The sequence below is a fragment of the Nyctereutes procyonoides genome, unplaced genomic scaffold (assembly GCF_905146905.1).
Source record: "Nyctereutes procyonoides isolate TBG_1078 unplaced genomic scaffold, NYPRO_anot_genome, whole genome shotgun sequence".
NCBI lineage: Eukaryota > Metazoa > Chordata > Mammalia > Carnivora > Canidae > Nyctereutes > Nyctereutes procyonoides.
In genome coordinates, this window is record NW_026575142.1 from 20,280,382 (window position 1) to 20,340,129 (window position 59,748).

At 38.7% G+C, this 59,748-nt stretch overlaps 1 protein-coding gene across 2 annotated transcripts; it reads left to right on the forward strand.

The window, feature by feature from the left end:
• The first annotated feature begins 6,305 nt into the window (after positions 1–6,305).
• GALNT3 (polypeptide N-acetylgalactosaminyltransferase 3) lies at positions 6,306–51,010 on the forward strand. Of its 2 annotated transcripts, none has more exons than XM_055308242.1 (11): positions 6,306–6,572; positions 27,885–28,505; positions 32,755–32,927; positions 37,377–37,526; positions 39,416–39,650; positions 40,138–40,255; positions 41,898–42,098; positions 44,444–44,575; positions 44,772–44,873; positions 48,955–49,107; positions 49,947–51,010. In XM_055308242.1, exons 2-11 carry the CDS (start codon positions 27,994–27,996, stop codon positions 50,067–50,069), a joined length of 1,899 nt encoding a protein of 632 aa, XP_055164217.1. In that variant the 5' UTR covers positions 6,306–6,572; positions 27,885–27,993; the 3' UTR covers positions 50,070–51,010. The 2 variants fall into 2 exon arrangements, with proteins under 2 accessions (XP_055164217.1, XP_055164218.1); XM_055308243.1 differs by lacking the exon at positions 6,306–6,572 and adding an exon at positions 7,882–8,116.
• The last annotated feature ends 8,738 nt before the right edge of the window (positions 51,011–59,748 follow it).

Genomic DNA, 59,748 nt, shown 5'->3' on the forward strand with positions numbered 1-59,748 from the left:
GCCAAGCCATGGACCCTCTCTGCTCATGGATGCCATTTTCTAATTCACACAGAATACTCTGTAGGCTAGAAGAGGTCCTGCTGGATATCATCTCACTGTGAATCAAACGTACACTGTATGTTGATGAAGGCTAACATCTTTACTACAGAGTTTAACTAATTATTCCAAAGATGTACAGTTTGCAGTGGGGGGAAAGGGGAGAGGGAAAGAAACTGGATGTTATTCCTGATTTACCTCCTCTCCCTCCCTATTCACTCTCAGGAGTGAAGCCACATCACCGGGCCCTAGGGGGATGTGTCCCCAAAGATTCTCCTTAAGCCTTGAGAGGATGTCCCACATGGGTGATTCCTCTCTCCTCTACTCTTCTCCTTCCCTGTCATTTCTAAGCCATTTAACCTCTTTCTATAATATCTCCATTCTCCCTTTTTTCTGTTATTCACCAACTGCTCCAATTGAAATAAACAAACTTCCTTCCCTGGTAGTTATTTTTATCTCCCAGTAGTGATTTTTTTGTGTGTGTGAAGCCCCAAATGTCAGTTGCACGTCAGAAACCCCCATTCCTGAAGCTTTGCAGAAGTGAGGAGTACACTGTGGTCTTAGAGTCTGCTGAAAATCCTGGAAGTGGAGAACAAGTACATTTTGATTTTGTGATTAGATGTAGAGGAGGAAGGCACCTGAGTTGTTCAACTGGTTAAACACTGGACTCTTGACTTCGGCTCAGGTCATGATCTCAGGGGGTAGGATCAAGCCCCAGGTCTGGCTCCACAGTCAGAGGGGAATCTGCTGGAGATTCTCTCCCTCTCTCTCTGCCCCTCCCCTCACTCACTCACTCACAGAGCATGTGCACACTCTCTCTTTCTCTCTCAAATTTTTAAAGATGTAGAGAAGCAGGTATGGTGATAAGATATTATCTTGGGCAGCAAATTACTTTTCTGTTAATAAATTAAAAATCAAAGACACAAAGGGGTGCCTGGATGGCTTAGTTGGTTGAGCATCCAGCTCTTGATTTCAGCTCAGGGCATGATCACAGGGTTGTGAGATCAAGCCTGGCATCAGGCTCCACACTCAGTGGGGGGTCTGCTTGAGATTCTCTCCCTCTCCCTCTGCCCCTTCCCCTGCTCTCTCTCTCTCTCACTAAAATAAATAAATACATCTTAAAAAAATCAAAGACACTGAAAAAATATAATTTCTTTCAAAATTCCCCTTATAATATGCATTAAAAATCAATACTTCTCTCTTTCAGTCACAGCAATGCTCTCTCTTTTGGTCTGATACCTTAGAGCTATTATGCTAAAAGAATAATGTGACTTAAATTATTTAACAAATTATCATAACTTGTTTGGCAACAAATGATATCATGCTCAGGTAGTGTCTCTTCACAATTCCCCCTTCCTGAAATTGGATTAAGGAGAAGACAAGGACCAAGGGAAGAGGAAAGTTTACTTTATGCCATGGCACTGGAATGAAGAAACACCAAGGTGATTTGGGCTGACCTAGGAGTTCCATAAGAGACTAGAGCCTTCAACTGGGCAGGAGGGAATTAGGAGAAGTTAAGAGAGACACACAGGTTTTTCAGAGATGGGAAGCTGAGTATGCTATCATCAGGAGAAGGTAAGGGAGCTGACTTTTCCATGTTAAGGGCACACTCTACTTCCCCATGTCTAAAATGATGAAGTTTTGTTTTTTTTTAATATTTATTTAAGTAATCTCAATGCCCTACGTGGAGCTCAAAGTCACCACCCAAGATCAAGAGTCTCATGCTCTTCTGACTAAACCAGTCAGGTGTCCTTCCAATAAGTTTTTAATTATAATAAGCATGCTTTACATAAAGTTTTGGTAACTAGGATTAATATTTTTACAAACAGGAAGTGCTAAATCATTAATATATTTTGATGATTTGCCTTTCTGCTGTCATTCCCCTAATATCATCATTGTTTAGGATCTTGGGTGGCTGATACAAAGTGGCTTAATAAAGTCAGAAGAAAAGTATTGTAAATCTTTCAAGAGATGAAGATAGTGAGCACTAAAGAATGTGAGCACCACCGCACTGTTTCCAACAGCAAAATTTGAAAACAATCTTCATTGTCCATTAAGTAACTGGTTAAATTCATTCATACAAAAAAGAAACTACGCAATAATTAAAAACAATGCTGTAAACAATGAATTCATTGACATGGGAAGATATGTTAGGTAGAAAACTCTGGCTACAAACAAGATCCCAATATGACCTAGTTTTTATTTTAAAAACATGTTTCTGTCTCCCTCGGTATCTTCCATTCCACTCTCCCTAGTTTTTCGAAAATATCTGGAGAGATAAACAGTAGAAACGGGTCTGGTAGTTAGCGCTGATTCATCTACATGGGAGGAATTTGGGGTGTTTCCAACTGATTCCTTTTATTTGTCTTGATTTTTCTCAAATAAATATGAATTGACTTACGATTTAAAAAGTCATTTTACAGAAAAATATCCATTTAGGAAAGAGTGAGTCAGGGACACCTGGAGTATATATCTGGGGTCAACGTCATGCAGGACGATCACTATCTTTTCCCAGAAAAAAAATCCTTTGATGCCACAGTAAGAATTTAGAGCTAGCTGGATTGAATATTAGCCTGACTCAGCATGGTATTTCTTTTTGCTCTTATGCTAATGCTTAAAAGCTTGAAACTCTGCGCTCAATCCATTCCATCAAATATTTATTGAGCACCTACTATGCGCCAAGCATTAAAGATACAAGATTAACAAGACATTGTTCTGTTGCATTTTGTCAGTAAGCGCCCTCATAGAAATCTGTACCTCTTTGAAAGTACCAGATGGTTGTTCCGTTGTTATTCTTAGGAGGGGGAAACCCTCATAAGCAATCTTCACACAAGACACTGTCTAAAAAAGTTCATACTAAAAATAATCTATTCATGTTTTTACTGGTTTAACTCATAATATTTTAAACACAATGTAGAATTATGCTGAATCGTTATAAAAAAATACCCACATATTTGTGGCTCTTCACTATGATACCAGCACTACTCTCCTTTTAAATCAATAGCCTTTCAATTCTTTTAGTAGAAATCATTTCAATCTGTCTAGTCTTGGAGCCAAGACTCTCAAAATGACTTTGAGATCTGACTGGAGACTCCAGTTTCCAACTGTTTTTAAAGGCTAAACCAGGCAGGCAGTAGGTTTCAAGCTAAAGTTGCTAAGCCCTGGGTCATCAACAATTTAAACAATTAACAAACTAAAGACATTTAAAATTAAACTTAGTGAATCTGAATAATTTTACTAGTTATATATTATAATTTTATGAATTAAAATTTCTGCCTCTGTTAAGTAATTCCCATTCCTTCGTCTTTGTTTTCCATTAGTTGCTATTCCTATATCCAGAGGATTTTTTTTTTTTGTGCATGACCATTATCTTATCGTGGAATTCATATGAGTCAGTGTGTAAAGGAACTTGGTGATCACCTTGTACCAGTATTTTATTTTGAGGAAGAGGAAATTTAAGCCCAAAAGTAAAGTAACTTGGTGCTTTGCATAGTACATTTTGAAATATCAGTACCTGAAAACTGATAGTGATTGTTATTAGACGCTTGTCCTTCAAATTCTTAGTCTATTACTCTTACTTGCTTTAGATCCTTTCTCCGTACTGCTTGGTTAAACCATTCTTTGGATTTGTATTTGGCATAAGACATTATGCATAATGGTTTTTTCATGATATTTAATTAATCAATTTATTACCTTAACAAATATTTACTGAGTACCTAGATGCTGGTCTTGGCATTAGTTTAAATGCTAACAAAACTTATTAAGCAGTGAATATTATTTTAAATCCACATAAATAAGCATTTTATGGCTACTTCCCTCTCCCCCTCTCTCTCTTTATGTGTAGATAGATATGTTTCTTCTTTCCTGTGTGAAATCTTAATTTTCTATTTTAACTGCCATTACATGTCAAACATGCAGTATTAAAAATAAGCTTGTTTCTGAGAAGCATGTCTACACTAAGTCTCCTGGGTTTTATTTTGTAAACAAATACTAACTTCTCCTTTATAACACAAATGCTTTATTTTATAATCTTGAATAAGATGATACTTTATCTCATTGGATTTAGAGCATTAAACATTGCAACATAACACTTTTCTTCTGGGCCTGCGGCATTTTAATTTTATTATTAAGTAAAAAACTTTCATTAATTTTAAGACTTTGCTTTCAGAATGAAATGAAATAGTACATGTAATGCTGGTAGGTATGCCAAACCCAAAAATACTGCTTTCCTTGTTTAAATTATCTGTCTCTATTGTAAAACTGGCAGTCAATTTTTAGTAACTTCTGATTTTTATATTTGCTCTGTTCTTTTTTTCACCTCTCATGCAGCATTTTGGTCCCATTTTCTTGCTCTCTCTTTTTGTAGGTCTGCCCTAGCTTCCTTTTCTAGTTATTATTTGACTTTACTTGTCTTGATGTCAATGAATCTCAGTCCTTGGATTTCCAATTGCTATTCTATATCCATTTGTTCGGTTCTTCTGCTCTTGTCAGTGAAAATTGTTGTTCTTTGTCTGGTGGTACCTCAAAACTCTGACAGTCTTTGGTTCCTGCCTCATTCAGTGATGGGTGATGCAAGACAAGGGATAGAGTCTCTGAGGTTATACATTTAGGATTTCTCTCCAGTTTCCCAAAGACTAAGACTCTAAACTCCATCTAGAGGCAAACAGCAAAGGAAGTTGCAGAACCTCAAAAAGAACGGGTGGGGGTGGATTTTGGTAGGTGATATTTTCAGCTCTGGACCTAAGGACAAAGATTATCAAGTCAGTATGGTCATACATATAAGTAGCTCCTGAGCTTTTTTTGTGGAGGGAGAGAGAGGGAAAGGTTAAAAATTGCTTGTAGGTAATGATATTAAAATGTCTCAAACACAAAAAGTTTCCTTGATGCTTGCAAAACAATTATGATGCAAACAACTAACCAAAGTTTTAAATAGGTGTGGTATGAAATAGCCGTGTGAATGGGGCGCACCTGGGTGGCTCAGTAAGTTAAGTGGTTGACTTTGGCTCAGGTCATGATCTCAGGGTCCCAGATAGAGCACTGCATCAGGATCCCTGCTCAGCACAAGTCTGTCTGTCTGTCTGTCTCTCTCTCTCTCTGCCCCTCCCCTCCACTTGTGCTCTCTCTCGCTCTTTCAAATAAATGAATAAAATCTTAAAAAAAAAAAAAAAAACTACTGTAGAGGCTAAAACCAATTCCAGACCAGCCAAGTCCTAAAGTTACACCTATTGACATCATACTAACGAGTATTTCTAGATTTTAATTTTAGGTCACACATAACACTAACACACCAGTAAGAGGAAAACCCTAAGTGTATGTGTCAAAATGCAGGAGGAAGACCACAGCTACACTTTACAGAAAAACCTGCCACCGTGTCATCGGCTACTTTTCTATTTATATTCCTGTGTACACTGAAGATCCGGCCAAAATAGTGAACGAGTTTATAGGAAGGGCATTTTTCTTAAGTCCTGCTTTTGGGGGTGTCCGTGTGTCTCCCAACAGCCCCAGGAAGGCTGAAAGAAAGTTGCAACTATCATGGGGGGGAAGAAATGCTGTTTTTAAAAACAAGTTCTGGGTTGAGGAACAGTGGCGAGACCCCCTGTGTCGCCCCCCCCCCCCCCCCGGGCTCTGCAGTCACCTCCCCGCAGACGCTGGGCTTTGCGGCCCACCCGCAGCAGGGGCAACCTCTTCTGGGAGCGAGCGCGTGTGCGAACGAGGGCAGCAGGCTCCGCGGCCGGGCCGGGGCTCCCGGGCTCGGCGCAGCGCCGCAGGCTCCCCGGAGGGGGCGGCGCCTCCTTCGGACGTGAGGCGCCCCCGGCAGAGCGGGCGCTCGCACCGGCGGAAACCACCGAGCCCAGTGATGAAATCAGGGCCGGGCCCGGGGAGGAAGCGCGGCCAACGGCGCGGGGCCTGACCCGCGGGCGCCCCCCCCCCCCACCGAGGGAGCGCGCTGCCCCGACATGAGCGGCTCCTCGGGGGCCCCGGGCGCCCCCGGCTCCGGGCGGCGCAGCCCCGCCCTCGCGCGGACCGCACGGGCGGGCCGGGGAGCGTGAGCCGGAGCTCGCCCGGGCCGCCGGCGGCCAGGTGCCCCCGCCCCGGGGAGGCCGGCGAGGCGTGCGCCCGGCAGGCGGCGGTGGCGGCCGCGCTCCGCCCGGACGGCTTCCGCGCCGCGCGCCGGGCGGCCTCACCTGGGGCGCTCAGGTAGGGCAGCGGCGGGGCGGGGCGGGGCGGGGCGGGCGGCTGGCGCGCAGGCGCGGGACGGGGCCCTCGGCCCTGCCGACGTCGCCGCGGGGAGCTCACCTGGGAGACCCGCCGAGGAAGCGCAGCCTCGCCTCGGCCTCTCCCGGCAGCGCGGGCGGCCCAGCGGGAAGGCGGCGGCGGCGGCGGCGGCGGAGCGGGACGAGCGGCGGCCGTAGGACAGCAACCCCCCGGGGGCGCGGCCGCCCACCTGCACCTGGCGCCCTGCCCGCCCCGCGCCCCGAGCCCCGCGCCCGCGCCCCGCCGGCCGCTGCCTCCCGCCGGCCGAGCGCTGCCGCCAGGTGAGCGGGCGGGGGCCCGGCGGGCCCGGGGCGGCGTCGGGGCGGCGGCGGGGCGGCCGCCGAGGCCGGTTGGAGGGGGTCTCGAGAGCGGGGTTTCGGTTGCTCCTCCGCCGAGCCCGGGAGGGGCCGGGGTCCAAGCCCTGGTGGCCCGCAGCTGGCCCCTGGGAGAGTGGGGGCTGAGGGGGGTTGGGGGGCTGGAGGGGCTGGAGGGCTGGGGGGCGTGGGGGGCTGGGGACTGGGGAGGCTGGAGGGCTGGGGACTGGGGGGCTGGGGAGCTGGAGGTTGGGAGGGTGGGCGACTGGGGGTGTGGGGGGCTGGAGGGCTGGGGAGCTGGAGGGCTGGGGAGCTGGAGGTTGGGGGGGCTGGGCGACTGGGGGTGTGGGGGACTGGAGGGCTGGGGAGCTGGAGGGCTGGGGAGCTGGGGGACTGCAGGTTGGGGCTAGGGGACTGGGGGGCGTGGGGGGCTGGAGGGCTGGGGAGCTGGGGGACTGCAGGTTGGGGGGGCTAGGGGACTGGGGGGCGTGGGGGGCTGGAGGGCTGGGGAGCTGGGGGACTGCAGGTTGGGGGGGCTAGGGGACTGGGGGCCGTGGGGGCTGGAGGGCTGGGGAGCTGGGGGACTGCAGGTTGGGGGGGCTAGGGGACTGGGGGCCGTGGGGGGCTGGAGGGCTGGGGAGCTGGAGGACTGGAGGTTGGGGGGCTAGGGGACTGGGGGCGTGGGGGGCTGGAGGGCTGGGGAGCTGGAGGACTGGAGGTTGGGGGGGCTGGGGGACTGGGGGCGTGGGGGGCTGGAGGGCTGGGGAGCTGGAGGACTGGAGGTTGGGGTTCTAGGGGACTGGGGGCGTGGGGGGCTGGAGGGCTGGGGAGCTGGAGGACTGGAGGTTGGGGGGGCTGGGGGACTGGGAGCGTGGGGGGCTGGAGGGCTGGGGAGCTGGGGGACTGGAGGTTGGGGGGCTGGGCGACTGGGGGCGTGGGGGGCTGGAGGGCTGGGGAGCTGGGGGGCTGGAGGTTGGGGGGGCTGGGGGACTGGGGGCGTGGGGGGCTGGAGGGCTGGGGAGCTGGGGGGCTGGAGGTTGGGGGGCTAGGGGACTGGGGGTCGTGGGGGACTGAGGGGCCTGGAGGGGCTGGGGGGTGTGGGGGACTGGGGGGGGGGCTGGGCCAGGCGCCGGACGGCCGCGTTTCCTCGGGGGCCAGCAGGTGGCCGGGCTGCTCCGGCCCCGGTGCCGGGTGGTGGTGGAGCGGGGTGCGGGCGGGGGGGACAGGCCCGCGACGGGAAAGGGCAGGGCTTTGCCAGGCAACTTTCCCATCCGGACCCCAGACAGTCCTGGGCTGGAAGCCGCCCGCCGCCGAGCCCTTTAAATGGTTTCCGAGTGGTTTGGAAAGCGCCCTGCGGTCGGGACGCCGACCTCCCTCCCTCGTCTCTCCCTCCGTCCCCCCCCCCCCCCGCCTCACTTTTCCGGGTGCGCTCCCTAAGCCAGGCCCGCGCCCGCTCCGGGTCCCGGGTCGGACGGAGGCTGCAGCTGCCGCTCCCCCGCCGCGCCGCCTCGGTGAGGACCTGTTGACTTAGGGACCGGGTGTCGCGGCTGCGTTGCCTGCGCATAGGACTCAAAGGTCCAGAGAAAGTTTGTTTCAGGGTCCTGCCACGACTGAACCTGGGTGTGCCAGGCCCAGATTCCTTTCCCTGCCTAATTAGGCTTTTCTGAAGCTTAAGACTTGAGGGTGAAAACGGGGCTTACCTTCCTCTTTTGTTTCCTTCTCCCGTGACTCCTCAGAGACACTTGGCTTCAGACTCATCAGAGAGCTGTTGCTGTTTTTAGAACCCCACAGAGTTAACGATTCTTCTGATTTTTAGAAAGTGTTATTAAGCCAGCATAATGTGAAAGTTATACAATGAAGACAATTAAATTCAAAAATCCATTGTTAAAAAATAAGAAGGTCGCTGCATTTTCTGGTTGTGAGAAACGCTGTTGCTTCTTTTGCTTGTGTACATTTTCTTTGAGTCTGTGGCTAAAAGACATGAGGTTTAAGTCATACCCTACAATTAGAATTCTTTAAATTTAACTTTTACTTTTAATATCTGAAGTCTATCATACATGTTAAGCATTCTGAACAGTTTAGTTGTACCAAGCATCTTTCTTTTTATATTGCTTTAACTATAGCATTTTTACAGAGGTTTCTAATAATAAATGGCAATTCCAGTGTCTGCATTTGCTTACTTCTATCTTTGCTGGTTTTTAAAAATATATTTTGAATTGCACTCTTAACAAAATGCCTCGGCAGTTCCTATAGTTCATTGTTGTTGTTTTTATTAGATTTTAAATTTAAATTCAATTTATTTAACATATGTTGTATTATTTAGTTTCAGAGGTAGAGTTCAGTGATTCATCAGTTGTGTATACCATCCAGTGCTTATTCCATCAAGTGTTCTCCTTAATGCCCATCACACGTTACCCCATCCCCCCACCCACTAGCAATCCTCAATTTATTTCCCATAGTTAGGAGTCTCTTATGGTTTGCCTCTCTCTCTCTCCTATTTTATTTTATTTTTTAAAAAAGATTTTATTTATTCATGAGAGACACAGAGAGAAAGAGAGAGGCAGAGACACAGGCAGAGGGAGAAGCAGGCTCCATACAAGGAGCCGATGTGGGACCTGATCCCAGATCCCGGGATCACACCCTGAGCCACAAAGGCAGACGCTCAACCGCTAAGCACCCAGGCGTCCCTCTCTCTCTTTTAGTTTTTTTAACGTGCAGTTAAAGGTAAAAAGTCGACCACACAAACAGGATATAATTATGATATTTTCAAGCAGTGGTTTCTGCTTTTGTCCAGAGGCCCTGGCTGGCCCCCCTAATCTTATCTCCATACAGAGAAAGAACATATGTTAAATACTATTTTAAAAATTAGATGTAGATGTTGCGCCTCAAATCTAGAGAATTAAACTTTATTGATTATTGAGCCAGATATTAGACTACCTTTACTCTTAAAGGAGGAATGTAACATGTTTGCATTAGCTAGAGTAACAGTGTGCCTCAGTTAAACTATTTGTAAAATGAAAAAAAAAAACTTTCCTAGATTAAGGTAATGAGGCCTTAAATCAAGAATCTTCTCTTACCCTAGAATTATCAGGATTTCCTGATAATATCCACTTTGGATATTCAGTCAGTCCATACAGTTTGTGATTAAACCAAAGCTGAGAGAGGTATTCTAACTTCAGTTCACCCAGCAAGTTAGTGGTAGACATGGCATTATTATTTCCAGAGACTTGACCCAGGGCTCATGTTATCTCACCACCCTTAATCCCACTTATCATAAGATGTTTATCTTTTTGTCTTTCATAGAGTGTGTAAGGCCTTTATGAGTACAAAATAGTCTGTTGTTCTTTGTCCAGCTCTGATTTGCCCTAATTTCTATTTGTCCAGATGATGCCTGACTCCAGGGAGAATGAGTGAGAATGTCATTCTTCTCTTATTGTAGATCACATGTGTATTGAAGATGCCATGTGGATTGAGATGTTTAATCCATTCTTGGTATTTCAGAGCCACAGTTAGTTTTTTGAGTCAACACGGACAATATAATTTAGTCTTCTGATCTTTTATTGTATTGGCCTAAAATATATTTTATGAGGCAGCAGCCCAGGGTCATTCCTCCATTGGCAACACTCTAGATTTTTGGCTGGAGAGCATAGTTCTTCAACATTAGTATTTTTAAAACTTCTCTTTGGACTGCAGTCTTCAATAAGAAATATATTCTAACCTTCAGTGCAGTACACTCTGTGTGTGTGTGTGTGTGTGTGTGTGTGTGATACATGAAACAAGGCTCACAAAATAATATTTAACCTCACAATGTGGATTTTCTCTATTATTTAAAAAATACTGGTCTCGTCACACTGGATTGATTTTTCTATGACCACAAATGGGCTGGAACCTACAATGCAAATAACGGCATCCTATTGAATTTTTCTATTGGTGTGCTGTGTCATAAACACACACACACACACATACTTGAAAGAAAAAAGCAAGCTGTACATTTTTAAAAATATAATTATATTGTAATCCTCATTAAAAGTTTCTTGGGCTTGAGACTCTAAGAGTTGGTGTTAGACTAAATTTATCAAACATAGGAATGTACAGTGAAACCTCACTGTACATTATTATATTTTAAATGGATCTTTCAGTATAGTGTAGTATGTTTTGGGGACAGGAAAAACTGGAAGGGTTTCTCTGAAGGGATATTGATGGTAACAATTGTCAAGTTTGTAAGAGAAAAATAATTCTGTTCAGCTCTATTCTAAATTCTAAATTTTATGGCATATTAATAGTGCTAGATGGAGTGTTAAAAAAAACTATTAGAGTTAACATCCAGTTTATTCTTGGTTTGTAGTCTGTTAATTTTTATTTGTTTGTTTACTATGAGACAGTTTTAAGAGACAAACTCTAGGAATCAGACCCCTAACCCCTAAAATGACTAGATTGGGAGATTGAGAGATTGGATTAGGTTCCTAAGTGACCTGTAGGGATACAGGCTTGGAAATTCTGATAGGATGACTAAACTTTCCATAGAAGCTTTTAATTTTAACTCCTGATAGAAGGAATTTTCCTCCAAAAGAAAAGTAGTATATTTAATATTTTGGAAATGATCTATGCCAAAATCATCTTCAGAACATATTCAGTTCTCTGGTTCATAAAGTGTCGAAAAATGTATTTGTTATGACAGATCTTTTATGGTTAGAAAATCTGATTGAGAAGGACATATTTTCAGTCAATTATGCATCTAGTTAATATCAGAATAATTCATTTTATATAATTTGGGTGATTTTAACACAATTAATGTACTGTTAATAGCAACATTGAATTCAAATCAATGCCAGTAATGGCAAAAGACCGAAATGCATTAATTTATGTGGTAAAGCAGACACAAGTGGGACTCTAAATTCTAGGTCATTAGTGGCTATTGACAGATGAAGTTTCCTTGAGTCATTTTCTGAGTTGGGCTCATATTTTTGGCACTAAATAGAGAATATTTCCCTGAGTATACATTTTCCCTGTAATTGTTTTAGTTTCAAACTGTACCAACTAGTTCGTTCATCTATACCATTGCCCGCTGGACATTTTTAAGAGGTCATAATTATCTGAGATTGTACACGAGTAAATAAGAACCTTCACCCCGTCAAAGACAAAAACAACCTGTTTTACTTCCTATATTTTATTTATAGGTATTACTACATTTAACATTTCTTATCCACAATCCCCAACCACCCCCTCTCCAAAATCTCTGAAAACCAAAATGTTTTTGGTAACTCATTTGTCAGTAAAACTTGAACTCAACTTTCTACAAAACCTAAATGCATTGTCAGCTATTTATCATCTATTCCACTTGGTGGGATGTGTCTTGCTGCAGATATACTATGATATTTGATTACATGGTACTGTTCCAGGCACTGCTGGGGGCATACTCTTTTATTGGGTATGCAAACCATATCTCCTTCCTAATATCCAAAAATACTCTGAATTTTGCTTTATTCTATTTTTCAAAATATTCTGAATTTTAAAACATTTTGGTTCCAGGTATTTTGAAGAATGGGTTATGGATCTGCACCACTATCCAGGGGTCATGGCAGAAATCCAGAGGTGGTTTTTTACTCTCTTAACCTCCACAACTTTTAGATGACTGAACCTGTTAATATCTTCTGCCCTTACCCCCCTCTCAAATTCTCCTACTTCTCTTCTGGTTCAGGATCTCATGAACTCCTAACTGGGGTGCCATAGCCACCTGCTACCTGATATCTCACCAGATGGTGTTAAGCTCAAATCCATCCTCAGCAGAACCCCTCAGCTAAAAATATAAACTTGTATTTCTCTCTACTATGCTTAAGTCTTTTAATAACTTCACGTAGTTCAGGATAGAACCCATGGTCCTTAAAATGGTACCACAGAAACTGGCCCTTGCTTAATTATGGTTTTACTCTGTAAACCAAAATTTTATGTTCTAACAACAGATTTCATTGTTTTCTCCTATGTGCTTTTGCTACTTTCCACTGCTGAGATACTTTACTTTTTATCTGTATCTCTAGAACTCTTCTGGTTCTTAAGACTCAGTTGAGATCTTACCTCACTTAGGAAACTGCATACCTCTCCCCACCCCAACCCACACACACCTCCACATACACCTGAGCTGGGGGGCGACGTCCTATGCATACTAATATCATGAACTTTACATATATGATTTAATATAGTCTGCTTTTGTGCTTGTGTATACACACATCACTTTTAGATATTTACAAAGCATGGAATATTTCTCTTTCCTCTAAGTCTATTGTGGAGTAAAAATATTGGGGTGAAAATGGCACGGGGAGACACTGGGCAGTCAGTATAGTCTTTTTTTTTTATGGGTGGCAACCACAGAAATTGAGGAATTAGGAAACTTGTTTCATGTACTTAATTAGTCTATTTAATTTAGATTGCTGTTATCTCCATCTTATTCTTTTGAATTCTGTTATTTTTGTGCCTTCTGGTTTTGTTCCAAGATCTGAGTTTTACCATTTATTACTGGAGTTAACTTTGTGATTGAAATCTTAGTTTCTGTTTATAAATGTTTTACAACTGAGTATATTGCTATTGGTGAGGAGTTAAGGGGGACAGCTTTTACTTAAATAATATAATCAGACTAGACCAAAAAAAAAAAAAGGCATCTGTCAGTTTTACCTCTTAACATAAATATTTTTCAAATCCATCTACTTTTCTCCATTCCTGTCACTACCATCATCTTTTGACTGGATTTTTGCAAATGCCTCCCTCCTGATTATCTGAATACTTCTTGGTTAGTTCCCTATGCTGTACCCAGAGGGATTTTTTTTTTTTTCAAAACATTCAAAACTACTTAAAGCCCGTTATTGCCTTAGGATAAGGTAAGCTGCTTGACCCAGCCTAAAGGCCTGGCACCACCATTTAGCTCCTGTGTAGTGCACACACTGCATGTCATGTTCCTCTTGCCTCTGTCTTTTGAAGTGTCATCATCCCTGCCTGGAACGCTCTTCCGTCCTCCTTTGGCCTATCTAGCCAAAGCTCCCCCTTTCCAGCACTAAGTAGAATATTTCACCAGTCTTCCCCTGCACCCCACCCCCCACCCCAACTATGGATTACAGTGAAGACTGTAGTCTCAAGAAATTAAGTCCCACTTAGTACTTGGGAGTATCAACTTTGTGAGATTCCTCACAGAAGGAGCATATTTTAATATGTGGCTTATATTTTAAAAATTAGATCTTAGTGATTAATACCTTTATATTTTTATCAAGGAACAGAAGTTAATATTTGTTGTCCTAGTAAGTATTAGCCCTTATTTATGATTTTACTATTGAGCACTTATGTGCCAGGCATATTTTAAGCAATTTATATGAATTACACATTTAATCTTCAAAGTCACTCGATGAGGTGCATGCTATTTTTCTCCCTATTATAGAGACAGGAAAAATGAGAGATTAAGTAATTTACCACTATCTATGAGGCCAGTGCAATGTCAGAGCCAATCTTCAAATCCAAGCTGTCTGATTCCAAATCCTGTACTCCTGTCCTGCTTATATGTAAATAAAATTAGAATTATTAAAAGGCTCACAACGGCACAGCAACCAAAATCCAGTCACCTCTCATCTACCCCAGTCCTGCTGCCTCCAGAAACAACTTTAACCTTTTTTAGGAGTTTCTTTCAGTATTTGCCCTTTGCAATAATGTGTATTGTTGAGTCTGAGTAAAATTGTTTTGATCATGGAGTTAATAATTAATTCATTTAAGAAAAAATTGCTTGGTTTTTCCACATATCCATTTCTATTTCTGTATACTCCCACATCTTCTCAGTATGATTTTCCCACATAATCACACTGATTTACTGGTTTCTTCTGAAGCTCTCTGTCCTCTTGTTCCAGTTTGGGCTATTGTTTCTAGACCTGTTCCATAGCAATTGTTTGGGATTTTTCTTTGCTGACATTTCTGTTGGAGTCCCTATTTCCTAAATATGATGATTTTGTTGTTTGTTTACTTTCTCATGAGGATCAAATACATTCCCCAGTAGCTTCTTGAGAAATAATGAATGAAATTAAGAAATTTGAGATATCTGTCAGAAAATCTTTATTCCACTTTCAGTTTTTTTCCAGCATATTTTTTAGATAGTTACTCTATCCACATGCTCCAAAATCTTGAAAAAGTAAGAAGCTGAATATGATACGTCTTCCTTTTGCTGTTGCCCTCTGACACCTGGTTTTCTTCCCTGTGAGAAAACAGTGCTTACATTTTATATATATATATTCATTCATATATGCAGGATTCATCTGCATTCTTATGCAATTTATGTATAATGTAATGTATATAAATTGCATACATAAGAATGCAGATGAATCCTTTTTTTATTTTTTTAATTTTTTTATTTATTTTATGATAAGTCACAGAGAGAGAGAGAGAGGCAGAGACACAGGCAGAGGGAGAAGCAGGCTCCATGCACCAGGAGCCCGACGTGGGATTCGATTCCGGGTCTCCAGGATCGTGCCCTGGGCCAAAGGCAGGCACCAAACCGCTGCGCCACCCAGGGATCCCTGAATCTTTTTTTAAGATTTAACTTATTGTGGAAAAAAACCTCTTATCAGCATATAAAGTACCTTATTTGTTTTTAATTTGGCATAATATTCCATCATATGACTCTATCATAATTTATCTATTATAACTTATTTTCCTATTGGTAGAGTTGGCGGTTGTTCCAGCATTTTGATGTTAAATGATGCTTTACTGTGTAGGCTTACAGGTTATCATTCTACTAGCATACTAGCATATCTGTGAGATAAATTTCTAGAAGTTATCCTCACACTGATTGATACATTGATGGAGGCAAGTAGTGTGATGTCTTGTGAGTTTGATAATTCTGAGTCAGATGGATAGGGGTAAGGATGAAAGAACACCTGGTACTAAATACCTGATGGCAGAGTGGGTCCTTTTGGGGGACAGTTAATAGTTCAGATTTCTGAACTGAAAGGTTTCTGATGCAAATTATTATTTTCTCTTTTTTTAATAATAAATTTATTTTTTATTGGTGTTCAATTTGCCAACATACAGAATAACACCCAGTGCTCATCCTGTCAAGTGCCCCCCTCAGTGCCCGCCACCCAGTTGCTGGTGGACCTCCTCCCCTTCCACCACCCCTTCCACCACCCCTAGTTCGTTTCCCACCCCCTGCCCCCCTCCCCTTCCACCACCCCTAGTTTGTTTCCCGGAGTTAGGAGTCTTTATGTTCTCTCTCCCTTTCTGATATTTCCTACCCACTTCTTCTCCCTTCCCTTCTGTTCCCTTTCACTATTATTTATATTCCACAAATGAATGAGAACATATGTTTGTCCTTCTCCAATTGACTCATTTCACTCAGCATAATACCCTCCAGTTCCATCCACGTTGAAGCAAATGGTGGGTATTTGTCATTTCTAATGGCTGAGTAATATTCCATTAAAATTATTATTTTCTTTGTGTTACTTGAGCTTTTTGACCATGACCTTTGTTTTTTCAGATTCGACCCATCTTTCTGAACTGGTTAAGACTTGCTGCTTTTCAAGGGTCATCAATCTCCTTATACCCTTTGCCCTCTATCATTACCTCTTTTAGCATTCATGGCCTCATAACCTGCTTTTTAGCTCTAGGTCCTCCTCTGCAGATAATCTAGAACAGAGCACTCATTAGCTGGTCTTTTTCAACAAGTCAAGAACCCATCTTTGCACACTTTAACAATTTAACAAAGTTCCCAGCCTCCTCATCGATTCATTTGCTGAATTCAGCTAACGCTAACTCCCAGATCTCTTCCCAAGTCTCCACACCCCTTTTACTCAATCTCTCACTTGGATTACTTTAATAGTCTTTTAATCCCCTTCAGTCTTCATTTTGGCTGCCTACCCCCACCCCACCAACTGCCCCCAAATCCATATTCAGCACAGCTTCAAGAATAACCATTTTAAATTTCAGATGTGGGATTAGGTCATCACCTTAAAATCTCTAAGGGTGGGGATCCCTGGGTGGCGCAGCGGTTTGGCGCCTGCCTTTGGCTCAGGGCGCGATCCTGGAGACCCGGGATCGAATCCCACGTCAGGCTCCCGGTGCATGGAGCCTGCTTCTCCCTCTGCCTGTGTCTCTGCCTCTCTCTCTCTCTCTCTCTCTCTCTCTCTCTCTCTCTCTGACTATCATAAAATAAAAAAATAAAAAAAAAATTAAAAAATCTCTAAGGGCCTCTCCCCTTTGCCTAAAGTAAGTACAAATCCCACAGAATTAGGTACCCTCCCTTCCTTCCCTGTATGGAGCTTTGCATTCAGCATTCTCCTGGGTCTCAGTGTGTGGTAATTGTCTATGAATAGTCTTGACGTTGGCTTTTGAGAAGAATTAGTTTAGTCTGACCCTGGTTTATTTCCAACTGAAATGTATTAATAAGACTTTTTCATGCTTTACCCATGAGGGATGTGTAATGCAGGAATTTCAGATGGTGACTAGATAAGTGGAGGGATAGTCTGTATTTCAAAATAGGTGTAAATATAGTCTAATCTTAAGACAGACATTGCTTTTATGCCTTTTTTTTTTTTAATGTGGATTTGTGGACTATTTGATTCTTTTACATCTGGGAGGTGGAAGCTAATGGAGACTGGGTAAGTACAGGAAAATAATGTAAATGCTCAGCCTGAAGCCTTTTTGGATTTCTAGACCAGGGCTTGGCAAACAACAGCCCTTGGCCCAAATTCTATCCCTGACCTGTTTTTGTAAACAAAATTTTATTGGAATTAGCTTTGCCCATTTGTTGTGTATTGTGTATGATTGCTTTTGCACAACAAAAAGAGTTGAGTAATTGCACAACTACTCATACGGCCCACAAAATAAAACTTATTTACTATTTAGCGACTTATAGAAAGTTTGCTGACACTTTTAAAGATAGGAATGGAAGCTGAGATGTGGAGAATGATAAGCCTGTAGAAATGCAAAGTGATAGCAATCGAGCAGCAAGCAGTCTTACTCATTTGTTTCCACATTCCCCTATCCCTAATAGTCTGAGGCTTCAAGAGAGAGAATGAGTGGATAGAAATTGTTTATTACTTGTGAGTTTTGGGACTCCTTCATGAAAGGAATGTTCACTGAACTTATTGTGTGCAACCTATATGCCCATCCTCCAGTTATGTTCCATGACACAGCCCCAGTACACTCTCCCTTTACTAAGATTTTGAGAAAAAAGCCTCACTAATGTGAGGCTTCCCTGGTTTCAAGATTGGCTCCCTGGTTTCAGTGGAGATGATGGGATGCTACAGTAGCAGAAGACAAGGGGCAACATTTAACCACCAAAGACAAAGTAGGGATATATACAATAATGGAAATCAGGGACATGGATGTAATCAGAAGGCACTGATTTTCAAACGGGATGAATGAAATAGATGAGCAGTACCACAGTATCACTTTGTGTATGTACCAGAAAAAAACCCACTAAGCCTGGTGGCAAAAACGTTGGCTTTAGTTGCCACAGTTGAGCATCATTACCTCTTACCCAGTTTCCAAATGTAAGTCAATTCACAGGCCCAGAGACCTTTGATTGAAGTTGAGGCCTAGTCTTGAGAAGGCTGCACAAATCTTCCTCAGAAGCCTTCCCCAGAAGGACATGTAGCCATTTATTAGAGAGGCTATGCTTTGGGGAAAATACTCAGACCTTTCCTACTAGTTCCTAGGGAGCCAGAATACACTTTGTGGCCCTCTAGTCATAATGGGGAATTATAGTAATTAGATAATAGATGGAATCTTAGCTCAAGTCTGACTCACAGGGGGCCCACATGTCAGCAGGTCTACGCTGTGCTTATTTCCCCATTTCCTTAATGTATGATTGGAGTCAACATTCTGGATGACTAGCAGAATCCCTATATTGGTTTTCTAAGTCATAGATTCAGGACCATCGTGATAGGAAAGCTAAGTGGAAGAACTTAGAACTTTTCCTCCTTCTAAGAGAGTAAATCAGAAATAATGCTATATCCCCAAGGGAGTTGTTGAGATCAGTGCCACCATCACAGATTTGAAATAAGACTTGAGGTACCTATTACATCTCATTTAACTCACTTATTTGGCCTGTGCAGAAGTTGGATGAATCTTAGAGAATGAATGGACTATTACGAACTTAATCATTGGATGATTCCAAATGTGCTTACCGACCCAGATGTGGTATCTTTACTTGATATAATCAACACAGCCTCTGGCATTTAGTATGTAGCTATTGACTTGGTTAATTGCTTTTTCTCCATACCAATTTACAAGGACCACCAAAGGCAATTTGCTTTTATCTAGCATGGCCAAGAGCCAGGTCAGTTCTCCTGTCCTAGAAATCTTAATTATCCCAACATCCACAAAATATCACATTGGTTTACTATGTTGATAATATTCTGTTGACTGTATCTGATGAGCAGAAAGTAGCAAGTGCTTTAGATGTTTTGGTGAAGGATTTGCGAACCAGAGGGTAATGAGAATCACAAAAATTCAGGAGGGCTTCAGTAACATATCTGGGCATTCAGTTGTCACTCTACTTAATGTACTTTTTTTTTTTTTGAGGCAGTATTTTCTTTCTTTTTTTTATTTTTTTATTTTATTTTTATTTTTTTAATACTTTTTATTTATTTTTATTTATTTTTTATTTATTTATGATAGTCACACACACAGAGAGAGAGAGAGAGGCAGAGACATAGGCAGAGGGAGAAGCAGGCTCCATGCACCGGGAGCCTGACGTGGGATTCGATCCCGGGTCTCCAGGATCGCGCCCTGGGCCAAAGGCAGGCGCCAAACCGCTGCACCATCCAGGGATCCCCCCCCTTTTTTTTAAACTAAATATTACATTGAAGTTGTTAGATATGAAGTTTACTAGTCTTTAAGTAACAGAATATTAGGTGGGATTGTGACAGAATTTGATAAGTAATTCACATGGTCACAGTAATGGATACAATGGCTGTTGGTACTCTGCATCTCATTTTGAGGTTTCCTCTTTACTTGTAAGTAGGATGCTTGCATCTTGTTAGGTGGAATATGGAGTTGTTGCTATTGTACAGGAGTTCAAATGTGTGAGAAAGTGTGCAGATGGAAACTGAGTAGCTGAAAAGGTAGACAGTGCTGCTTATCAATTTATTGTCTCTCAGTTCCAAATTTATTCTCTTCTGCTCTGTAATAATGGAGGGACACTGGAAGGACACTGAAAGCAGAAGGTGTTTCCTTTCCTGGTTCCAGGGTGGCTTTCTGGTTAGGCTCTTTCTGGGCATAGTTGTCTTCTACTTTTCAGCCTCTGCATAGTTTTCCCTAGTGTCAGGTAACTGCACAGCACATCTTTTTCTAGAGCTGCCACTACCCTGTACTTTCTTCAGAGCTTGATGTGGGCAGTAGTGTTGACCTGGAGTCATAGACATCATGGATCAGTTCCCTAGCCTTGGTCACTGCTCCCTGCACTCTGTTTAGCTTCATACAGGGCTGCACACTGGGGGCCCCCCAAAACTGGGTTTCTAGGTAACTTGCCCAAATTTTAACACAGGCACCAGTCTGGCACCATATCAACCCAGGCTATACATAAAAGTGCACTAGACTCCTGCAGAGGACAAGCTTCTTAGTTCCAGGTGCCATCAGCAGCCAGCAGCCAGCAGTTATCTTCAGTACCTAGCAAGTTCCAGTGTTTGACATTTATCTCTGAGTGGCTTCTTCTGGGACTCCAGAGGGCAGATTTTTTGGCAGGTCTCACTAGTGATACACTTGTGTCACTTTTGCACCATCAGGGATCTGACACTGTGCTCTCTCCGTAGAGATCTCTGGATCTCAGCACTGACGAAGGGAGGGTTCTTCCTTGGGCCCCCATCTCAGCCTTGTGGGTAGTGGTCACCCCTTATATCTACTACTATATTATTTAGAATTCTCTTTTACCCTCACTAACAAATTCCTTGTTACTCCAATCCTCTCTTAATAATAGATTAAACTTTCCTTTTTCAAATCACTATGTAGTTTCTGTCTCTTTACTAATCCAAGAGCCATCAACTATGTTTACAAGGTAAACAGACAGACAAATCTTTTAAAATTTGGTACTTCTGCCCAGGGGAAGTACTAGTTAAGTGGGTAATCTGTGGTACTACTCAAATTACTCCTCAAAATTCCTCTACTGTCTATATGCCATAAATAATCAGTATAGGCTTTCACAGCTGCAGATTTATTCACAGTAGCAGGAGATGTATGTGAGCTCCCCTTCTCCACCATCCTACACTCCCCACAAAGGATAGTGTAGTTCCATAATTACTTGTTTGCTCCAAACTGTAAAGATAGAATTCGCTGGTCCACAAATCAAGATCCTGTCTATAACCTTTCACCTTCAAAGATAATATTGTTAATGGAATGCTTATTTGACCAAGTTTAGCTGAGAATTTGGATGCTTGACCACACACCCTTTTCTGTATTAAAACCTGTGCCTCTGAGTTGTTGGAGGTCAACTCTGGCTTTTTGTCATAATACCGGCAGACACACTTTTCTTCAGAAAGTAATCCTGCTCTATGACAGTTGCATGCAGTTAGTTGTCCGCTGGTGGCATTTTCCAGCCAGCCAGCACAACAGTACTTTGTCTTTAGCTGAAATCTTTGGAATATGTCTGCCTTCTCCTGTGAGGCAGCATGTAGCCATCTCCATGCGGTTTGCTTTGCATCAATGTTTGTCACCTGTCATATATCCACAAGTTACTTCCTGCTCAGAGGAATTGCTGGTGAGGATGTAGACACGGACTTAAGCATAATCAAAACTAACAAACCGCAATAGCAATTCACCATGACATTTGATTTTACCAAAGAATACAAGCAGAAATGACTTCCTGCCACTCCTCCCTTCCCTAACCAGCAGATGAGGGCATTTAATAGAATTTCTGCCCAAGCGCATAAAGTTTATTATTAGGGCAAGTTTTTTTTTTATTCTTGTTTTGTTTTAAAAATTTGATTAGGAAATCTAGATGATAATGTGCGGCAATGATCCAATATACATTAATTTTGCAATATTGTACTTTTCTTAATTTGCAATATATGCTACATTTTTGCTAATCTTTAGATTTCTGTGATTACCCTTAACTCTTTATAGCATGCTTTAATTCATGCTATAGCAAGCAAGTTTCATATACCAATTAGGCTTTGTGCCAGTTAAAGTCACCTGGAACTAGACCCTGAATCCCTGAGGATGTAAAATTTTAATGTCACAAATATAGGAATAAGAAATGGAAAGAACTACTTTCCTCTTTTTTATTAAATGTTATTTTCACGTGCAGTTATGAAATGTTCTTCTTTTCACTACTTTTCTACTTTGGAGGATTGCTTCAGTTGGAATTTTTAAGTTAAACTAATAACTAATGTTTCTGCAGTGTGTCTTTTTTACCTGGAAGGGACAAACAGACACTAAAAATGGATCTTATCTTGATCTTTTCCCATTTGAATCTACATTTAAACAACATCCTCAGGTGATTCATTGTCACACTAGAGTTTGAGAAACCATAGTCCACATAAGTGGAAGCCACAGCCTTGTGGTTAGGTTATTTTAATTTGTGGTATTTCACGTCTTTCTGTTCCTATAGAAATATATTTTTGCCCCAATAATCCATTGATTTTAACCCAGTCTCAGATTGCTAGACTCATGCATATGGTTTTAGCCTTTTAAAATATCATTTTGTGGATATTTTTATTTATTATTAATACACTTTTGTAATATCTACATATAAAGTACCATATACATTGATATTTTTTAAGATCAGAGGGCTTCTGAATTTTAATTTTTTTCTAATTTTAGAAATTTAGAAGGTCTTTGAATTTAAATTATTTTTTTCTAGTTTTAAAAAAGATTTCATGGTATTCCTATCTCCTATGAATCTGATGTTCTATAATTAGCAAGTGACCATTTTAGATAGGTGTATTTAAAGCTTTAGAAAGAGTTCAGTAAGAACAAGACCGTCATCTGCTAATCATTTTATATCTTGAATTTGCTGTTGGGCTGATTTATTGTTTTTTCATCTCTGAAACTTCTGAGTTTAATTGGAAGTTGATTCTAGAAGAGATTTGTTTTGTTTCATTGGCTGTTTTCACATAGGTCTTCAAACTTGGTAAGTAGTCAGGTCTAGGAACATGATGTTATTCCCAGCAATGGGAATTAAGAATCCTGGTTTTCTTTAACCCATTCATTTATTGTGTTGGGTTATGTATTTTATTGTTCAGAGTTTGTGTTTTTCCATCTTTGTGATGGGAATAAAATATGTAAAAAATTTTACAACACTAATTTGCAGTAGAACCAGTGTCTCATTTATATCAGCAGTAATCTCTAAGCCTTTTCAAGAAACTTTGGGCCATTCTTGCTTTGGATTTAATCTCTTCATGTCAAAATAACTTTTTCTCATTTTATATCAAGAATCTATTTTGAGGGTCCCTGGGTGGTGCAGCGGTTTAGCGCCTGCCTTTGGCCCAGGGCACGATCCTGGAGATCCGGGATCGAATCCCACGTCGGGCTCCCGGTGCATGGAGCCTGCTTCTCCCTCTGCCTGTGTCTCTGCCTCTCTCTCTCTCTCTGTGACTATCACAAATAAATAAAACAAACAAACAAAAAAAAGAATCTATTTTGAAAAACCTGTCTTTGGAATATTAGAAATTAATAGTGGGTTTGCCTTTGGATAAATGCAGTCCTTTCCTTATCAGGTGCTAGTTTTGATTTGCCCAAAGTCTTATGACCTACACCAGTGTAATTCTTAGTACTTGCTACCCTTTAGAATTATATGGAGAGCCTAAAATAATGACAAAAACAGGACCAAGGCCCTGCCCCTCAAACAGTTAAATCAAACTCTCTAGAGGGGAAGGAAGCCTAAGGCACTCTTTTAAAAGAGCTTTCTGCTAATGTGTATCCTTAGTTGAAGACCACTCATAGAGACGCTTAATGTTGGGTGTAATTTCCATTAATGGAAGCCTGATATTGCATATTAGCAGCAAAGGACAAAAAAGTCATATAAAAAAGTCATATAAAAGTCCCTGGGAGATTTATGTTGGAATCTTCAAGTGATCAGCAATTAATAAAAGACGACTGTTCCCTTTTGAAATAATATGAAGAGAGGAAAGCATCATGTTCCTACTTTAGTAGACTCTGCCACTAAAAGATCTCAATCTTTTGATACTCTATTGTTAAAATCTACAATCTCATCTTCAATCTTTATTTCTAAAAATATGCTCTGAAAAGAGTTGTGTTCTTTTTTTCTTTTATTTTCTTTTTTTAACTCATTTGTCCAGAAAACCTTACCTGATATGAAGCTATTTGTAGTTCTTTCCTTAGGTTTTTCCCTTATCTCTTTACATTTAGAGTGTTAGTCATTTTTTTTAAGGTCTACTTATTTATTTTAGAGAGAGCTGAGTGGGGTTAAGGACAGAGGGAGAGAGAGGCAGAGAGAGAGAATCCTCAAGCAGACTCGCTTCTGAGTGTGGAGCCTGATGTGGGACTCAACCCCAGGACCTGAGATTACAACCTGAGCTGAAATCATGTCAACTGTCTAACCTACCAAGCCACCCAGACACCCCTTAGAGTCTCAGTTCTTGACTATTAAAGATCTTATTTCAGATAACTTCAGTTAAAAGCTTAGTAATTTAGATCAGACCTGAGTTTGAACACAGTTGGGAGAATGGTACCCTTCCACTTAAATGAATGGCATTGGCCAAGCCCCTTAATCTATTTGACTCTCATTGTTTGTCAGGAAAATAGGAATGACTTCACAAGATTGTTGGAAGACTAAATGAGAATCTGTGTGATGTTAAAGTATCAGGGACCTAGTCAACATTTAACAAAAGCGAATTATTGTTTATTATTTCTAATAATAAGCGAAATCCTGATCCTTCTTTCCTTTTTCCAGTCAACAAACATTTTTTGGGTGTTCACTGTGTCACCAACATTCTGGTAAGTGCCAGAAAAACAACCATGAATAGGGAGACACTGTATGCCCTTCATGAGTTTTCCTTTACTCCTTCATTGGAGATATCCTAAACTAAAACCTACTAATTGAGTGGCTTCCTTAGATAGACAAACACACAATGATAGATTATTGCCTTATTGATGAAGAACTTCTCTAGTTTATAATTTATTCCAAAACAAAAGGCTTTCTTCCAACTACCTCATTAGTTCTATCCTTCTTTCTCATTTACCACCTTACCCACAAATATGATTTCTGGCATATAATGTTTTGGGAAAACCATCACTGTTAGAGAAGTACCTGGTCCTGTCATCTCCCTTTATACTTTCCTTGGATCATTTCTTGCTTTATGTGTTGTTAAAACGTCCAAAGGAGACCAGCTCATTCCTTCTCAAATTCCTGATCTAGCTTACGTTTGGCTGCTCAGGATATCTAGTATCACTAGAAGCACTGGAGAAGGGGATTTTTGGTGATCAACTCAGGGATAGGAAGGAGGATGAACATAGGTTGATTTTATATCTATTTATCAAGCTGTAGTTAAAGAAAGGTGATCAGATAGTATTTCATAGGTGACCATTATCCTATGAAGCCTCAACTGTTGCCTGTTCTTATCTCCCTAGAACCTCTTAGATTAGATTGTTGCCCTATTCGTCTGAATGTGCCCTAAATCCTAAACCTAGATCTTCGAGGCATGACTGTAACTAGTCTAGTGGATTCTCTGCCAGGTTCATTCCTGGTTTTGCACTAAAGCCCATTGGACCAGCTCTAGTGCAGTTTACTTTTAAAGATGAACCAACTGTGAAAGAAATAACATCTCTCAAGGATAAACTGCAGGTTGTAAAATCTATATCCACTTGACATGGATGCTTTATCTATTAACCTGTTTTTCCTTGATTGCCTCTATTTTGTTTTCATATTCCCTGATCTTTCTTTCCAGTTTATCCTTTTTCCTGTCACCCCTTAAATGTAGCTGTTTCTCTGGTCTCCATTATATACTGCAGGTGAACTCTTCTGTACCCCAAGACTGACTCCCTAGAGTCATCTCTGGTACAGAGCTTTTCCGTGATTTTCAGTCCTATATATCTTTTTACTCATGAGAACTCACCTTGAGAGTCCTAGCAGCACCTCACATTTGTTTCCCAAAGTGAACAAATTATCTCTTTAATTCCTACTCCAAGTCTACTCTTCTTCCTATATTCCCTGCCTTTGTTAATGTCATCACTGTAGCCACCCATTTCCCATTCTTTCCTTTCTCTCACCAAGTGCTGTTTGATTCTACTTCCTGGACTCCTGAATTAGTCCTCTCCATCCTTCCTACTTTCCTCATTTCTTTGGTCACCTTTACTGGTACTGAGGAGCCTGTGATTTATATAAAGCATAAATATGATTATGATTCTTCCTCAAAATTATCCAGTTCCGGGCAGGCCAGGTGGTTCAGCGGTTTAGCGCCACCTTCAGCCCAGGGCCTGATCCTGGAGACCCAGGATCCAGTCCCACGTCAGGCTCCCTGCATGGAGCCTGCTTCTCCCTCTGCCTGTGTCTCTGCCTCTGTCTGTGTGTCTCTCATGAATAAATAAATAAAATCTTTAAAAAAAATTTTTTTTAAAAATCTTTAAAAAAAATTATCCAGTTCCTCCCACTCAGAACAAAATTGGCAGATTCCAAACTCACTTTGTGTGCTGGTCTTTGACCTCCTGGCTTCCCCTCCTGCTATGTCCTATCTTCCACTTCTGCTGTACTCAAGGACTGCCCATGTCTTGTCTTGCTTTTATGTCTTTGTATCCATCATTCATTCTCTTCTCTCTCTGCTTTCTTGTCCACCTGTCTAAAAATTGCTTATCTTTCAAGATTTTGCTCACAGATGTTATCTTTGGGAAAATTTCCCCGGGATGTTTCCTTACTTTCCGTATTGCTTTCATAGTCTTACGTCTCAGCACATGTCACACTGTTTTGTGGTTGCATGTCGACATGCCATATTTCATACTAGTCTCTGGTCCTTGAAAGCAAGAGCTATCTTTAATTTGGTAGCCAGAGCCTAGCACAACGTTTGGTAAACAAGAAATTACATGGCAGCAATTGGGTGGTTCTGAAACTATATTATGGCTTTAAATAATGTAAAAAGCTTACCATGTCATTTTAATTCTTATATGAGGCTCTTAAGGTAACCAATACTCAGAAATATTGGAATCTCATTTTTATGAGCAACATGCATTGTAATTGAGTTATTCTTTGAAGTCAAAATGCTTATTCCATACTATATATATATATATATATATATATATATATATATATATATATATCTTTCCAATTAGGAATAGTATATAGAACTATTGAAGTTCTGCCTGTTTTATTTAGCTTAAAATGTCTTACTAAAGGCCAGAGAATCCATCTTAGAACTTGGCTTTTTAATTTTAAATTTAGCAATATGAGAGAAACTGAATAAAGTGTCAAACGTAATTTTCACTTCTATAAATTAAATTTGCCTTAAAATATGTTTAGAATTTAAGGAAAAGGGCATGTTCCTTCCCCTCTGCCTCTGCAAATTTGAGTATAATGGTGCATGGTATAAATTACATGCCGAAACCCCTTCATATTACAATTTTGAAAACATCATGAAGAAATTCAGCCTTCACTGTGACTCAGGCTATCATCAATGTTCTCTTTTTTCTTTTCCTTTCTTTCTCTTCTGGTGGCCCACATTGGAGTTTAATCAACATGTTACTCTGTTCTTAGGGTCAACTGCAAGCAGTATTTTATTAAACTAAGTACTGCTTTTGTAACTCAGTGATTTCTGTTGCCTCTTTAGTGTCACATCAAGTAAAATTTAGTGCTGTCTTCTTTTTGCTATTAGATTTTGTATTTGTGTGGCCTATTGCAAATAGCTGTGGTATAAGAACGTGATAGATGCTCTTAATTTTCTAGTCTTTATTGGTTCGTCAGGATTCACAAGTGTAATCAGGTGAACAAATTTGAAGCATGCCAGTTTACTTGTTGGTGAAGCTGCTTTGTAATCTTAACTGGTTTAGTTGGAGTAAAGGTTTATAAATTGTTTATAAAAACAATCACATGCCTATCATGTAGTAGGTATTAGCCACAATTTACAGGGTATTTTTTCCTGGAGATAAATCTCTAATAATTTATAGCCTCAATAGATTACAGCTAATAACAGCAAATATGTTCTTCTAAAAGTGTAATTTTCTTGAGGGCAAAATATCTTTGTATTTTTGTTAACCATAAGAGTACATTGTTTATAGCTTATGTTTAGTTGTTGGTTGAGTGAATGAATTGAGCCATGCCTATAGGAATGAATAGCTACTAATGCCATTTATCATTTCTGTTTATAGGTATTGCCATTTAATGAAATCTTCTTGCCAGCAAATCTATGATAAAAAAATATAAGTAACGAGGAAACTATAACTGTTATTTGTCAAGTGGCAAGCTTTTAATGCCAGAATGACTCACATAAAGCGACTAGTAAAATTACATCTTAAAAGACATTATCATAAAAAGTTCTGGAAGCTTGGTACAGTAATTTTTTTCTTTATAATATTTTTGATTTTAATGCAAAGAGAAGTTAGTATTCAATATTCCAAAGAGGAATCAAAGATGGAAAGAAATATAAACAAAAACAAGATGTTTGATTTCATGCTAGAAGCTGTAAACAATATTAAAGATGCAATGCCAAAAATGCAAATAGGAGCACCTGTCAGGCAAAACATTGATGCTGGTGAGAGACCCTGTTTGCAAGGATACTATACAGCAGCAGAATTGAAACCGGTTCTTGACCGCCCACCTCAGGATTCTAATGCACCTGGTGCTTCTGGTAAAGCATTCAAGACAACCAATTTAAGTGTTGAAGAGCAGAAGGAAAAAGAACGTGGAGAAACAAAACACTGTTTTAATGCTTTTGCAAGTGACAGGATTTCTTTACACCGAGATCTTGGACCAGACACTCGACCTCCTGAGTATGTTCAAGAATATTCATTGTTTACTGTTTAACATTAGGATTTCAGGGGAGGGGCATCAACTAAGGAGTTTGCTTGTTCTTCAGCCATCCTGAGGCAAAATAACAGCAACTGCTGTTTAATTATGTTTTGCTTATTATTGAGGCTATCCATATCTATTCTTGGTGAGGCGTTGCAAATGTGAAAAGTTGTTACCTTACAAATTAGAAAACTAAATTTTAAATCTGACTTTTGTGGAACCACAAAAAAAAAATCCTTTATCTTAAATGCTTTAGTTTTCTAATCTATTAAGAAGGGAATATGGGACCGGTTTTACAGGGAATGTGGGAGGTAGAGGAGCTATTTCTATTCCTCTGTGTATTGCTATAGAATAAATAGAGATGTTTAAAAAGTGCCAAGACTTTGGAGCTGTTAGATAAGAATATTATATGAACTAAGTCACAGACTTTGTAGCTACTTTCAGTACTGTAATTGTATTTCAGAATGCCCTGTAACCTTTTGTAACCTTTCTTTTAAGGAACAGTGTTGTTAAATTGCTAATTCAATGATGATTTTTTTTTCTCTATAGATTTTTGTGTGGTATCATATGTATAGAATTGTCTCCCTTTACCTTCTGAGAGCCCAGCATTGCTTTTTATGTCACTCTATTTACATGTTATCTCAAGTACACAGTATCTTTACTGCAGTTTCCCTCCAGATCCTACTGTACTGTCTGAAATGTTAACCATTTCGTTATCTTTGAGGTAGTGTTCAAATGCTCTATTTGATTCAAATAGCTAATTGATTCAAACCACCTGTTGATTTGTTGGAAGTATAAGACTGTAAGCAAGCGAAGCTTACACATTTGCTTTCTGATCATGATAGAATTATATTTGGAAGTGAACCTAACTTAACAGACTTAAGTCTATGGCCTCACTCATATTTTTCTAGATTTATGATCATGAATACTTGTTCCAACTATGAATCTCTCAGTTCTGAAGTTGTGTGGATTAGAATTCTGTCTCTCTGTCCAAATCTGTGTGATTCAAGGTTAAGGTGCTCATCATTTTCAAATGAATGTGTGAAGAAACAAGTGAATGTCCGTAAAATATTCTACCTTTATAATAAGGCACAGAATAGCTCCTTTCTTATGTTAATAATTTAAAATGCAGGATTGCATTTGACTGATTTGGGAAGAGGTCTTGACTGAAAAGCAATCCACATCACGAGTCAAGAAGCATAATTTTTATTCTTTGACATGACAGTCACTGTCAGCTCAAGATATGTTTTTTTTTCCCCAATATAACATCAAGGAGCTACAATAATACTCAGTAATGAAATCATTGTAAGTGAAAAACAACTAAGCACTTAAAGAACCTTTTTTGGATAGGAATTGGATACCTAGAACTGTGAAGAATTGATGAAGATTTAACACTTTCTTACTTTAAATTTAACTTATATCAGCAAGGAACACATTTTCGGAAGAATTGCTGATCTTTTCCATGCTCATTGAAAATATAGATCCAAGGGATCCCTGGGTGGTTCAGCGGTTTAGCACCGCCTTCGGCCCAGGGCGTGGTCCTGGAGACTAGGGATCCAGTCCCACATCAGGTTCCCTGCATGGAAACTGCTTCCTCTCTGCCTGTGTCTCTGCCTCTCTCTCTCTCTCTGTGTCTCTCATGAATACATAAATAAAATCTTTAAAATATATATATAGATCCAGAGTCTCCTAAACTCAGATGGTCATACAATTGATAATTTAAAGCACATATCTATATGCTAAATTTTACAAATGTTTTGACTGGGAATATGCAGTCAATTTGGCAAGTTATTTAATTTCACTACTTTAAATGACATGTGGAACAATTTCTAAAGCATAAGTTTAACATGCTTTCTTTGTTTCAGAATAATTGGAGTTTATGAAATCATATGGTGCAATTTTATTATCACTTGCATTGATGATACAACATGACACTTTTACTTGGTATTAGTAGTTATCAGTTAAGCAGATAACTCCTAGCCTAAACTGAAGGAAAGCCTTGCAAGATTAAAGTGATCACATTTTATTTATGTGAATTTTTGTCAAGTATTATATTTAAAATTTCAAAACTTTTTGTAATTCTTGATTAATATATTAGTCACACAAATAAATATTGAGGAAATTGTTTTAATCCCAAAACTCCCTTCTGAAAATGCTTATAAGACAATAAATCATAAGGTTTTTTTTTTCTAAAGGAAAATAGCATGGAATTTTTTATAATTTTAACTTTTAGTTTATGTTGATTTGTAGACCTTTATGTCTTAAAAATACAAGCTTATCTATAGTTGTTTCCTTCTGTGTAATTGTGAGTCCAGAATAATTATGAGCAAGTTTGTGTTTGGACTTTATTTCTAATTGGTAATTTATCCAAAATTCAATTTAAAATAAATCATTTGCTTCCATTTGTCAGTGAGGATGAACGTGATTATTTGCTTCTGACTATGTATGTGTATTTGAAATCATGAAGGCATGAGAGAGCAAAATCACTCTCACTCGTAGCCTTCCTCTCCTTTTCTTACTTAGCAGTGTTGACACACACTGTTAATACTTTATCATCAGTCTAATTCCTTTTTTATCACTACAAACATCCCACCCTAAAGACCTCTCCTCAGAAGAGGATCTGACACACATTCAAACTGAAGTATGGCTATGAAAGTGACTACTGAGAGTTTGTAGGATATCTTTCTTAGGGTGGCTTTCCCAGGCCTCTGGTACCATACTGGGGGCTCTGGTTTCACCATTGACCCTCACAGAGCATTTGAAGTGTGCAAGGCTCTTATCTCTGTAAGTGAATGATTTACTTCCTTATCTTTGGGTTTGAATAGCACTGTTTGATTGTTCACACACTATATTTGAGGTGCCTTTTGACTGTGTGGAAGGATTTTATACTGTCATCTAAAATTGTACAACCATTTATGATTGTACTTAAAGTACTTAAAGATGGTTATTTTATTTATTTATCTTTACCATAGACCACACATATTTTATGTCCCAGGGTTACTCTGGTTTGACAGTGTTGTGAAGCCCTCTACTATATGTTGTATCTTTTGATCTTCACCTCAACTCGGTAGGCAAGGGACTGTGGTCAGCTTCAGTCTCAAAGCCTGGAGACTGTACAGATCCACCCACACCCAAAGGCTTCATGTGAAGATTATTTTCATTGAGGAAGAAATTATAAAAATGAATTCAAGATCAATTTGTAACTAATGTGGTTAACAAATGTGTAGTACCATTAATCAGTCAAAAACTACTTACAGTCTCTATTCTTAGGCCCATCAGTGTTTCGTAGGGCAACAGGATCACAAGACTTTTAACACAGATTTAGGATTTTTTTAAAGATTGTATTTATTTATTCATGACAGACACAGAAAGAGAGAGACATAGGCAGAGGGAGAAGCAGGTTCCCTGTGGAGAACCTGATGTGGGACTTGATCCTAGGACCCCAGGATCACAACCCGAGCCAAAGGCAGACCCTCAAACACTGAGCCACCCAAGCACCCGGATTTAGGATTTTCATTTAAAATTCCTAAGTTTAGTATTTTGAAATGCTAGTATAGATTAGATTATTGGAGCAAAAATTTTAAAACAGCATGGCATATGGCATATGGTAGCAACTTAGTAAGTCTTGCTGAATCATGAACATCATAGAAATTAGATTATATGGTAAGCCATTTTTTCCCTTTTGGTTCCAGTATAGATTAAATAAATTGATTTTAAAACTTGAAAAATATTACATACTTAAGAAAATAAGAATCTCTGCAAAGATAGTCATTTAATAAAGTTGCACTGTTTATAAAATCGCAAGTAATAAGAAAAATGGAGGATTTGTACAGGGAAGGAGAAAAACTTCGATTTTATTTGAGCAATTACAAGTATTTGCCATTTTTACAGGTTGTCTCACCCGTAGGTTATTTTCCCTTTTTAAAAATGCTATTTGTATTTTAGAATTAAACTGTTGAGAAAACTTACAATAGCATATTTTGATTCTTGACATGTAATCTACATCAGTGGACATGAACTTTGTGTAAAAAATTTTGATCTATTTACATTTATATAGCATTAAGGTCAGCTTACATGGAAAAAAAAAGTTATCCACTATTGTTCCTAGGATGATAAAGTTTGAATGATAGAATGATAGAATCATTCCTAGAATGATAATTTTAGTCATGACACAGCTGTGAAATAAAGTAATAAAATTCATAATTGTTCTTCTACTTCTTTGACTTCTAGATGTATTGAACAAAAATTTAAGCGCTGTCCTCCCCTGCCTACCACCAGTGTCATAATAGTTTTTCACAATGAAGCCTGGTCCACGCTGCTCAGAACTGTCCACAGTGTGCTTTATTCTTCTCCTGCCATACTGCTGAAGGAAATCATTTTGGTGGATGATGCTAGTGTAGATGGTAAGAAAGCACATGCAAATGAGGTGGTGTCCCAAGTAAATCCATGGGATTTTGTTCAAAGTCTCTTTTATTATATTGTACTCCCTGTACGCCACCTCAGAACTTAAATATAATACCTTGAATGGTAGGTATCATGGATGAAAGTAGAATCTAAGGGGGTCCATATTTAAATATTTCAGAGTTCAGAAATGTTCGAAGTACCATAATTCATAACCCAATGTAAGACTTTTATCATAAGGCGTAGTGGTTAAGAATACAAACTTGAGCCTTGAGTCAGGCTGCCTTGGTTTGAATCCCAGTTTTGCTCTTGACCAGGTATGTAACTTGGGCAAATTACATAATCCCTCTATGCCTCAGTTTCTTTATCTGTAAAATGTGGGAAATGCCATATTTCTTCAAATTTATTATATAATACATCATTAGTTTATTTACCACTTGAATAAAAAACCCCTCACAGCCAATTAAACTAAGATGCCATTGATTATAAGAAATGTCCAACCATGTAGCATAGAATTGAAGAGATACGTAAGTAATACATAACTCTTAGGTTTGTTTTGAGAATTAGATGAGTTAATATAAATAATACATTAATAATATAAATGGGTAGTTAAAATTATTATAGAGTTATACATTCTGCTTTGGCTGCTAAGTATTGTTTACAAAGTAAAGCTAAATTCTTTAATGTATTTCTGCTTAAAATAACAAGTCACTTGTCAGTTACTAAATTATACATTTTAAATTGGAATCACAAGGTTAATCAAATACCCTAAGTTGCTAAATTTTCAAACATCACGAGTATTTTAAATACCAACCAGATAAAGATTATTTCAACGATCACAAAATTTATTCTTGAACGAGTGGATTTGGATCCAAATTCTTTAAGATCAAATTCCAACTCCAATTACTAATAGCTGTTTCTTCATCTATAGAATGGGAATAGTAATACTCTCTCATCAAATCCAAAACAATATCTATTTTAAGATAAACCATTATTTTATGTACTATGAAGAAAAGAAAATAAAGATACTGTTTATTAAGTGACATATCATCAATAACAAGATGTATACAGACTTAGGGAATTATAATAAGCGAATAAAGCATAAAATTATTAACCTGACTTATTTAATGATTTCTACATAAACTCCAAAACATTTCTATAATTTCAAAATATCGTGAGTGGACTGAGATTCTGTTCTCAGGTTAAATTAACACCTAGGTGGAGTAAGGTTGCTTACCATAAGAGATTTTTGGCCTGGATGTGAAACATATTCACCAAATGGGGACATTTTATAATTCCAGTCCCCTACTTATGGGTACACACTACATACAGATCTCTGATTTGAATTCCCAGTCCTCTTACCCAGGTTACATCACCACTCAATTGTGATTAACTAATTTATTTACTGCTTGAAATGTTCTGAATTTTTTCTGATTCTTTCTACTTGGTCTGCAACCCATAGTTTAAAGTGACATCTGATTAAGTTATGCATGCCTCTCATGTTTTGTCTTAGAAAAGAAAGAAAGAAAGAAAGAAAGAAAGAAAGAAAGAAAGAAAGAAAGAAAAAGGAGAAAAGAAAAGAAAAAAGAAAAAATATGTTCCATCTGGTTTTTTGAGCTTTCTTCTCAGATGATTTTTATTTTGTTTTATTTTATTTTTCAAGCAGTGAGAGATTAGGGACAGTAAGGCTATTTGTAGTAAGCCTTCAGTTGAAGGTAATTTCTATTATTTAATTGTACAAATAAAATTAATTAAAGGAAATCAGAAAAGTGATATCCAATCATGATCTTCCTATTTCATTTTCATTTTTCTTTCTCTCTCTTAATCACTGTCTAAATAAACACATAATGTTTATCTAATTATATCCATGTCAGAAATCCAAATTTGAAATGTGGCATTTTCATATAATAATATTATTAGTCCATTTCTCTCACCTTCAGAACTTTATTTTTGCTGACGGTGATGGACCAGATGCATTTTACTTAACCATTCACCTTCATTCACTCCGAGTGTCAGTATACCTTACACTGTAGTGAATATCCTTGTGCTTATGTCAGCTTCCTCTGTTTGAATTGTATCTTTGGTTAAGTTAGGCTGCTTGGCCAAAGGGTCTGGATATTTTTATAATTCTTTATAGCAATTAACAATACATTTGCAACAGTTTCCTTGGTGGGGGATATCTTTGCATACCAGTGTAACTCATTTGTCTCATTGAATCAAAGATCTATCTGTGGAAAATGTGTCCTTAGTCACTGTAAAGGAGTTTGTGAGGTAGAAACAAACTATAGCCCCTGATTTCGGTTGGTTTAGGGAAAAGCAGCAAAAATATGTGGAAAATCAAGTGACAAAGAGATAAGTAAGTCCCAATGGTAGTAAAACAAAGATAATCCATCATTTTCAGAGAGTAGGCCATGTGGTAAGCCCTGCCTTTAAATGCTTTATTTGTATAGCAATCTTTCAGTTTAGCCTCCCAGCAATCCCTTGTAAGGGTGTTATTATCCTCATCTTAGAGATAAACTGAGGTGCGGGTAAAATAAAATAACTTACCTAAAGTCACACAGCTAAAAGTAATGGTGCTATAAATAGATAAACCCAGGAAATCTGATTGCACAGCTTTGTGCTCTTAACCTCACAAAAAGATGGGCATGGGTGGGTGCTGAATTTAGGCAGATTAAAATATACAGGAAGTTCAGAAGTTGTAGGTAAATTAAAAATTCCTTAACACATCAAAGAGTGGAGCAGTTTACTGAAGGAATCTGTAGTGACTCCATTAAAAAAAAAAATCAGTCCCATTAAGGCCTTTGAAATGTTTTCTGTGTTTTTTTATTTTATTTTATTTATTTATTCATGAGAGACAGAGAGGCAGAGATACAGGCAGAGGGAGAAGCAGGCTCCATGCAGGAAGCCCCATGTGGGACTGGATCCCTAGACTCTGGGATCACGCCCTGGGGCCAAAGGCAGAGGCTAAGCCACCCAGGCGTCCCCTTTGAAATGTTTTTATATAAGTTTCTATTTTACAAGTCAAGCCTATGATTAAAAGAATATCGGGATCCCTGGGTGGCGCAGCGGTTTGGCGCCTGCCTTTGGCCCAGGGCGCGATCCTGGAGACCCGGGATCGAATCCCACGTTGGGCTCCCGGTGCATGGAGCCTGCTTCTCCCTCTGCCTGTGTCTCTGCCTCTCTCTCTCTCTCTATCATAAATAAATAAAAATTTAAAAAAAAGAATATCCATGGTTTATATTTTAAGACAAATTACAGCCCTGCTTGTCTTTCAGAGAATTAATTCTGAATACTTAGAAGGTGTTAAAAAGTTAAGTCTATTACTCTATGGTAACAACATTTAGATTTAGTTTCCACAGAAGTTGTTTATGACTCTCACCTCCTTTATGAATGTTTAAGGTTTGAATAAGCAACTCATTTATCGGTACCACTGGAGGATAGAAAAAAAATTATATAATCACAGATAAAGTCATCTTCACTGGCTTCTGAAATCTGGCAGAAGCAAACATCTACCCCAGGACATTTATTGATGTTCTCATCATTCCCTGATCTTTTTGAGGCTGTACTACTATAGGCCTGAGAAGGCTACCTAAGGAACTATATTATATACTCAACAAAGAATCAAGAATTTAGTGGTGAAAAAGCAGACTTAAAAGTTGTTTCAAGATATAAGCAACACTTGACTGACGTGATCAATGTATTTTACCTACTGTTTTAACTCTTGCTTATCATGTCTCTCATCCAAATTGGAATGTTGAAAATCTTAAATTATGTACCCATTCATAAGAGCCTGTTTTTAGCTTCATTCCTGACTTATATGCTCCTTTCTCCTGTCATATTTTTGCTAGGAAAAAAAAATTGTGTGTCAGAGGATTCCAAAGCTTTCAAAAATTTATGCTGACTCTGAGAAAATATTCCCAAACTGCTCTATAGCCTTGGGCTTTCCTATTTGCCATTTTACCTGAACATTTTGGTTTTAATTTGTTTTGATCACTGCCTAAATATCAGAGAATCCTCTTGATACTTGGTATTTTTCTTTAAATTTCCAGTTTTAAATCTCAATTTTAAAAAGTGTCAAATGTATTTTTAGTCAAATTCAATTTCCTTCCCTCTCTTAGCTAATGTTCTTAGATTCCCAAATGAGTCTTCTTAAGTCCTGGGGTCTACTGCATTAGAAGTCTCTCCTTTCCCCAAATATATTTATTGCATGTACATGATAAGTTTTATTATAAACGTGTGTTATAGTAATTCAGAAGTTAAGATTTGCATATGTAGCTATTTCTTTCATTAAAGAATTAGAGATATAATTTTCATCTTAATAGAAGAATGTGTGCAACTGTTAAGATGACGAATGTGGAGATGTCATTGCCCTGTGGTTTCTTTATTACTTTTCATATGTTATATGTGAATATAAACTTAGGAAGAATTAATCCTGATACTTTTTTTTACAGAGTACTTACATGATAAATTAGAAGAATATATAAAACAATTTTCTATAGTAAAAATAGTCAGACAAAAAGAGAGAAAAGGTCTGATCACTGCAAGGCTGCTAGGAGCAACAGTTGCAACAGCTGAAACACTCACATTTTTAGATGCTCACTGTAAGTATATATGTACATATTTGTAACATTTTCCCTCTGCTTCCCTCTATTTTAAAAAGCGAAGAAGCCTTTTCTTTAAATGATTAATTGTATCTTCTTTAACATCATTTTCAACTGGTGATCATAGCAATGACAGCCGAAGCAGATTACAGCTCTGGATAGGAACCTCCTTGCACTTACATGGAGTTCTTACCTCCTCCTCCAGAGGAGGCTCCAATATCCTTCAGTGATCAACTTGCACAGCAAGTTATTCTTGCCTGAGCTTTTTTTTTTTTTTTTTTTTTTTTTCAGATCCTCATTCTGTTAAAAAAAAAAAAGTGTTTTTCCTTGTTATTGCTGATTCTTACAGTCTAAAAAGAATGAAAGTTTTAAGCGCAATCGTCTTTAAACTTTGTCCTAAACAAAACAAAACAAAAAACAAAAATCTTTGTCCTAGTCCTAATACTTTCAATTTCCCTATTTCAATTCTTTTTTCAAAGATTTGCACATCCTCCTGAGCTAAGTTAGGGGTATCCCCTTCCAACTTCTGGGGTATCTTTTCTATGAATATTATCAAGTTTTGTTTGTTTTACTGCTACTATTTTTTATTTTGTTTTTAATGGTTTTGTTCTCCAGTGTCAATGATTTTATTTTATTTTTTTAAATTTTTTTATTGATTTATGATAGTCACAGAGAGAGAGAGAGAGAGAGAGAGAGAGAGGCAGAGACATAGGCAGAGGGAGAAGCAGGCTCCATGCACCGAGAGCCCGATGTGGGATTCGATCCCGGGTCTCCAGGATCGCGCCCTGGGCCAAAGGCAGGCACCAAACCGCTGCACCACCCAGGGATCCCCAGTGTCAATGATTTTAAATGAGGTATATGGCAAGTATTTTTAGAGTCCGTATTTAAAGTTCCCATTAGGGATTACTAAAATGTCACTTAGTCCTTCAGCTATAAATTTAGTGGGTTATCCTTTTTATATGAGTATTTAGTTTTGAACTGAATTGGCTAGCCCTTAGATTATGTTTGACCTGGCAAATGGTTTTGGTTATACGCTAATTGTTAGAGAGTGCTTTTGGATTTGCTTGGGTCTCTTTAGAGCCAACAGACCCAGTACTCTCCTAATACCTGGCTCTTAAATGAAGAGAGGTCTGAAGGTATTCCAAAAGAGGTGTTTTAAAAAGGAAATGATTCATTCTCCAATATTTCCTCTCCTGCTCCAAAATTACAATTATGTCAGACTGGATATTCTTCCTCTCAGGCAAATGTATCTGATGACGATCTTGATGCCAAGTGGTCCTCCTAGTAACTGCCCAACGCTGCCCTCTGCCTGAAGGGAATTCCTGAATCTCTGGAATTCTGTGTGTTAAAACAGGAGTCACGTCTGTAATACTAGGACCCACTTTCCGATAGGCCTGGGGCAGGTTTGAATGGTCCTTCTCCAACTGCTGAAATCAGAATATTCTGACTCCTTAACTTATTTTCTCCTAAGACTCAGAAATTAGGATTTTGATTACTACACCTTAGGGAGACCAGTTTAAATCAGAGCACTTCTGGGGTTAGGTGGCAAAAAGTTGCCTTTGACTCATGGCCCATTTCATGGGGAAACACACCATCTGAAACTTAAATACTCCAGTGTTATTTTACTTCCTCACTAAGGTAAAAACAAAACAAAACAAAAACAACCCTTGTGTAGTAAATTTTCCCAACTTTGCTGATTCTTCCTTTACCATTTTCATTCTACCTTCAATCTCATCATAAGAAACCTTTAAGAAATCTCCTCGGTGTTAAATGTTCAAAACACAATTGACTATTCTTCTCATCTCTCTAAACCGTCTTTAAAAAAAAAAAAACAAAAGAGAAAACCCTCAGTGTTTTCATTGGACTGATTAGAATTGTGTCCCTTCCAGGTGAGTGTTTCTACGGCTGGTTGGAACCTTTGTTGGCCAGAATAGCCGAGAACTACACGGCTGTAGTGAGTCCGGATATTGCATCCATAGATCTAAACACATTTGAATTCAACAAACCTTCTCCTTATGGAAGTAATCACAACCGTGGAAACTTTGACTGGAGTCTTTCATTTGGCTGGGAATCGCTTCCTGATCATGAGAGGCAAAGAAGGAAAGATGAAACCTACCCAATTAAGTAAGAGGATTGCTCTCAAAGTCTTACAAGTCAGTTCAGTTATTTGAATATGTATGCCCTCTTAGCTTTCTACACTTTTTGCCTCCATGGTAATTCTCACTAACGAAATAAAGAACACACACATTCTATGAAGGGAATAGAAAAGCCACTTATGTATATACTTACTTACAAATGATATTGCCAAGTCGGAGGTAGAAGTAAATGAGGCCTTTCATCTTCCTCATAATCATCACTTCAGAATCTTTGGGCTTGGTCAGAAGATACGTCATAATTTTGTTCTGCTGGGAGAAGATACTTAAAGTGCTTCCCTTCCCCCACAAATCATGAAACTGAAGATAGCATTTTTAGTCTTTATTGTAAGACTGTAAAAAACCTTGGAAATTGTGATCTCTCTTTAATTTCTTTGTGAATTTGATTCAGTTGCTCTTTAAGCTCTTTTTTCTTATTTAATTTTTATAACAAAGTTTGACAATGGATTATTTTTCAGAACACCCACTTTTGCAGGCGGCCTTTTTTCCATATCAAAAGAATATTTTGAATATATTGGAACTTACGATGAAGAAATGGAAATCTGGGGAGGTGAAAATATAGAAATGTCTTTCAGAGTAAGTTCATAAATTAGTACATTATATACAATATAGTAAACATTCTGTTCTAATTGGCTGATACAGATCATAGATGTGTGCAGCCTTTACTTTTTTGTGCTTTCTAAAATTTAATTGCTAGAAATTTTAGAATAAGGGTATTTCTTTTAAAATGTAACTTAATATATTTACTCGTTGCTGCCAGTGTAACAAGAGGATTCAGTTAAACGCCTGTGTCCAGCCAATAGCACCAATTAATGCACTTGTAGCTACTGAATTCTAGCCAAGATAAATATAATTCAATCTAGTGCTTCAGGAAATGAGTTGATTATCAAGGGAGTCAGAATGGAAAAACATTTATGTATAATTTTTAAAAGACATTAACTCTTGGGATTAAATGAGCTTTTTTTCCCTATGCATATTAAAAGTTAATATGAGAAACAAAACAAACTCTGGATGGCCTCCACATATACTTATTTAATTTCATGAGTTTATTTTCTGCAAGGACTCTCTCATTCATCTTTCATCCTTCAGACTGGAACGTAGTGGGAAAATAACTAGGAGTTAGAAGATTTAAGTTTTAGCTCTGGTTCCATCACATAATGGCAGTGATGATCGTAGCCAAATTTGAACTGCTCAAAGGAGGAGTCTTTTTTTATCCATTTAAGTATTTCCGACCCCTAGCACATGTTAGATTTCAGGCACAATTTGTTGAATTAAAAATACCACTGGGTTGTCTCATTTGCCCTAATACTAGCACAGATTATTAAACATATATTCATTTTAGATTCTTTTGCTTAGTGACTATTTATGGCAGAACTGATTGCTAAGATATTTAAGTCAGTAGGTATTGATTTAATAATTTCCCATTTTATTTAGAGTTAATGCAAATAAGTGTTTTTGGCCCTCTGTTTCTAAATAGGTGTGAATTTTTTTGTAATGACTGAGTACTGTACAAGTTTAAAAGATTGTACTTGGTTATTATTTGGACTTCTTTCTCTCTCTCTCTTTTTTTTTTTTAAGATTTTATTTATTTACTCAGAGAGAGAGAGGCAGAGGCACAGGCAGAGGGAGAAGCAGGCTCCATGCAGGGAGACCCATGTGGGACTCGATTCCGGGTCTCCAGGATCACGCCCAGCGCTAAACTGCTGAACCACCAGGGCTGCCCCAGGACTTGTTTCTTAATTACAGAATTGAATATGCAAGGGGGAAATAAGAGTCTGGGTCTGCCTACACTAAGACTGCTAATTCCTGCCATAGAAGAGAGAGTCTTTGGTTCAAGTGAGGTGGTCATGTGCCTTGTATAAGAAGATAGAAGTCAAAAACAGAAGAATCTTTGGTCTTTGGTATGAGAGAGCTTGCCATAATTGTTTGCAAAAAAAGAAGTGTGGGGTTTGATTTTTATGAAAGTTCTGAAATCACTATTTTGTTAAATTACTTTCTGAAAATATGCCTTTGTGGTCTTTAGTTTTTGTACCATTTCATAAAATTGTTTTTTATATTTAAGAATTTAAGTTGAACTGGCAAGGGACAGAGACTATTTGTGGAGACTATATATAAATTTCTATATTTTGTTTTTATTAATATCTTAATGATGAACTTAAAAGCAACACTTTGATTTTTTAAAAATACTGTAAATTAAACAAATATCATTAATTATCAGGTATGGCAATGTGGTGGGCAGTTGGAGATTATGCCTTGCTCTGTTGTTGGACATGTTTTTCGCAGCAAAAGCCCTCATACCTTTCCAAAAGGCACTCAGGTGATTGCTCGCAACCAAGTTCGCCTTGCAGAAGTCTGGATGGATGAATACAAGGAAATATTTTATAGGAGAAACACAGATGCAGCAAAAATTGTTAAACAAGTAAGTTAGAGCTAAATAATTAAGTTACAATAAAAGTCCACACCAAGTTCACATATTCTTTTTCTTATTTGAGTCAGTTTAAGTATAAAACTTTTTTTTAAAAAAGATTTTATTTATTTGAGAGAGAGAGATGGAGAATAGCAAGAGAGAACGTGAACAGGGGGGAGAGGAAGAAGCAGGCTCTCCGCTGAGCAGAGACCCATGATCGTGGGCAGACACTTGACTGAGCCACCCAGGTGACCCCAAGTAAAAAACTTTTTTAGAATTTATTTTTTAAGTTTTTTTAAATGCAAGATATATAACTCATTGATGCCAGTTTTTTCTTTTTTTTAAGGAAAAATCAAACTGCTTTTTAAAAAAAAACTCAGGCATTCCCCTTGTTGCTCTTTAAAATGGAAGATATTGGGGCACCTGGGTTGGCTCAGCGGTTGAGCCTCCGCCTTTGGCTCAGGGTGTGATCCTGGAGTCCCGGGATCGAATCCCAGGATGGAGTCCCACATCGGGCTCCCTGCATGGAGCCTGCTTCTCCCTCTGCCTGTGTCTCTGCCTCTCTGTGTGTGTCTCTCATGAATAAATAAATAAATAATCTTTAAAAAAAATAAAATGGAAGATATTTAGTTTTTGTGACTGCCTTGGTTCAGTATTTTCCTCAAACTAAGATTAAGTGGAACCACTTTTAACTGGTTTTGGGAGATGTGATTGACACCTAAATAAAGGTGCTAAGTTGGTTTTTGAACTGGGTATGGAGACAGTGTCAGAATGTGGCAGGAGAATAAACCCAGGAATATCAAGGCTTTTTTTCTTTCAAGGTCTGGTTCCACTGCTTGCTGGGTTACCTCGGCAGAGCCCCCTTTGCAACTGTTAAATGGGATGACACTCTATAGGGTGGTCGAGAGATTGGCTCAACACAGGGTGTGTGCTCAGCCAACCTTTTCTCTGCTTTCCCGTCTTGAGAGGCGAAATACTTGCCTGTCTCCCAGAGTAGTTATGGCACTCTTGTTACTGATCTCACATGGATAAAAGCTCTGCAGAATTATGATGCCTAAGACATTGGAACTGAGCTCCAGCAGGTTCAGTACTGGCTGTAGTTAATGAACTAGACTTTTAGGAATGTGCTTCAGTGAATGGCACCCAACCCTCTGTAAGAAACAGTGCTGATTTTAAGAGGGTATATATTGAAATTAAAGGGCATCAACATTTTGACTGTTATAACAAAAGGTCTGGTTACCTCTTTCCAGCTTTTCTCTCCAGTATCTCCCTGTAACATGTCAGTAAGATGCAAAGTCAGAGCATGCCTGGGTCAGATAGCCATCTTTTTATTTAAGGCCACCAGGCCAAATTGGGCAGACTGTGTACTGCACACGGGTCCTTGGCCAAGCAGATAAGCATGTGCTAACTGCAGCTTACGCTCCCTTATCACTCACAAGGGGGGAAGTGAACCAGTAAACCCCTATTTTTACCACAGGGCAAACAGATCTTGTGATAAAATGTATAACCTAGCCAGAAGTCCTTTAGAGTTTTATACATTTTGCAAAAACTTAGACATTGGCAGAGAAAATATTTACCTTAATTGAAATTTAAACTTTTTCATATTTAGGTAACAAATATAATTTTTCTTTAAAACTTTGCCTATAGACCAAATATATTTTCAGTTTAATAGTGTTCTTTGAAAATTGTTTTCTTGGGGCACCTGGGTGGCTCAGTGGTTGAACATCTGCCTTCACCTCAGATCATGATCCCAGGGTTCCGGGATTGAGTCCCGCATCAGGCTCCCTGCATGGAACCTGCTTCTCCCTCTGCCTGTGTCTCTGCCTCTCTGTCTCTCTGTGTCTCTCATGAATAAATAAAATCTTAAAAAAAATATTTTAGAACTGGTTCAATTAGTGCAGAGCCCGAGGTGGAGCTCATTCTACAACTTGAGCTAAAATCAAGGGCCACACTTATCTGAGCCACACAGGTGCCCCAGCAACTATTTCTTTATACCTGCTTCCTCACACCTCACTTTACAGATCATTTTTGGACATAAAATTAGGATCAATTTTGAATTCTCCCACTACCATTTCTCTAGAGATCTTTGCCTCATGAGGGAGGTTGAATAGCACAAAGAAAGAATAAAATAACATTATGTGAGCACCCACCGTGGTAACTTAATTCTCTTTCAAGGCAGAAACAAGCAGGCAGGCATCTTTATTGCCTGAATAAACGGTGAATGCAGTTAAATTACATCTTATATTTTGGCCTAGAATTTTTTTAAGACACAAATATAAATGCAAATCATAGCATTTGAACTTCTTTATCAGTACTGTTTTGATTAAGCATTCTTTTTACTTCTCATCTTTCTCTAGAAATCATTTGGTGATCTTTCAAAAAGATTTGAAATAAAGCACCGCCTTCAATGTAAAAATTTTACATGGTATCTGAATACTATTTATCCAGAAGCATATGTGCCAGACCTTAATCCTGTTATATCTGGATATGTGAGTATTTTCCTGATCCTTTTTACTTGGTATATGCCTCACCACAGATATTTACGTAGTACAGGGAAAATTGCTGAAATACTTTTTGGTTTATGGCTTTTAAGATTTCACATTACTATTTATTAATACTATTTCCTGAAATTATTTGAAAAAAATATCAACCACATAGATTAAAACGCTTTTTTTTTCCCTTTAGATAAAAAGCATTGGTCAGCCTCTGTGTCTGGATGTTGGAGAAAATAATCAAGGAGGCAAACCATTAATTTTGTACACGTGTCATGGACTCGGGGGAAACCAGGTGAGCCCTGCACTACTCAAAGTCCTCCCTTCTCACTGGCACTTACAGACACGAGTAGGTTGTCAGAAGTCCCAAATCAGCTTTGTACTCAGTTAAATGAGTGTTTAAAATGTTTTAGGTTAAGTTTGGCAATTAATATTAAAGTTGCTGAGTACTTGATTCTGACTTCATTCTGATTCTGAAAACAATTTGAAATGGCTTACCCATTCTGTAAAAAGGCAGATGAGAAAATAATAGAACAAAGCCATTTGACATTTAAAAATGGGATCTTCTGTATGGATCTTTGATGTTAGGACACTACTGGCAAGGTGATTTTGCAAAATTATGCATAAAGGCTGTATTTATTTAACTGACTAAATAGCAAGTTCTAGGGCAGCCCTGGTGGTGCAGCGGTTTAGTGCTGCCTGCAGCCCAGGGTGTGATCCCAGAGACCTGGGATCTAGTCCCACTTCGGGCTCCCTGCATGGAGCCTGCTTCTCCCTCTGCCTGTGTCTCTGCCTCTCTCTCTCTCTCTCTCATGAATAAATAAAGAAAATCTTTAAAAAAAAAATAGCAAGTTCTATTCAGTGTTAATACCAAAAGAGCAGTATTATAAGTTCTTTGCAAGTCGTGATATTTCAATATGTTGTTAGGTAAAGGCATGTTCTTGATTATCCTCCACTGATGATATATCTGCTTGTTACCACTCTTTGTTTAAACAGTCAAGACTCAAATGTCACATGTCACTACTTGGCCTACTCTGGGCACAGAACTTATTAAAATATCATTTCTAGTATTTAGCTTCTTGCCTTGCCTTTTACAAGTTAACTCCTGGAAAGATTGGATTCTTTCATTTGTTCATTCAACAAATTCACTGAGTGACCCCTGCTTGCAGGATATTCTACTGGGTTCAAGCAATTTAGATTCTAACTCTTGCAGGAAATCTACACTTCAAAGACAGTGGTTACAGTCAGCATGATAAGGTCTGGGATAAAGCATTCAGACTGCTTTATGGAGGAGGGCATCTGAATGGATTAGGCTGGATGCCCATACATTTTCCTTGGAAAGAGGACATTTGAAAACACTTTTTGGAAGGTGCCTAGGAGTTAGTGAGAACCTGGTGGGAATGAGAGCTTGTATTCTTGAAGGAGAAGAAAAACATATGTAATTTTGGGCATAAAGAAAAATGAAACAGGATAGGTGGATAATGTGAACATGTGGGAGGGGGAGGGGTGTTTGTTTTTGGAGGTTCAGGAAGACTTCTTTGAGAAGGCAACATCGGAGTAGAGGCTTAAAGGATCTGGGGAGGAACCGTGTTCCAGCAGAGGGGGTGCATGGTGAGAGGCCGGTTGCAGGTAAATGGAGCCGTCAGAAAGCCAGTGTGGCCGCAGCAGAGTGGTCCAGGAGGACAGACAGGGTGGGAAACAAGGTCAGAAATGTTGATAAAGGGGCCTGGTCATAGAAAGCTTTGCAGGCCTCCCCTAGTAAACTTGGATTTAATTCTGTGCGTGATAGAAGCCATCTGAAGGTTTTGAGCAGGAGAATAATATTTCCTGGTTTATATTTTAAGAAAATGGGGACTCCTGGGTGGCTCAGTGGTTGAGCATCTCCCTTTGGCTCAGGGCATGATCCTGGAGTCCTGGGATCAAGTTCTGTATCCGGCTCTCCATAGGGAGCCTGCTTCTCCCTCTGCCTATGGTTCTGCCTCTCTCCCTATGTCTCTCATGAATAAATAAAATCTTTAAAAAAAAAAAAAGGAAGAAAATGACTCTGATTTCTAGCACTATAATATAGCCATCGGTTTTATTTTGGTTTATTCCCTTTAATTTTTTTTTTAAATTAAGCACTGCATTTGAACTCCTTTGCCAATTTACTTGAGCACTAAGTGTTTTAGAGCTATCATCCAACTTGATCATTTCTTTATGCTCCCTTTTACTGTTTTGACCAGATAATGATATTTTTGTAACATAAAACTCCACTGTAACAGCACTTGTATATGCCAAGTAAAAATAAGTGTTTTGGGGATGCCTGGGTGGTTCAGCAGATAAGTGTCTGCCTTCGGCCCAGGGCATGAGCCTGGAGTCCCGGGATCGAGTCCCACATCGGGCTCCCTGCATGGAGCCTGCTTCTCCCTCTGCCTGTGTCTCTGCCTCTCTCTCTGTCTCTCATGAATAAATAAATAAAATCTTTAAAAAATAAATTAAAAATTAAAAAAGTATTTTGGTAATATGGCTCTGTTGACCAATATACTGGTGCAATGCACTGTTAGTCATTATGGTTTTGTAGCACTTAATGCTTTGCTTCTCTGGCTTTCTATTCCAGGGTATTCGTCCTCATTCTAGGTTATGTCTCTCCAGTGTTTCCAGGTGGCTATTTACATATTCTTTTTGGTTGCCCAAGTATCTTCAACTACTTCCTGTTCTTTATAACTTGCCTTTCAAGGCTTAAAAAAAAAATAATGTGGGTGAAGTAAAATACTGGACAGACTTTAGTACCATCTTTGAAATCCTAAGATTTATCTTTCTTAAAGAAGTATAACCAAAGTGCTGTTTTCATGATCTCCTCTCATTTTCATTCAGTGTCTCCATCTGAAGAACTATCGGTTATAAAAATGATGGATATATTTGTGGAAGGAGCTAAATTAAGCATGAGGCCAAGACCAGGGGAATTCAAGATTAATTCAGCTAATGTTTGTGGAGTGCACATAAAGGGGTTAGAACAGCCCCTGCTTAGCCCATAATAAGGGCTCAATAAATATTATTGCTAAGACTAATTATTTCATTATTGAAAATCCATTACGTTCACTTATTTTATCTTTGGAATGTCAACATTATGACATATTTGCTTTGTAGTGGATGTTATTACAAGATACGCTGCCTGACTTTGGTCCATGGTAAAGCCAGTAGCTACTAGCACGCACAATTCCAATAGAATGCTACCAAAGTTATTTCTGGTGTACCATAGGAACCCTGGAAAAGGCTGTAATCTCGTTCAGTACGACAAGCTCAGGGAAACTAAAGAAGCAAAGTAACATTTGAATTGACTTTCAAAGGATTAAAAAGGAATTTGCTGGGCAGAGGAGGATCCAGAAGGATATTTTAGGCAAAACACAGTAAAGCAGCCTTAGAGTTATGGGTGCACGTGTTCTGCATTGGTAAAATTGTGTGAAAAGAGCATGCTGTACAGTGCAGGCAGTGGTTGATAGAAGCTTGAAAACGGAAGAATTCATGTACTAGTTAAGGAGTGTGGACTTCTCTAAGCAACAGTAGTGACTCACTCAAGTAAGGGAGGTAGGGCATCAGGTAGGTGTTATGAAAGACTAACTGGCAGCAGAGTGAAATTGCAGAAATTGCAGGTAGCTTGACCTATTACGGTAGAGATTCTGAGTGCCGGAATAAGAGAAGTGGGGTACAGAGCAAAGTGGGATGGTGACATCTGAGAGGGAAATTCAATAGAACTAAGGAACTAATTAGTTCATTGAACATAATGGAGAGAAAGAAACATTAATCCTGGTAATAATAGCTAAGATGAATTAAAAGCTTACCATGTACCAGTTATTGTTCTGAGTGTTTTAACATATATTAACCCTTTTATCTTCATAACCCTGTGAGGTAGGAACCCATTTTCACAGGCAAGGAAACTGAGACATGGAGAGTACCTCATTTACTTATTCCTAGTGTTAATAGAAACTCCATTAGTTGAGATGAATAAGAGAGAAGGAACACTTATGGAGAGAAAGGAGCAGTTAATGTGCTTGCTAGACGTTTCCGGGTCCTTTCCTGTGTTGTACCTGTCCTAGCTAACCTCCATCCCACCTGCTTACTCCCCATTTCTGACATGGGAGGAAGATAGTCTCTTACATAACTACCTGCTGGTGATAGGCTGGGAAAGGGTTATAGCATTTTCTGTCATTAAAAGCTCAGCTTATGTTTCTAATACCTTTTTTTTTTTTTAGTATTTTGTTGAGTACACAAACAAAATAATGACTTCATTATTAAGAGGGTTGCTCATTTTTTAAAAATCAGTATTATTGGACCATTATCTTGCAGCTGAGGATATATGATGAGTATACAGGTCAGTAATAGCATTGTTCTTTTCACAGTATTTTGAATACTCGGCTCAACATGAAATTCGGCATAACATCCAGAAGGAATTGTGTCTTCATGCTGCTCAAGGTCTTGTTCAGCTGAGAGCATGTACCTACAAAGGTCACAGGACAGTGGCCAGTGGAGAGCAGATATGGGAGATCCAGAAGGTACCTCAGAGCAATTAATTCATCCCTTTATGTAATTATTTTGATTAGCTCTAATTGCTTATCTGGGAAAATGCATTAAAATAGCATATTAATGTTATCCATCAGAATTTCTCTTTGTTAACTTTGTTATTGTGTAAGTCTATCAATGTGATTGATAAGATAGAATGAATCCATGCATAGTGAAAACATGATTTATGCAGATCAACACTTTTGTGCATTAATAATAGTTGCTCATATTTGTCTTTTTAGAGTTTCTTACAGTGCTTCTGGCAACAGTCACATTTTAAAAATCATGGCAGAGAGAAAAAAAACCATTATCTTTCTCTCACCTAAAGTGATCCTTTTCTCCTCTTGTAGTACTTTTTTTTAAATATGAATTTAGAATTGAGAGAATACGCAAAAGATCTTTTCTGTTTTTAAATCTGTGTGTTAAGGCTTAGCTGGGATATAGCAATTCTTACCTAAAAATTGTTTTGTGCCCTACTAGAACACTAAAAGACTGATTTTTATAACATATTTTTTAAAGAATTTGTCACGGATATACCGATGGGATGGTTCTTACTTGAAAATGTGATTCACACCTTACTCTCTGTACATATATTTATGTACTACCTTCTGTGAATTGAACAAGTAGTATCATAAATGGTATTGTTTACAACAGAAACCAACAAGATCTTATCAGACAAGGCTGACCTGAGAAAGATTAAAAATTGAGAATAGTGTACATTTGGTAGGTCAGTCTCCTTTAGCTTAGATAAGGTCATAATGTAGTTTTCATGTTTATCAGTTAACTGTGAATCTTGAAATTTAATGCCTGTTGTGTTTCTTTTTTTTCCTAGGATCAACTTCTATATAATCCATTCTTAAAAATGTGCCTTTCAGCAAATGGAGAGCATCCGAGCTTAGTGTCATGCAATCCATCAGATTCACTCCAAAAATGGATTTTTAGCCAAAATGATTAAGTGTTCCTTAAAATTAAGGAGTTGAAAAAGGAGATATTCTTTCTCATAAAACTGTGACTAGGCATACACTGTAGTTTTTGAAAATTATGCAAAAGCAGCTAATTGTAACTTATTCCAAGTGCATTTTTCTTATTTATATCTTAAAATATCTATGTAGCACTGCTACAGAAATCTTTTTAAGTTTCCGTTTCAAAGCACAATGACTAATAATACCAAAGACTATTTTGAAATGTCCAGATGTAGGGAAAGAGATGTTTACAGTATGATGAAAATAATTTTCTAAGTAAAGTGATATGTGTGTGTTTTGTACCTTAAAGATATGCATAGCTACATTCGCACACTCACAATTTAAAATATTTCTTCTAGCTTTTTGGGGGGAGGGAGAAAGATTTGATATTGTATTTTTTTAACTACATAGAAATGGATCAATGAAGGTCAAGCATTGGCCTTTGTGTACAAACCAGGAAACTTTTATAGATCTAGAATTTATTATATAAAAAAATGCAGGTAAACTTATTTGCCTTTTGTTTACTTATCTGTCATAGGATTCCTTAAACATAAAATTAAATGAATAAGGAGAATATTTTTAACACTTCAATATCTTGGCAAATTTTAAAATATTTTTTAGTCTGAAGCCCACTTGACTTGAAGCACTTAAATCTTCCTTAAAAGACATTTCTTAAATAACTATACTGTGTGTTTTCCCAAAGCAATTAAAAAAAAAAAAAAAACAGGTGTCTTTTCTTTCTGCTGGTCTTTTTTTCTTACCAGAATTCACTAATCTTGAATGTTTGTGAGATTGAATTTCAAATGCAGAATACTTGACTCATTTAAGACCTAAAATTTTATTTCTTACTGATTCAATCTAGATTGTCTTTGTAAAGAATTTTTTTTCATCAAAAAAGCCTTCTATGTGGAAAACACAATAAAATGAATCCTTATCACTGTTGTAATTATTTGCTTTAAATTTCTTTCCTCTTTTGGATAAAATATATAATTCATGTTAGATGAGGGGAGCATGAATTTTGCATACTTAATTTCTGAGTACCTGTCATAGAGTCCTCAGATATTTCTTAGGGAGTACTCAAGTATTTCGTGATAATGGCATAAAGAATAGGGAATGGACAAGATTCTATGCTAGATATTTTGAAGTTTTATATGAAATTCTGATATTCCCTGAACATCTGATAAAGTAATTTTTAAAAGATGTGATACCAAAAAAAAAAAAAAAAGATGTGGTACCTGCATAGATTTAACACTCTTTTCTTTTTGGTCCATTTTACATAGAGATCTCTTATATTCTTATTCAAGAAGTAAAGTATGATTAGCTTCATATTTTAAATATTGCTGACAGTTGTACTAAAGAAAATATTTTTAAATTATCGGTCCCATCGTCTCACTATTTGTAACTTTGAACTTGCATTAAAAGACCTGCATTCTTGGGGTCTGGGGGTGCCTGGGTGGCTTAGCAGTCAGTGAGCAACCAACTTTTGGTTTCTGCTCGGCTCATGATCTCGGGGTCGTGATCTCCAATTCTGAGGCTGAGCCCAGCCTTCACGCTCTGTGCAGAGTCTGCTGAAGATTCTTTGCCCTCCCTCTCTTTTCCTCTCTGCTCTTCCCCAACTCACATGCAGTACCCCCTTCTCTCAAATAAATAAATGAAATCTTAAAAAAAAAAAAGACCTGCATTCTTTATTACAATGCCAACATTTATTTCAATACAACTAACATTTATTATATGTCTGGCTTATGCCAAAGTTATGATAGGCAGGATAAGTCTTATATTGCCTCTGGGCTTAGGTCTTATGGAACAGAAAGACAAATAATTTTGAAATAGCGTAGGAACATCTGGGTGGTTCAGTCAATTAAGCAGCTGCCATAGGCTCAGATCATGATCTCAGGGTCCTGGAATCGAGTCCTGCATTGGGCTTCCTGTTCAGTGGGGAGTCTGCTACTTCCTTTCCCTCTGTCTGTCCCCCCATTATGGGGTCTCTCTCTCTCTCAAATAAATAAAATCTCTAAAAGTTTTCTTTTGAAATAGCATAGTGAATGACATTATGATTTATATTTCACGATATGACAGCCTATTCATATTTGATATTTCTTTACTAAGATATTTTTATTACTATAACTAAATACTAATATGTATTGTGAAATACGCACTGATGCTCACTTACATGCACAATTTCTGTTTCTCAAGTTGTTACTCTAAACATCCAGGAGCAAATGCTGCTCTTAGAGTTCACTATATCTAACAAAACAAATCCTCAAAGATATTTGGTAATGAAAATGTATAAAAGCAGATTTTTAAAAAAATTCTGAGTGCCTCCGTGTGTTAGTCATGTGTTGTCATGTCAAGACTCAAACCAAACCTGTTTAGATTAGTTGGTTTTATTATGGCTGTATTAAATGCATCAAAGGCAGAGGCCTTCTTACCCGATTTGGGAGCCTCAGGCTTGTTCAAGTGTCAGAACTGACTTCATTAGGGACTTAGCCTTCAGGGTAGAGGTAGTATCTTTTGAAAGTCTGAGTTTTGAAACAATGCTCACAGGAATCTATTTATGAAGTCTGGTTTGCCACCTACCTGAGAGATTTGAATACACGTAAGTGTGAAATTGTGGAGCTCTTGCTCAATTTCAAGCGACCATGGCAAATAGTCTAATTGCTTCACAAGACCCGGCATGTTGCCTTCATTCCAGAGGACCGAGTCCCCAGAGCTCTAGATTAGTAAGCTAGCTACACTGCCAAACCTGCTAGGGTTAACCTGATGGCTGGGTTTACTTAAAGCCACATGTGACTAGTCACAAGAGAAAATAAGCAATATACTAAAATTGTTTATTACTATAACCAATGATGATAAACTTTGAAGTCCATATATTGCCAGATAATTGGCTTTACTGTTGTTAGACAATGGTTGTTTATTTTTTTATTTATTCATGAGAGACACACAGAGAGGGGCAGAGACATAGGCAGAGGGAGAAGCAGGCTCCACGCAGGGAGCCCAACATGGGACTCAATCCTGGGTCTCCAGGATCAGCCCAGGGCTGACGACTGCACCAAACCGCTGAGCCACTAGGGCTACCTGTTTTGTTTTGTTTTGTTTTGTTTTGTTTTTTTGTAAGATTTTATTTATTTATTCATGAGAGACACACAGAGAGAGAGGCAGAGACACAGGCAGAGGGAGAAGCAGGCTCCCTGTGGGGAGCCCGATGTGGAACTCAATCCCAGGACCCCGGGATCTTGACCCGAGCCAAAGGCAGACGCTCAACCACTGAGCCACCTGGGTGCCCCTGTTATTAGGCAATTTAATTAAATCCTATGTAAGCCATCAAAATATAAGTGCAAAAATACAAGGAGCTGTTATTTAAAAAAAAAAAAAAACAAGGTTGAATGCTTTTGGGGAAAAAAAAGTCAAAATATTTTTTAAAAATGCAAAGTTATGTGCATGCGAACTATAATAGAAAAACAAATAGAAGATTCGGCACTCAAATTGCTTCCAATTTACTTTTTTAAAAAGCAAACCAGGGATCCCTGGGTGGCGCAGCGGTTTGGCGCCTGCCTTTGGCCCAGGGCGCGCGATCCTGGAGACCCGGGATCGAATCCCACGTCGGGCTCCCGGTGCTTGGAGCCTGCTTCTCCCTCTGCCTGTGTCTCTGCCTCTCTCTCTCTCTGTATGACTATCGTAAATAAATTTAAAAAAAATTACAAAAAAAAAAAACAAACCAAAGTATCTTCGGACAATGCATTTTTAGTGTGGTTTGTGCAGGAAAGATGTTGCATAATTCTCAGAAACCAATTCATACTCAAAAGGCCTTGGTCTTTCAATGGAATGTTTGTGAAGAAATTCATATACATACAAATGTAGGAATGAATGTGTGTGTTTGAAGTTAGTAGTATTTGATATATATCTTTTTTTTAATGGTTTTCTATTTTACCTACATTTTTCAAATTATCACTTATCAGCCCAACTGCATTGGAGAGCTTTTCCCTGCACACATGTGTAGTCCCTTTGCTCTTCAATATTCAACAATATTTAGGAGATATCATTTGTGTTTTTGTGATTGGAGTAGGCATCAGGGACTAATGATACACAAAATGGCCCTCATCTTAAAGAACTCCACAGTCCAGCAATGAGGTATTGTAACAATGATATTTTGGAGAGAAACAGTCCATGAGGAGTCAACACCTTCAGCCTTCAGTGAGTCCATTGCCAGGAGCAAGAGGAGAAAAAATAGTGCCTTGTATTTTAGGGGTAAATAGATAGAGTCATGCTTCTCAGACTTTATGTGCACACCTGGAGATCTTATTAAAATGCAGATTCTGATTCATTACATCTGCGTAGAACCTAGGAGTCTGTATTTCTTTTTCTTTTTCTGTATTTCTCATAAAGCTCATAGACGAGGTCAAGGCTTCTGGTCCTGGAACCACACTTCGAGTAGAAAGACTACTCCCTGGACCAATGTCTAGGATTCTTTGACACTATCACAAGACTTCCATTATGTTTTACATCCCTGGTTCCTTCAGGCATCACCATACAACAGTGCTCTCTGTTGTCCTTTGCTGCCATTATGGTTCTCTGGCGATTCCCACATCTTTTGTGTATCCCTAGCTTGGCCAACTCCTCCACCCATCACCTACTCTGTCCATCGCCTTCTACTCCGGTTCTTTGATCAGAAAACTCCCTTGTGTCAACAACCTGACAAACAACAAATTCTATTCTTTGTCTTAACTTAAGCTGGACATCTATGGACACTTCTTATTCCTATCTAAGGGCTGTTGTTTTTGTTTTCTATCATTCTTCTTCTGCTTCAAAATGAGGATTTGAAGTAGGTGCATCCTTTCTTCAAAAATGTCCCATGAAGACCATGCCATGTGGATATATTATCCGCCCTTTCTAGCTGTCGTCAGCTATAAGTCTATAGATCATTTCTCTTGATTCATTCTTTTCATTCATTCAATATTTTAGAACTTTTTTGACTTTCTTTCTTTCTCTTTTTTCTTTCTTTCTTTCTTTCTTTCTTTCTTTCTTTCTTTCTTTCTTTCTTTCTTTTTCTTTCTCTCTCTCTTTCTCTCTTCTTTCTTTCTTTCTTTCTTTCTTTCTTTCTTTCTTTCTTTCTTTCTTTCTTTCTTTTCTTTCTTCTCTTTACTTCTTTATACCCCTACTTCTATCATGTTCATGGGTGACTTCAACATCCATGCAAATAACTCCAGCATCTGTGCTCTAATTACTTGACCACCATATTTCTTCCCTTCAGCATCACTAATAACCATTTTTTTCTCTGATAGTTTGATCATTCATAAACTCTCTAACTACCACTTCTTGTCCTTCTGATTCATTCATGCTAGTCCTTCCTCTTAAAGAAAGTCCCCTATGTCTTTGAGACCTCCAAACCATTGATCTTGTTATTCACTATCAACAACTTAGTCCACACCTAACTGCTGATCCAGAATGGTTTGTTTTTCATCATTATAATAGTTATAATGAGAATTGCCACTCTCAATTCACATGTTCTTTTTTTTTTAAGATTTTATGTATTCATGAGACATACAGAGAGAGTGGCAGAGACACAGGCAGAGGAGAAGAAGGCTTCCTGCAGGGGACCCAGTGTGATACTGGGTCCTGGGTCTCTGGGATCACACCCTGAGCCAAAGGCAGATGCTCAACCACTGAGCCACTCAGGCATCCCTCAATTCACATGTTCTTTTCTCCATCATTCTTACTTGAAAAACTCCAAACCCTGGATAAATCCAAGTATTTACAAAATATTTGCATCCTTTACCCTTGTATCCTAGCAGTTGGCATCCTGGGATAACACCCTTATTACCATCGATCTGGGAATACTCCTCTCTTTTTCTCTTGTGTGGATTTTATGCCTTCCTCCTTTTTGGTTTGCTTCCTCATTTGGGAGTACAACATTTGGCAATTTTTTGTGGAAGGGTTCAGGATGCGTACCTTTTTTGAGAGCTTTATACCCGAAAATACCTTCATTCTACCCTTAGATTTAATATATTCCCTGAGTATAGATTTCTTGGTTAAAAATCATTTCTTTAATTGATATTTTGAATTTTCTTCTAAATTCCCATATTGAAAAATCCAATGCATATTTTATTTTTTGATCCTTTGTTAGTGATCTTATTTTTTTTTTCTCTCTGAAAATTTATGGGTCGTCTTTTTACCCTAATGTTCTGAAACTTCATAATGAATGTTACGTCGCTTTACATTTTTCTGTGCTCCTTAAATACTCATGCCTTTAAATTCTGAGAAATTTTCTAAATATTTCTTAATTTTATCTTTTATATTCCTTGTTTCTTTCTGGAAATCTTATTACATCAGACATCTAATATATTGACCTTCTAATATATTTGGAAGGGACTTTTGCTTGCTTTATCCCATGTCTTTGCATACGCTATTTTCTAGGAGATATTCTGAATGTATTGTTCTAAGCCTTCTATTGAGTTTTTAAATTTCTATCGCAATTCCCATGAGCACATTCTTGTTCTCTGAATGCTTTTTGTATAAGATTTTGTTATATTATGTGAATGCAATTTTTTTCCCTTTATCTTGTAGGACTATTCATGGTAGTTTTTTTTTTTTTTAAGTTTTCATCTATTTGCATGGACTGTTTCCTCTGACCCGCAGTATTTTTCCTATTTTTTTTTTACTCTCTTCATTTCATAATAAATAGTTTCCTCAAATGTCTGGTGATTCTTGCCTGTTTAACAGAGGAGTATTGAATGCTTATTAGAAATGTTTGTAGTGTGGGGAGGACTTGTTGACTGTTGTCTATCTTGTAGGGTGACCTGATGGTGCCCTTATACTGGAAAACAAAATGACTAGTTAGATCCACAGAGAAGAATCTTCCAATCGCTTTTCTGGAGAATGTAAACCTAACTGCCATCGGAAGAAGAAGGCTTTAGTATGAGACTCCTGTCCTAAACTGTGCTGGATGTTCCCCGTTCTAGAGACACTTTGGTTTTACACTTTCCAGTGGATGACTCTCTAGGTTTCTTCTTGGGTATCAGAGAGGATCTTGGGATCAGACTGGTAGAGTTGTAGCTAGTTTTCCTCTCCCAACTCCATTTTCTCCTCACTTCCAGAGTCACCTGGTACCACCAGCTCTTGAACCTTTTAGTGGTCTTGCAATGCAAAATGGATTGATTACTGCCCTGCTTCCTCCACTACTAGCTTTGGATGAATCTTTCTTCATTCTGTTGACATTCACTACTAATTGATTTGTTTTTCAAACTCAGAAATTTGTCCTTGAAACTCCCTTGCTCTTTCTCCCTATGGATTTGTGATTTTTCATTTTATCTTTATTGTCATTTTCATGGAACTTTGGAAGGGACCAGAAGAAAATAAGGGTTGAATCTGGCATTCTGAATAAAACAAAAAACAAACAAAAAAAACCTTCCATTCATTCTTTAATGTCCTCCAATCTATCTTCTGTCACTAACAACTTCCAAGTTGCCAAATCCAATATTTCTTTTCCTGTCCTCAAATATCTAAGCTCTGCAGCATTTGAAATGATTGACTACAGTTTCACTTTTGAAGTTTTTGAAACTCCCTCCTCTCTGGGCTTCTATGGCACCACAAGCTTCTATCTCCAGTCCTACTGCTCTTCTCCAAACCCTCATATCTCACATGGACCAGGATGATCTCTTAACTAATTCCCCTGCTTTTTTCTCATTCCATTAGCTGATTTTTTTTCACAGCAACTAAAGTTTGTTCTTTAAATAAAAAAAACACATTGCTCCCTTGCCACTGTAATCTTCCAAGGGTTTCCAGCTGCTCTTAGAATGAAAACTGTGCTCCTTGCTTCAGCCTGCAAGACCCTACCTAGATCACCCAGTCTTTGCCTATTTCTCCTGCTTCATCTATGAGCACTTCTTCTCTGGCTCATTGTGCTCCAGACATGGCAATTGTCTCTTCTATTTGTCTCATAGTTCAAGTTTTTTCTTCTGTAGAGCCTATGTTTTCTTTGCCTGGATGCTCTTCATAACAGTATTTTTATATTTCAGGTCTCAGCTCAATGATATTCTTAGAAGAAACCACCCTTCATAGGGTAACTCAACCACTACTCCACTACCCTGTGTATTTCCTTTGTTAAATTTGCCACAACCTGAAATTATTGTCTTAATTTATGTGTAAACTTGTCTTTTATCTCCACTAAAATGGGCTTCATGAGGGCAACATAAGGAGCAATGAAATTCATGTCACATTAAAATTTAGGTAATTCAGTATACTTATATATGAAACAACTCTATTTTTCAAGGATAGTTATATTAAACACATTATGTGTACCAATGAGGAAAGGCTGTAAACAAAGGAATGGAAGATGAAGAGGAAAAATGGATAAAAAAAGGAGGGATAGGATTTTGCTTGGACTGATAAAGATAGATCCAAGTTTTTAAAAATCTTAATGGAAAAACTTCTCTGAATTTATATATTATTTCTTCAAAACATGTTTTACAGAGTCATAGATTTATTTATAAAATCCTATAGTATAAGAATAATGGAGCCAAAAAAATAAAAGTACTAATTCACATAGGAAAGAGTAAGTCCATGAAATCCTTTACCTAAAGAGTTTATGTAGGTGGAAAGTTTGAGTAGATATAAAGTAGACTCAGCAAATTGATGGCTGGTAAATTCACAATTGATAAGGACAGGTAGGATGCTTAGCATGTCCCAAAGCTCTTAGAGTGACACAAAAGACAACAACATCTTCCCAAACATATCTCCTGAGCACTACAGCACGTATTCTATACTCCCTGGAATATTAGCTGTGTATGTGTTTCTATTTAAGAATTTTTTTTATTTTTAAGATTTTCCTTTAGAATCTCAGTCATCCACTGTGTAAATTATTATGGGAGAAGTTTAATTTTTTGCCAGTGGATATTTTGAAAATGTCTTCTTTTTAAAAACATCACATTAATTGTGAAAGATACTTTGAAAGCATGAACTGAAATGACTGATTCCGGTGAAAAAAGGAATTTTTTGAAAGGGTATTGAGTAGTTATAGAATCATTTGGAACACTGGAGAAAAGGCTAGAAAAATGGGCAGGATAAAGCAGAGCACACAGCTTTGAAGTGAACATTAAGCTGTAGAACTCATCTGGTGAGTGAGGATACAGCTCCCATTGTCACCAAACACCAGATGAATGGTTTGCTCCTCATCTCCCTTGGCGTTGGCATTGCCTACTGCAGACGCTGGCTGCTGGATGACCCCCTGCTCTGTAGCTGTGACTGTATCCTCGAGGCTACTGCCCCTGCTGCTGCTAGAGTGGTTTCCCACAGTCAGCTTCTTTTCTCAACAGCTCCCAAATTCATATCCAGGGGAATGCAGACTGAGCCTGTTCATGTGCCCTCTCCTCAAAAGCATGGAGCCTCTGAAAGCCAGTATCTGGCTTTGGGGCTTCTGCAGCAGAGGGCAGACATTTCTCAAACTTAGGAAAGGAATTCAGATGCCAGGAAGCTTTTAAAAAAAAATGTAAATGACTTTAGTACAAATCCTAGGATTTGTAAACTATAACATGATTTGCATTCCTTCCTTACTATCTTTCCCTTTAAAATGTAAAGCAAACACATTTAAATGGCTATGCCTGTAGTATATGTGAACATGCTTCTGTTAAGCCATCATATTGTGATCATTCTCACTGTTTTTTGCCTTTCAATTAGGTC

Coding starts and splice junctions, on each gene's coding strand:
- GALNT3 (XM_055308242.1), top strand. CDS start 27,994: ATGACTCACATAAAGCGACTAGTAAAATTACATCTTAAAAGACATTAT. Junction 28,506..32,754: donor CCAGACACTCGACCTCCTGA/GTATGTTCAAGA, acceptor TTTGACTTCTAG/ATGTATTGAACAAAAATTTA. Junction 32,928..37,376: donor GGATGATGCTAGTGTAGATG/GTAAGAAAGCAC, acceptor TTTTTTTTACAG/AGTACTTACATGATAAATTA.